This window comes from Lactuca serriola, chromosome 4, assembly GCF_051521515.1.
Source record: "Lactuca serriola cultivar US96UC23 chromosome 4, Lser_US96UC23_V15, whole genome shotgun sequence".
Lineage (NCBI taxonomy): Eukaryota > Viridiplantae > Streptophyta > Magnoliopsida > Asterales > Asteraceae > Lactuca > Lactuca serriola.
The window spans coordinates 264,779,244-264,851,332 of record NC_136411.1 but is presented as its reverse complement, the minus strand read 5'-3'; the positions used below and the strand labels follow the sequence as shown (position 1 = coordinate 264,851,332).

Here is a 72,089-nt window from a genome sequence, read left to right as displayed (position 1 = left end):
GGTTTAATTTGGAATTAAAGTATACATGGGGGGAAACTTTACAAATTCCAAAACTTGAGGGAAAGTTTTGAACAATTCAAAACTTTTGGTTTCCATAACTTATGAGTTTAAAGTAGTTTAATGAAAAACTCTTCAAGTTCCATAACTTGAGGACAAGTTATGGAAGACTTTAAAAACATTTAAAAATGAGACTCTTCATTTTCATAACTTATGGAAATTTTATGAGGTTTAAAATTCATAAATGAGACTTTTCATATAACTTGAGAACAAGTTACAAAAACTCATATTATGAACAACTTTTAGATCAATTTGAATAAAAAAAACAATTATCACGTAATTTTTCTATTAATATAAAGTAACTCACAAGAACAAGATAATTCATATCATCAATCTTCAAGAAATTAACATAAACATATAAACTAGTACAAATCTTGAAATTATGATAATTATCTTTTAATTGGATGAGAATCACCATTACCATAACAACAAAATCAAATTTTATGAACAAAAACATTTTGTGGTAATGATCCTAATCCAAAACAGTCCAAAAAAAACTCGAAAAACTGAATTCTGGACTGCCAACTCGTCGAGCCCATTACTGGACTCGTCGAGTCCAAGACAAAACACATGCAACTCGGCGAGTCTGCGAGTTCACCGGGCAGAAGTTAGATTTTTTGATTTTTTTTTACTTTGAAAACTTATAGAACATCAAGTATAATAGAAAACAACCCATGGCTCTGATACCATTATTGGGTTTTAGAATACTACAACATCCTATGTTGCACATATAACCCTAAAACTAGCATACAAATGATATAAATATTATGAAATACTAGTTAGGATGACATACCTCTTATGTAGCTTGAAACCTTGTTGTATTTGGCCTTTAAAAGCTTAACCCCGATAGTGTGGAAGACTCAAATAGAATCACAACACATCATGGACAAAGGTGGAACTTGAGAGAGAATTCTATGCACCCAAAAACACCCATGAACTCCAAGAACATCCATAAGAGTGTTTTTTAGGTTAAGAACATGTATTTATATGTTGGATTTCAAGGGTCATGGGTATAACCTAAAACCATACCCATGGGTTTATGATCCATGGTTCATGTGGCCAAACTCTTTATGTATCCATACATAAACTTGGTCCAACATGGATCATAAGCCCAACACATATAAATATAACTAATTACCATAATTAGTCCCCATAGATATATTAGTCTCTTTTGATTACTAAATTAATTCCAAATTAATTATTGATCAATACTAATTAAAACATATGATTTCATATTAATATATTATAACTTATGATATATTAATAAATCATATATATATAACCTTCTCTCAAGAATCCATCCTAACAAATTGTCTTGATGATATGCAACCCAAATGGACCATGCTACTCTCGGGTCAAGTACATACCAATAATAGCTATGGGCTTAGACATCTACTCCAACAGAAGTAACTTGTTGAAGAGTCATTGCTTGACTTGGATCTTTTGGATCCAAGCTTTGTTCACATGGACCTAGCTTTTGGAGGTATAAAGTCTCAACCTTGACAAATCTCTATTGTAGATCTAGCTAGATGGCGTTTTGTTATGATTTTTGTCCTTTTATGGTGGTTCTTGTGAGTAGAAGTTACTCCAGAGCCTTTGAGCTTCATATTTGGCCCTTGTTGGGGTTTTGGAGTCATAAAGTTTGGATATTGATGAGTATAAACCTTCCATGCATGATTTGGTAGTCTTTTGGTGAGGCTTAGGAGTTAGGCTTTTGATTTGGGTTCCATTAAGTCATGCTATGTCATAAAGTTAGGAACTTTATGACTTAAGAAGTCCCTTTGAGTCAGATCTAGAAGTTTGTACTAAGGTCTTAAGGTATTAAGAAGTTTTTAAGACATTTTGGATTGATTTTGACCCTTAGGGTTCATCTTTGGTGTTGGTTTTCTTTAAGCCATGCAAAGGTTTGAAACCTTCGACTTTATGGATCAAGTCACTTATATTTAGCTATTCTGAGGTTTTAGACGTCTAGGCTTAAGGGATTAAGACGTTTTCTAAGTTGGTTGTGGGCAGGATCAGTATGTGAGGCGTACCCCCTCGTACGCGGGGCGTACTGGCCTACTGGGTTTCTTGTGCGTACGCTTAGCGTACCCACTGAGTATGCGAGGCGTAATCAGTCAGATGAGATTTTGCATTTTGTGCATTAAGTTTGGGCTTTCTTTTGGGCTTGGGTGTTGGGTTATTAATAGGACATCTAAGTACAAGTGTTTTGGTCTAGGAAGAATGGTTAGGCTTTAGGGTAAAGACCATATAAGGGGTTTGGACCCAATTTGGAAAATTCAGCCATATTTGGGCCTTGTTTGATTAATTGGCCTTTAGGCCTTTCAGATTGTGAGTTTGGGCCTTAATCTTGGACCAAGATAGGTTAGGGGTAAAATGGTCTTTTTACCCCAAGTATGGATTTATTGTTATGGATTCGAACCCAATTGCTAATTGGGTGTTGATTTGACTTAGATAGTTTGGGGATCTGTCAGCCATCAGCCACATATTTTCTGTTTGTTTCGACAGTGCGATGTGAGTCTTCTCACTATATCCATGGGTCGAAGGCACCAATGTCGACCCATTACTTGTTATGTGGAATGCCAGTTATATCTGTGATGCTTGCATGAAAGATCATGGGGGAGCCCATGACATTCTAGGTAAAGACCATGGGGGGAGCCCATGGCACTTGGATATCAGACAATGGGGTAAGCCCATGGCATTCCAGGTAAAGACCATGGGGGGAGCCCCTGGCAATTATATATATGCTGCATGATATTCTGTGGTATTTTGGGGATCTCACTTAGCTTCATGCTTAAGGTTTTTAGTTTATGTTTCAGGTACTTCGGTGTTCAATTGGAAGAGCTCAGGATGACTGCAGAGCACACACCACACGTTTTCGCATTCTGTGAATTACTCTAATTTAACGTTGTTTTGCTAAATCTTGGTTACCTTATTTTTAAGGGAAAGATATGTATTAACGATTTATTAATCTAAAAACAAAAAAAAATCTATTTCATGCTTTTCGGGAAGGTTACAACATGTGCTCACATATTTCATATATGCAAAAACACTCTTTAAAAACATGCTACAAAATGCTATAATTTTATGTTAACAATTGTGGTCCATTCAAGACCTGTTTTGCCCATCCTAAACCCTCTGGTTCGCAATATTGTTTTGTATGCAAGTAGTTCAGATCTATACCTTTTCAGGGACTACTTGTACATGTTCATACGATCTTTATACAATTTATTATGATTTTTACAAAACTACATATCATTACAGCCCTTTTTCGTACCAGTATGTAAAAACGGTCATTTCACCTTAGTTACATTTCATATCAGGTCGGGGGAAAAGTTAAGGACAAAGCAGACTCAATTTTTAAACCTTGAGAATTTACGGATCCTAATTCTGACTCAAGATGATTTTTCTATAATTTTTATAAAACAAGGACAAAATCGACATACTAGATTAATTTTCCTATTTTGTCTTTCAAAGACATATACATATGATATGTGACATTTCCACCTTTCTATTACATCAAAAGTCAAACTATTACCATGCATGTATATATATATATATATGTATATATATATATGTATATATATATGTATATATGTATGTATGTATGTATGTATGTATATGTATATGTATATGTTTCAATACATATTTATACAAGTTATAATTATTATAACTTAGAGTTTATACATGTCCTTATGTTCATTACTTTGGAAAGTACATCTTTATAAAAGCGAGTACATTACACTTTTAAATACATACCAAGCATACTTGACTTTTATAAACTTTATACAATGAAATTCATTATGTCACTCTCACTCACTCTCTCTCTCTCTCTCTCTCTCCCTCTCTATTTCATAATCTATCTTTATCAATAGTAATAAATCTCTATTATGATCTACCTCTCTGTTAAGATTAATCACTCTCTACCAATGTTTATCTTTCTCAATGGGAATTAATCTCTTTATCATAATTTGTTACTCAATCATAACCAACCCATCATTCATGCTCTACTTATTAATTATAATTAATTTATCAATTATATTATATTTCTCAATAATGATCAAATTCATAGTAATGAATAGTTTCTCAATAATAATAAAATATTTCTGAACAATAAGCAATCATTTCGGATCTCGATATAATTTACATATCGCATATCGCCGATATCATAAATATCACATATATCACAATTCAAATATAAGTAATCACTCAGAAATGATCTATATTTTAATGTGATCTATTTCTCAGTTATAATCCATCTCGTCAATAAAAGTCAATCTTTCAATACCAATCAATTTATCGTTTATAATTAATCATATATAAACCATATAATATATATCACGATTAACACATCAATAGATATTAGAGTAGTGTGACTCACCTGGTCAGTCAACAGACAAATTTCAGTTTCAGTTTCCATCCTCCACGGCCTATTAGTTCGTCACATGGTAACATCTAGCCATCACATAACAAGTTCCTTAGAACCCATCTCAACTCACTACTAGGTATACTCTATGACTACTTATCACAACAATAATCAAATCTCTAAATATAATCATAATAGGCTTAACCCGTAAGGTATTAGCTAAATCTCTCAAAATGGGCAACTCTCAAATATTGGCATTTTAAACCCTAATAGTCAAATGTAATCTATATCATAAGATTTACTCACGATCTTACCAACGGGTTTGTAACAGCACCATATCACGAACACACGTAATATACTCGGTTCTATGATTCTATCAAATCTAAATAATACTCACATATCAAAATAAGAATTTAACGAGTAAAAGATACCCCCATATCTCGAAATTCGGCCCTCGTATTACCCATACAACGGTAGAACTCCACCGTAACAATCTGTGACAACCCTATATTTTTCCAAAAGCAATGTAACACTCAAAAATCAAATACAACGAAAACTATTTGGAATCAACGAAATTAACGTCAAAACTAAAATGTTCAAAATATCTAAATTGGGATGCATCAAATGTTAGATATCGTGCCAAGGGTTCCAAAAACATAAAGAACATTCGAAACCGGGTTATATTGAAGAAACTATAACCACTCAAATATTTACGACACACCCGGTAAAACACTATTTAACGTAAAAAGTGAAATTCCAATAAAATGTATTTTAGCCTTAAGTATCTAAACAAAAGTTGTAGAGTTCGTAAAAATGTAAACGTACATAAAAAGATCGCCCAAATTGGACCTCGTATGAAGAAGTTACGAATTTTCTAAGTTTCGTAACAGTAGTAGAGAGCTAAAAACTCGAATTGAAGATCGATCGATATTTAGCTAACGCAACCTAAACGAGAGTAGAAGGTCTCCACAATAGGAGTAGGATGATAAAAAGACAAACAAAAACAGACGTCGGATAAAGAAGTTATGAATTTTTAACGGACTTTAGCAGTCCTGGCCTATTAAAAACATAGCATTAAAAATAAAGTCAAAACTAGCCGACGGAGTCTAAATGAAAGCTGTAGAGCATAATCTCACCTACGCGTGGATATAAGCGAAAAATGGAGCCCGTACGCGAAAGTTACGGAATTTAGAAGACGGAAGCCAGAATTACGCCCAGCGTAATTCAGGAGTACGCCCAACGTACTCAGGTGCAGGGTCGAGTCCCATCGGCTGCAAACTCTATGCCTAGCTAGACCTGAGTCGTAAGCCATGACGCAAAGTTACACCCAGCATACTCGCATTTTCAGCCCTATAAATAGAAGGCATAAGCTCCGGATTTTAGCACACCTCACTCAAAGTTTCACTCACCCTCACACACTCTTACGTACCAGAGACCATCCCGAGAGCCTCGGTTCCACACTCGAGCCCCCGACGAAGGTTCTACGCTACCGAGATCCCCGAGAAGCTCGAAGACGCAGCTTTCCGCAGTTGAAGTTCTGCCCGACTCTAGTCTCGCTCTCTTCAAACCGAACAAGTGAGTTCATACCCCTACTTTTCAAGTCTTTTCATGTTTTAGGAGGGAAATACAAGTATAATACAAGAAAACGTATCGTTTTATATAAATGCAACATTATTATTCGATACCAACATCTTACTTTACGTATAAAGTTTAGTATATCACCAAGTTATTTTCACCAAATGGAACATACTTTCTGAAAAAATATAATGGGTATAGTTTACGAGTTATTTATAAATTCTTACGTATACATCTTGAAAAACGAAATACTTTCTTCTAAAGTGAAATAAATACTTTCTTATCGTAAATCTATTTATACTAAGTGATGTGAGATATTCAAACTTCAACGTATTTTTATGTATGCATTTCAAGTCCTGTATTATAAGCCATAATCTCTTAGAGGGAGAGTGTGATACTTGTGTATAGATCTATACGGGATTGACAATCCCGCACCTAAACTGTTAGCTACAGTTAGACCGGCAGGTCTGGGGTGACAAATGTCAAAACACTACAACACCTGAAGAATGTTGTTACAGGCAATCGGTGTCAATAGTATGGTTATAAGACTCACACGAAAGTATAAAAACAAGCTTGATTTACGATATTCATACATGCATTCAGTATTTACATTATTTTGAGTACAAAACTTATCTTTATCATTTAAATACGAAAGACACTAACGCCCCCCCCCCCCCCCCCAACCTTGGGAACTTTTCAAACTATATGTGGAAAATATTGGATTTTCTGAAAGCCACGTTCATCGATTTTCTTCCAAAAAGACATACTTTTTTTAGTACAAAACATTTATGAACTCACCAACTTTATTGTTGACACTTTTTCGAAACCACTTGTAATCAGTAATACAGGTAACTACCAGCTTTTGAAGAAGGAACACTAAAGGCGTTTATTATCAAACATTTTAAATCATCATATTGTAATATTCTTTTGGAAACATGTATAACGCAACAATGTACGTTTTTATTATATATATGATGGTTGTATTACTTTCTTTACAATATTCAATTGTTATGGTACTACGTGAAGTCATCCACCCCCGAATGTTTCCGCCATTCTGGTTTGGGTGTGTGACACAATCTTCCGCTAATGACTCCCAAGCAGCATCTCCGATCTCGTGTGCTAAACTCTCTCAAATTAGACAAGAGCTCTCGTATTTATTTTCAGATGTTCCTCACGTCTTGACCTCTTATGTGTCATGTCATGATGATCTAACTCACTCTAATCTCTACACGTATTGTACTTGTCTGCGATGTGTCTTGCTGATCTGACCCATCTCACGTCATGAGCATGTATACCTCACATCGTGAGGGTGAATAGAATCTCCTTTTGAAACGTATGAACCTCGAACATTCCGGTGATTCATCGTTTCTCATGTCTTGAGAAGCTTAATGTCACGTTGTGAGAGTCAAAAGTTTGAATGTTGACTTTGACTTCCATTGACTTTCTCAAAATAGCAATGTACTTTCATCTCAACTTCAAACGATCATAACTTTCTCATATGAACTCCATTTTCGACGATCTTTATATCCACAGAATCCTATCAAGTAGCTCTAAAACGTTTCTTAACTATCTTTTTATAAATAGCATTTTTAAATTTAAAGTATTTCCATGCTCTATTTCAAATATTCTTCTCGTAAGATTCATATCTTGTAAATAACACATGTTACTAGACCCATGTGTTACAATATATCTACTTAATCAAACATAAATCAAAAACCTTTGCAAATTTCAAGGAGTTTAAACATGACATCGACAATCAAATGGGCAGGAAGATAAAGATGCTTTGATCTGATAGAGGCAGAGAGTATCTTAGTATCGAGTTCGACGACTATCTCAAGGAATGTAGAATAGTTTCACAATTGACTCCTCATAGGATACCACAACTTAATGGTGTGGTTGAGAGGCGTAATTAGACTTTGTTAGACATGGTTTGTTCCATGATGAATCCAACTTCACTTCCTATTTCTTTTTGGGGGTATGCCTTAGAGACAGCCGCTCATATCCTAAATCTTGTTCCTACTAAGGAGGTTGTCAAAACTCCACACGAGATGCGGACAAGGAAATTTCCCTCGTTGTCACATGTCATGTTCTGGGATTGTGAGGATTTCATGAGACGAGAAACTCATGACAAGTTAGAATCCAAATCCGAGAGGTGTATTTTCATTGGATACCCATAGAAGTATTTTGGATACTTGTTCTACAGACCTATTGAGAAAATGGTCTTTGTAGCTCGAAGATGAGTCTTTCACGAGAGAGAGCTCATATTCAAATAGGACAGCAGGAGTGCTATGGTTTCCATATAACTTTGGATGGTGACGCTTTTATTAGTGATGATACACTGGTAAATTTGGATGAGCCAGCTAACTACAAAGAAGTGATGGCGAGCCCTAAGGCTGCCAAGTGGAAAGAGGCAATAGATAGTGAGATCCATTCTATGTTTGATAACCAAGTTTGGAAATTGGTTGATCATGTACTAGGTCGAAAGATAATTGGGTGCAAACGGATCTTCAAGAAAAAGTCTGACATATATGGAAAGGTACGCACATTCAAGGCATGACTGGTTACGAAGTGCTTTACTCAAACCCAAGGAATTAAATATGGTGAGACTTTCTCACTAGTGGCTAAGATTGAGTCTATTAGGATCATGCTTGCAATAGTTGTGTTTCACAACTACAAAATATGGACTAAATGGGAAGTTGGCTGAGGATGATTTCTGGTAAATCTATCAACTACCAAGATGTTATGTCAGATCTCAAATCTAATATATATGAGGTAGATTCATGAACATGAGATGTAATCCATGTATATTAATCAAGTATGGTCTTGATTAAACTTCCTCTCTATAGCAAGGCTAGAAGGAGTAAGTGATTCTTCTAGAAAGAGTACATTACATGGATAACTATACATATTTAAAGCAAGACTTGTTATAAAAAGATTTTGTCATACTCATGTCATTGACTATGGTTCTTATCATACTCATGACATTGACTATGATCAAACCTTTTTCACAAGTAGCTATGATTAGATCAACAAGGATATTATTTACTATAAACTCATACTCTTAATACGAGATATAGCAAAATAGATCTCAAGAAATACTTCTTTTACTAATAGACATCTACTAGAAGATATCAATATAGATTTACTTAATACATGTTATCCTAGCAAAATGTGTAAAGCTTGAGATCCACTTGTGGATATAAAGCAAACATTTCAATGTTGCAATCATTATTTCAATATGAAACCACAAGGTATGCTTTTATATCAAAATGAATAGAACATGTGTGTACTAAGAACTAGTGGGAGCATAATGACATTCCTAATCTTGTATGGATGAGACATACTTAATCATAAGAAAGTACATTCTGACCATGCCAGACCTTTTCACCTTGACTTGAAATGTGTTTCTAAAATGAAAGGCTTAGCGAGAACAAGATGCACTCTTGGAATGTAAAATCTATAGAGATAAACAAAATGAATGTTGAAAGTCCTATATCCTTATGCATATATTGACAACATATATATCTTGAAAGAGATTAAGATATAAAATTACTTTGGTGGAATGTTGGCATTTTCATAGGGCTCTAACTTGAGCCAGACTCAAAAGGACCAAGCTCATAGGTTTGAACTAGCTGAAATGATTTATATTATATTTTCTTGGCAAATTAATCCACTATTTATGCCATGTTATGCATAAGACCTGGTATATGATCATGCTATGAGCATATCATAATATATCAACCGAATACATGGTTAAGTCACTGGATGACTATAGGAACATTCTAAGAGTACTTTAGAAGAACTAAGAGAATGTATATGAGACAATTCGGTTAGAATAAAATCTTCATGTAAAGAGCTACATAGGATTCTGATTTCTAAGAAAATATAGATAATTATGAATTACATTTAGATTATGACTTCATTGTGGGATGAAGAGTAAGTTTAGTTGGAATGAGGTCCAACCAAAACATAATGACACAATATACTACAAAATAAGAATACACTACTTTAGAAGTTGAAATCTAATATGATTGGATGAATGAGTTCATTGAAGAACTATGTTGATCTCTTCCATTCAAAGATCACATAGAAATCTTTGTTACTTTGAGAGTATACTTAATCGAGCTAAGAGACTCTATGTCACGAAAAAAACACCAATCATATACTCCAACATATTTAACTATACCTAGAGTAAGTCAAATATGGAGATGATAATACTCCCATAATTCACATAAATTATGTTTAGTCGAACCCATTAATAAAGTCCTTTATTTGAGCTAAGTATGAATGGTCACACTTCAACTATAAGACTTTATTATTCTAGAAATGGGATTTTGATTTGGATTTAGTATTTAGATATTAAAACATTGTGACAACAACTATTATATAATGTTTTGATATACTGGGATATGATCATAACATCAATACTTGTGTTCTATATTAACAAGTTTAATCCATGAATAAGTTTATTATTCTATAAGTTCGTAGTCCTTTATAATTATGGGAGCAATTATGAAGTAAGACTAATATGAATTGGATTGGTTGACTTTCACCAAATGAAGGTAGGCAATGGGGCATAACCAAGTTTCATAGGTACTTATTAGAGAAGTAGTACTGAATTAACCCATATCAAGATCATTTCATGGATCACTATCATGAATGATACTTGATCAGAAGGTACTATCGTTGTATCCTTAACACCTAAGATACATAGTGGGACTTAAGTGTAGGGAGTACTGTGCTTAGATATGGTCACACGTTGGTCCTTAACCGGGCAGTTATCAAAGCCATTTTCAGGTATGGTAAAAACTATGCAAGAGGGTTATGTAGTCAAGATGGGACTTGTTCCTCTTATGTGTTGAGAGTTAGATATCTAAGGCGCCTTACCAAAATTTGAATACCTAATGAGATTGATTGTGATTCGTATCTCATGTTCAACATGATGTCTGTGACAAAGGGATAATTGATAAACTTACCTTGTACACCAATTGTAGCTTTGAGCTTTTGGGGAATTGGGTGTTAATAGAATGGTACAAAGTCGTATGTTAATGGGGGCACTGAAATGTTGCAAGACATTCACCACTGTCTATATCAGTTTAATATGAGTCTTGCGCAAGTGGGAGATTGAAAGATAGAGTATGCTCAAGAGTCATATTAAAGTGATATTTCTAATTAACATATGATACTAATGGTTCACACTAACAACAACTTGATATAATTGATTAGTTATTAGAAAATGATTTTAATAAATATTCAATAAACTCTTATAATTAATTGGAAATTATTTATCTCATGGAAATAATAATTTTCATTAGCAAGTAAGTTAATAATATAATATGGTATGATTTATTAAATCATACACAATATTTTGGACTAGATAAATTATTTTGTATTTTACCAAAAAGTTAAGGTTTATAACATATAAAGGAATGGAAGATTTTTTTTTATAAAAACTCTTCCTTTATTTTTCTTAAAACCAAAAATGCATGAAGAGGGACAAGAAAGCTAGGAGACAACATTTTTGTATTATTTTATCAATAAATTCATGTTTTTGCTTTTGTAGACTTTTGTTGCTAGGGACATAGTGTCCTTAAGCACAAGACGCAATGCATAAAGACTTTACTTTAATTGATTAAATGACTAGCACTTGGCTTTGGTTTTTATGTGTGAAAAACTTAGATGAATTTGGTCCCGCCTTTCTTACTTTTTTGTTTTTTTAACACATGAAAGAATACTTGCTTATTATGCTCTCTTGAAGTTCATATTGGTTATGAACTTCAAGATTAAGAGTTATATGAGTTTTACAAGACTAGCATCTTAAACCAAGTTGGTAACTTGTTAATGTCTCAAAAGTTCCTCATTCTCCATCTACATACATGTCTCCCAAGAGGACCCAAAGAACTATAAAGGTTGTTATTTCTTCATCTTTTTCTTTGTTGGGTATTTAAATCTTTCTATAACTTGCAAGATGATCCTTGGTGCATATAAACTTGTTTTATGTTATTCAAAATTCCTAAGTCTTCCGTTGCTAAATCTTATGTTTTTGAAACTAATTTTTTTAATAAAAACCCAACATATATTTTCTATTAAAAGGTTTGTTGTTGTATTGGGTTTTACTCATTTAATGATTACATTAGAATATATATTCTAATATATATTTTGTGATTTAACAGGTGGAGCGAGAAATAAGGTCAAAGAGAAAATTTGAGAAATCAACACTTGAAAAGAAGACTCCTACACTTGTTATTCTTTCAAAATGTTGTTATTATTCAAAAATGTTTTTTTTCGTATCACAATCATACATTATAATTATTTGATATATTATTAGTTCAATAATCGATTTTGTGTATTCTTTCATAATGTGAATATTCATGTTTTTTTCTTATTTATGTTTTCTTAAAAAATGTCATAACCTTTCATTATAACAGAATGTCATTCTGACAGAATAAAATAAATTATAATCGGTTTTGATTAAACATTTAATTAGAATTTAAACAAAATTGTTTTTTTTAAATCAGAAATATCCCTTAAAATCCAAAAATTTCCTTTTTTAAATATAGTTTAATTGACTAGATTACCCTTATAAATAAATTTGAGTGATAATATGGTATCATAGACCCTCAAAATCATAGTCATTCATTGTTTTCATCCATTGGTCCAGAATGGTCCATTCATCCACGCAATAGTTGTATAAAACACATGAACCTAGTTATATATATATATATATATATATATATATATATATATATATATATATATATATATATTACTACGAACAAAAGAAGAAATGTGAAAACTATAGTATCCATAAATAGTAGAATACTACTTTTGAAATAAAGGTACCCAAACATCGAAGTTAAAAATAGTTATATTCAACTAAATATAGTTAGTATAAAAAGGTATTTTTCGAATTATAACAATTCAAACATGTGAGCTCGCCGACATTGTGTTGACGTTTTCAAAACCACATGTATTCTTAGGAAAACAGGAGATGGAAGCTTGCACTCCCTGAAGTCAAGACATGCGTCTCAATGGGAGAAGTATCTATGGCACCACTAGAAGCATTATTGTTATTGTCATTTATTGTTATGCCTAATTGACAAGGCGATATTTGTATTGAAATCCCTACCTCTATAAAACATACTTCAATGTAATATTTAATGAAAGTGATATTTATGTTATACCTTTTTATATTGTTCAATGTATGTTCGATGATTATGATGTCCTATGAACGTCACACAGCCTGGTGCTTCCGTCGTCGACAGGGGGTGTGACAACATAACCTCAAATATAGTGTGTGATGCATATGATCATGTTAATGTGGTAGTATAGGACTTGTCATTTATGTCAATTAACACAAACCTTTGTTGTGACAACCCGAAACTTTGTCCGTTTCTGTCATGCGATTTCCGTTAATAAAGTTCCGAATTCATTAATACTCTCGTCAAAATTTTGGTTCAATAAAATAATCTAGTTATATTTGATTAAACTATTTACGAGTCGGAACCAAAAATCACGCGAAAACCCGAATATCTCGAGAAAACTACATTTTCGGTCTAAAATGGGATTACGACCGTAAACCTGTTTACGGTCAGTGGAAAGTGGACCCCCCACCTCACCCCTATAAATACGATGCCTCCACCTTCATTAGAACATTTCTGGCCAAAAACTCTCTCCCTCTCTCTCTCTAGACCTCGACCGTAAACACTCAAAACGCCTTCAAACTTCGGAGAGCATCGAGAAAACCACGTTTGGAGTCTTTTGGAACGTCCGGAATCACTCAGCTCGTCGAAATCAGCATCCAAACCCCATTTTCCGAGTTTACGGTCCAGCCTTCAAAGACCGTAAACTCAGTTCTTAAGTTTACGGCCGTAAACTCGGCAAACTGCAGAAACCGTAAACTTGTGTTCTAAGGCCGTAAACTCATTCCTTCGATTCAAGCAAGTCTCGGTAACATTCCTCAACCAAATTCAAGTGTTTCCGACACTTTATTTATCGAAATCGCTAATTTAGATACATATACGTAATTATTTGATAATAGGATTTCGTTTAGTGTCACGCGCAACAACTCGGGAATCTTCATTTCAGTCAACAACTCCACGCATCAACTGGAAGTTCATACCCCTACGTTTTTCCGAGTTAATTTTATGTTTTCAGGGGGGGGGGATACAAGCAAAATTACAAAGAAACTTGTACTAAAAATATATTATTTTGTTTAAGATAACCATAGTTCAACATGCTTTTGACACGAAAAACAGTTTTACCAAACGATTAAGAAATCAACTCGTAGAAACAGTTTTTTTCAAAACTAGAACAAGGAATTTGTGAAACATATAGTAAAATGTATTATTTCATAAACAGGATTTTCGGTGTTATTACGTGTAAATTTGTTAGGCTATGTTTGAGACACGTACTTGGTAACACTCACCAAATTAAACAAAGTGGAGGACTAGCCCTCGTGACCAAAATCTCTTGTAGGGAGAGCGTGACTGTTGTGTAAAGATCTATACGGGACTGACAATCTTGCACCTCACTACTAGCTATAGTTGGACCGGCAGGTCTGTGGGTGACAAAGTCATTAAGGATATCGGCCGTTGCGGGCCATGTCCAGTCAGTTATGGTTACGAAAGTCACAACCTAGATAACAGGAATTTACTTTGTAATAATGAATCAAATGAACTAACCTCAAAGTAACAACCGTTAGATTACTGGAGGGTATTAATAATACCTTCAGGACTTAGTTCATCACGTTTTCTTTTATTTAGCTTTTAAGACTAATATATCTCTGGGTGTAACCAGGGTCTTTAAAAGAAAACTGCTTTTATATATATATACACGAGTATGGTAGATACTTGCAAACCTCAGTTTAAAACGGATAATCAACCAACCACCTTTAGGGAAAATATAGGATTTTCCCGGGATAAACCGGCTATTCCAAACGGATCGTTTTTCAACCAACGGATATTCATATTCATTCCATGACACATTGAATTGTACACATTCTGTACGAACCTGGAAGTCATGGAATGAATGGGTTTTCAAACGCGTTTTTCATGAGAAAATATAGGATTTTCTTGAGGAACACTTTTCAAAAAGGATTCAAAGAACACTTTTCCACCAAAACTAAATGCTTATGAACTCACCAGCTTTATGCTGACTTTCAAACTGCTTGTATTCTCAGGAAATTAGTAGTCAGGTACTTCCAGGAGTTCGGAGAAGTCGAAGCGTTAGTGTCGTGAATTTCTATTTTACCTTTGATAAGAACAAAACTATGTATTTAACAATGTAAACCTTTTTCATATATGTCTTCAATGTCTGGTTGTGTTTACTATGCTTCCTGTTATTCATTGGTTGTGATGCTATGCATGACGTCACCTCCGTCCTGGAACGTTTCCGCCATCGGTTTCGGGGTGTGACAGATTGGTATCAGAGCCCTTGTTTATAGCGAACTAAGTATACCGAACCTTACATGGTATACAACTATAAATATTAAGGGGCCTAAGTACTCTAAACTAAAAAGTATACTTTCAAAAATATAAGTATTTTTATAAAAGTATATAATTATACCCGAGTATCAGAATCCGTGCCGTGAGTAGAACAAAACAAAAGTATTTGGATGTTGGACACTACGGTTAAACCTGGGCAGTTATGTAATCATGTCTAGGGTCAATATAGCCTGATCAACTATATTCATTCGAGACATGACCAACATGTGCTTGGGAGTAACTATGCGTTGCAACAAGTCTAAAACTTACCTAGATACCAGAAGAGTTCTAGAACCAAGCATAAGGATTAAAATACTGTAGGAGTATTTTAGGGTGCTATAACGACCGAACCATAGTTTTACCCAGAAGAATCAATCATGTAACTATAATACATTAGGAGTATTATAGATTCGATGCATATTAACTATTCCTTTACCCTCGCCTCGCATAGATAGCATGGCTGGATTCCATCTTCCTGGCGACCCGTACTTTCCTAACCAAGGAGATGATGGATGGATCGAACCATAGCCGGAAGGAAACCATAAAATCCCTTTTGATGATGGCATTGCCGAACCATTTCCTGAAGAGACTGACTCAGAACCAGAAGTCGAGAACTTACCCCCAGTGGCCCCAATACTAAATCCCAACCCTCAGCTTGTACTCGAAGGCCCAACGCCCATGTGGGTCGGAAGCCTGGATAGGTGGAGTCACGAACAAGGCCAACCCTGCCCGTATAATGGGGTTCGCCGCTTCTACAATGTGGACGGAGGTGGCTCCGCAGATAGAGCCCTTCCAATCATAGTCCACCGAGTGGCCCGCAATGTCGAGATGAACGTGGCGGCCATTCAACGAACTATGGAACTCGAGGCAGACTCGGATGCCAACACAAACCGTATTTGCAGTCTCGAGGTTGCTTGTGGGAGGATTTTGAGAGACAACGAAGCCCAGCAGCGAGAACTACCTGCAACTCGAGCTGAAGTCGTGGAGCTCTGAGCACGCCAATCAGTATATGAGAGTTGCCTGCTTGAAATGGAGCACCAGTTGACTAACCTAAGGTTCCGCCCAAGAAGTGCCCGTCGCCAGTAGGAAATATTCTACCTGTCTTTCCTTTTAGTCTAAAGAATAGCTTCCCTATTTATGTTCCAAGTAGCTCCTTTCTCTGTAGACATTCTTGCCTTGCAAGTACCGATTTGCTAGTTCTTTATGTTGTCAAATTGTTCCTCTGTTGGTATGTGGTAGACCTACCCCTAGGTCAAATTTTTCAAACTATGTGTAATCTTGATATCGATAATGGTGGCAAATATCATATTTCAGTTAAAGATTTTCATTGTCAAAAGTGTACCTTAGATTGATAGCATGAAAAGTAAGCAACTTTATCAAGGTCCCATCACTGTTTTATCCTCAAAACGTGAGTCATAAGATGTACTTAGACGATTATTCCTTTCCCTATCAATTTCGTGTCAGCTTTGATATCCTAATTGGCACGAAATGCTTAAACCTCAAATCATGCTGATATCCCTTGCTTTGGGGAAAGCGATTCGTCCCTTCAACGAAGTCCTCACTGGTCTCAGTGATAAGATTTTTCGAACCTTCGTATCATTTCCTGTGTCAAGTCTAGGAGCATCTGCGGAAGGAATGCTATGCATTCCTGGCTCATGTTGACAATGAGACACAAGAAGTTAAAGACCTCGAAAGCATCTTCGAAGTCTGCAACTTTCCCGATGTCTTCCCCACAGACATTCCAGGGATTTATTTTGAGTGCCAAGTTGAATCCCGTATCGACTTGATCCTCGGAACTACCCTTATAACCAAATCTCCATATCGTCAAAAGTCGACAAAAATGTGAGAGTTACTCAGCCAGTCCGATGAGCTGAGCAACCAGGAGTTCGTAAACTTATTATATGTGAACTCTGTGTGTTCAAATCTTTTCTATCATAGCCAAGACCACATCATGGGGATGTGGGTCGAATCACTGAGAGTCCGATAGCTTAACGGGAAATCTCAACGCATAGATAAACATTTAGGATATATCCGGGGGCAACCATTGTTGTTCACAATCTTCTTTCCTTGATATGCAGCAGATCATGCCTCCGAAGAAACGTAACAAACCCACCAATAAGACACCAATCCTCCAGATGGACCCAACTACATTCCAAGCTACCGTCACAGCAGCTGTAGCAGCCTCCCTAGCTGTTCTTAACGCTAACAACACGAATGTGGGTGGAAGTGTGAATGGAAATCCGAATCTTGGTGTTAACCAATCTCAACAACAAGTTCCTAATAGAAAGGACACACCTAATCTCCAACCTAACATCCTAAAACGAAAGTTAAACGGGAGTTGTTCAACCCAAAGATCTACTGAGAGGCAACGAATTGGGACAGTCAGTACCCCAGTCAGCCCTGTTGTTCCCACACCAACCATACCCTACTGTGGAAATCTCCCGCACTGCAACAAATGCAACTACCATCATCATGGGGTCTGTCGAGTGCTACATTGCACCAGATGCAATAGGAAGGGACACACCTCCCGCGGTTGTAGATCCCTAGTCAAGTTCATCACTCCGACTACCAATGTTGGGACAAGTCCAACCTTTACCTCTGTGGAAGTTTAGGACATTTCAAAAGAGACTGCACAACAGACAAGAACAATGGGGAAACAAGAGGAGTCTAACCTCAGAGAATGAGGAAGCATCAAAGAACCCTGCTATGTTTTGGTACGTTTTCGAAAACCCCTATAATTGTTCATGATTGTGATTAATTTCTCGTCCAAATTCAATTGCGACATTCCTATAAGATTTAAAAGCCCTAATGAAAAAATTATGATAACTTAGTGAATACGCTAGGGTCAGTTGTAATTATACAAGGCTTGTGTACACCAAACGATCATAGGGAAATCTAGTAAGAATCATTTCATGAAATTTCATAGATTCAAGACATCAGAATCCTCGTGTTAGTAGTACCTGTTAATTTCGAATCAAACACAACAAACACCAGAGACATGCACCCGGATGCATCAATGTGCTAACGAAACGATCTTTCCGGACGAACTTAGCGCGCGATCCTACGACGTCATCCTGTTTAGTCTGATTGAGTCTATGTCATACTAAACCCTTCTGTCTTAAAATCGTTCGATCGCAAAACTCCCGTCGCTCATAACGGCAAATTAAATGCGAACCTCGAAAATTCATCCCTCTTCGAAGCCCTCTATGGTCGTAAGTACAGATCCCATATGTGTTGGGCTGAGGTATGTAACACGCAACTAGTCAAGAGTCAAGTCCCCGGCATCACTTTCGCAAGTCCTGAAATCATCTGAAAGACGACTGAGAAGATCGTGCAAGAGGGGTTACACTGATGAGAGACAAAAACCATTGGAGTTCCAGATGGGTGGACGCGTCTCTTGCGGGTCTCACCCTGGAAAGGCCTGATACGCTTCGGAAAGCGTGGAAAGCAAAAATCAAGACACGTTGGACCGTCCAAGATCCTTGCTAGGATCGGTCCCATAAGCATACAAACGCTAGTTACCCCCGAGAACTCAGCAAAGTCCATCCCTTCTTCCTCGTGTCGAACCAAAAAGAGTGTCCGTCAGATGAGACACCTGCGAATTCCCCTCGAAAACCACAAGTTAGACGAGAGTCTACACTTTGTGTGAGAATCACCTGAACTCACGGATCAAGAAGTCAAGCAAACGAAATAACGTCGCGTCCCGATAGTGAAGGTCCGCTGGAATGTTAAACAGGAACTTGGATTCACTTGGGAGCAAGAAGATTAGATGAAACAGAAGTATCCGCATATCTTTCCAAATCCATGATTTGTATTTCATGTTCGAATTTCGGGACGAAATTCCCTCTAACGGGGGGATAATGTGACAACCCGCAACTTTGTCCGTTTCTGTCACGCGATTTTCGTTAATAAAGTTTCGAATTCATTAATTTTTCCGTCAAAATTTTAGTTTAATAAAATAGTCTAGTTATATTTAATTAAACTATTAACGAGTCGGAACCAAAAATCGCGCGGAAACCTGAATATCTCGAGAAAACTACATTTTCGGTCTAAAATGGGATTACGACCGTAAACCTGTTTACAGTCAGTGGAAAGTGGACCCCTCACCTCACCCTTATAAATACGATGCCTCCACCTTCATTTGAATATTTCTGGCCAAAAACTCTCTCCCTCTCTCTCTCTAGACCTCGACCGTAAACACTCAAAACGCCTTCAAACTTCGGAGAGCATCGAGAAAACCACGTTTGGAGTCTTTTGGAACGTCTGGAATCACTCAGCTCGTCGAAATCAGCATCCAAACCCGATTTTCCGAGTTTACGGTCCAGCCTTCAAAGACCGTAAACTCAGTTCTTAAGTTTACGGCCGTAAACTCGGCAAACTGCAGAAACCGTAAACTTGTGTTCTAAGGCCGTAAACTCATTCCTTCGATTCAAGCAAGTCTCGGTAATATTCCTCAACCAAATTCAAGTGTTTCCGACACTTTATTTATCGAAATCACTAATTTAGATACATATACGTAATTATTTGATAATAGGATTTCGTTAAGTGTCACGCGCAACAACTCGGGAATCTTCATTTCAGTCAACAACTCCACGCATCAACTGAAAGTTCATACCCCTACGTTTTTCCGAGTTATTTTTATGTTTTCAGGGGGGGGGGGGGGGGGGGAATACAAGCAAAAGTACAAAGAAACTTGTACTCAAAATATATTATTTTGTTTACGATAACCATATTTCAACATGCTTTTGACACGAAAAACAGTTTTACCAAACGATTAAGATATCAACTCGTAGAAACAGTTTTTTTCAAAACTAGAACAAGGAATTTGTGAAACATATAGTAAAATGTATTATTTCATAAACAGGATTTTCGGTGTTATTACGTGTAAATTTGTTAGGCTATGTTTGAGACACGTACTTGGTAACACTCACCACATTAAACAAAGTGGAGGACTAGCCCTCGTGACCAAAATCTCTTGTAGGGAGAGCGTGATTGTTGTGTAAAGATCTATACGGGACTGACAATCTTGCACCTCACTACTAGCTATAGTTGGACCGGCAGGTCTGTGGGTGACAAAGTCATTAAGGATATCGGCCGTTGCGGGCCATGTCCAGTCAGTTATGGTTACGAAAGTCACAACCTAGATAACAGGAATTTACTTTGTAATAATGAATCAAATGAACTAACCTCAAAGTAACAACCGTTAGATTACTGGAGGGTATTAATAATACCTTCAGGACTTAGTTCATCACGTTTTCTTTTATTTAGCTTTTAAGACTAATATATCTCTGGGTGTAACCAGGGTCTTTAAAAGAAAACTGCTTTTATATATATATACACGAGTATGGTAGATACTTGCAAACCTCAGTTTAAAACGGATAATCAACCAACCACCTTTAGGGAAAATATAGGATTTTCCCGGGATAAACCGGCTATTCCAAACGGATCGTTTTTCAACCAACGGATATTCATATTCATTCCATGACACATTGAATTGTACACATTCTGTACGAACCTGGAAGTCATGGAATGAATGGGTTTTCAAACGCGTTTTTCATGAGAAAATATAGGATTTTCTTGAGGAACACTTTTCAAAAAGGATTCAAAGAACACTTTTCCACCAAAACTAAATGCTTATGAACTCACCAGCTTTATGCTGACTTTCAAACTGCTTGTATTCTCAGGAAATTAGTAGTCAGGTACTTCCAGGAGTTCGGAGAAGTTGAAGCGTTAGTGTCGTGAATTTCTATTTTACCTTTGATAAGAACAAAACTATGTATTAAACAATGTAAACCTTTTTCACATATGTATTCAATGTCTGGATGTGTTTACTATGCTTGTTGTTATTCATTGGTTGTGATGCTATGCATGACGTCACCTCCGTCCCGGAACGTTTCCGCCATCGGTTTCGGGGTGTGACATTTGTTTATACTAGTTTTTGTCTTATGAGTGTGACCTCCATTCACCCTTCATTGTTTATTTGTATATGCTAGTATATGCTACATGTGTTGCTGCTAGTGTTTTCCACATGCTTTATTGCTAGTATTTGCGCACTTTATGTAAGATTATGATGGTTTAGACTTATGCATAGAAGACAACCAGATGTGCTTCAACAGATTAAGACTAGTATTATAGATGGTTAGAGGATGAGATGTCGTCCGCAAAGGAAGTTGGTAGATAGTGTGATGTTTGGCTTTTAGACTACTCTCATTGGTGACTAATTGTTTTAGTTGGTTGGGCTAAAATCAAAAGAAAATTAAAAAATGTAAAGGAAAAGCTTAAAACTCAACGTCGGCGTTGGTGCACCAACCATCAGCTGCCATTTTTTTTTCTTTTCTTATTTTTTTATTTGTTTATAATTCTTTTTAATTAAACATTATTTTGTAACTTATTTTGTTTTACTTTTATTAAAAAAATTAACAAAATATACTAAAATACGCAAAATAATTTTATCTACAAATAAAGACCAATATTGATATATTTTAAGAATTTTTTTAATAATTTTTTTATATTGTCTATATAATCTTAAATATAATATCAAAATTAGGTTATAAATTTATTAAAGCATAATATGTAGCTGGTATAATATAATAAAAATAATCATAATTAATATAATAGTTTGGTTTGGGTTCGTTTGCTAATGGGTGTGAAAAATTAGGTTTAGTTGGGTTGTATAGGTGGAAGAGAGAGAAATTAATTTTTTAATAGATAGGTGGGTTGGTTTTGGTTGTGAATGGGATTAGTCTTAGGAGTTAGGTTTTTTTTGAGGATATGACCTCATATATGAGGGTGTAGATGCATATAATCATGTTAATGTATAGTATAGGAGTTGTCATTTATGTCCTTTAACACAGACCGTTGTTTACACTAGTTGTTGTCTTATGAGTGTCTGCTCACCCTTCATTGTCTATTTGTATATGCTAGTATATGTTACAAGTGTTGCTGCTAGTGTTTGCCCCATGCTTTATTGCTAGTATTTACGCACTTTATTTGTACTTGTAGTCCTTTCAGACTAACGTTTATTTGTACATGTAATCCCTATGAGTCCACATTTCTTTCCCTTTTATTATTGGTTGTATTTGCTATTATTAGTTCTATGTGTTACCGTCATTCCTTATTTATACTATTTACTTATATTATTGTGTATATGATCCATCTAGCACTATGTATGCCAGATTGTACAGTTATTTGTCTGTCAGGTTGTCCTTAACCATTGCCTAATGACTATTTACATATATTCGTATGGCAGGCTCACATTTGACATGGAGGAGATGAATTCAACAAGCATACATTATCTTTTCCACTTTTCTTTTAGTTATTATTATTATTATTATTATTATTATTATTTATTTTGTCTGGTCTTATAGAGGTCTTACCTCGAAACACTTCCTACATCTTACCTCACTTAACCCATACTTATAGGACTTGGTTTTTGTTATTATTGTATATAACTAGGGTGTTCGTTTGGATTGATTGGATTGATCCGATCCAATCAAGTAAATCCAAATATATTTCAGTTTTCAAAACATGGATCCAAATAATTCAAACTAAATTCAAATCTGATTTAATCCAATCAAATTGCAATTTGGTTGGATCGATTTTTACAATTCGGTTTTTTAAAGGCGGGACATTTTAAACGTTATATAACTTAAATTTTTGTCAACTCTATAAAAGTAACTAAAAAATATTTTTAGTTGTGAATTATAATTTGTAAACAACTATTAAGAAAAAATAAGTATAGTTTAATATTTAATTGACAAAAAAAAAAAAATAGTTGTGAATTATAATTTATAAACAACTATTAAGAAAAAATAAATTTAGTTTAATATTTCATTGACAAAAAACTATTGAAAACAAGTACATAGAATGTATTATATTAAAAAATAAATAGTTTAATAAATAAGTTAGTAAACTTATAAATGATCAAAAATATATATTTAAAATTTACCGTGTCAACTCAACTTGAAATGTATTTACCCTCGTTTAAAAAAATACAAAGTTTGACATGCTAGTGGGTTTATACATGTCTTTTAAATTTAACTAACCTGGATAATAAAAAATAACAATTTCATTTTTTATCAATTCAATTAAGACAAGGCCTCCACTTTCTTTGCCTAAAAAATACTAGAAACAAATACGCGATCAAGATATCCTGATTAACAACTAAGTGGCAATATCTAACTATCTAGTTTAATACTCACGATCCCAAAGAATAACCATCAATAAGGCATTTTTTTCTTACATCGCGCATGGAAGTTTGAAGCAAAGTTGGATGACTCGTGATTATGGCATCCACATTTTCATTTAACATTTTATGCATTGCTGCTTCATCATCAACAGTCCATGCATAAACTTTCTTATTCCTCCTGTCAAATTGTATCATTAAACAGAGGTTATAAAATGCAAAAAAAAAAAAAAAAAAAAAAAAAAAAGGCTATTCCTATGAAAGCTGTACTAGAAAAAATAGCCTATACAAAGCAACTTTCACAACAATTGAGTTGTAGATTTTTAAAGTAGAATGTCTTAATAGGAAAAATAAAAAATGAAAGTAGAGTGCTATAATTGGGTAGATTTTTCAAAATACAATGCTTTAATGAGGAAAAAAAATGGAGCTACCATGTTGTAGTAAGAAGTATACTTGCTCTAACAACAACTTGGTTGCATAAACAAGAACAAAATTGAAGCATAACATAAAATGTAAGAAAATATATATATATATATATATATATATATATATATATATATATATATATATATATATATATATATATATATATATATATATATATATATATATATATACCTATGCAGGATTTTAACAACTGCCTCATCAACTAGACCATGGAAAATCCCCACAACTTGAGCATCTCTCATCCTCAATAAGTTTGTTCTTGTTCCCGAAGAAAAGTTCATCATAACAATGTACCCCACCTATAAGGGACCCATTTCTTATCATCTTATGCAAAAGGCAATAATATATATATATATATATATATATATATATATATATATATATATATATATATATATAGGGAAAGGTTATATGGAAAATAAAGAATTAGGGCAACACATGTTGGAACCAATAAAAGCATGACAACACATCACTTTGGAATAACTACATAAATAACTTCCATAGTACATTGCTTATGAATAAAGAAATGGACACGTGTCACTTGATCATTGGTTCCAGCATATGTTGCCCTAATTAATCATTTTCCATTGAACCTAAACATATATATATATATATATATATATATATATATATATATATATATATATATATATATATATATATATATATATATAGGATCTTACCGGCACATCCTGTGACTGTTTATTTACATCTCTCACTAAATTGTCACTTTTTGCCCATACAACGCAGTTCTTACATTGTGTCCTCTTCACCTGCAATTATAAAATGTCTGACTTACTTACCACATATACTTTTATAAGAAATATTGCAATTAAATATATTATATAAATATAGGCTTACAACAGAAAGTATATCGCTTGCAAGCCCCTTCTCATATGATGGAGGCCCAACTTTGGCATCAACAACCACCTTCTCAACGGAACTTGATATAAACTGAAACAAAACACCACATGCTAAAATTATGCATATACTTTCAAATTTTAAAACACCAACTTACTTTCATTTAAGCAATAGTGTCTTCTGTTCTGTAATTGGAGGGAATTATATTTTAACTATAATATAGTGAGGGTATTTTGGTCTTTTAATAAAAAAAGGAAGGGAAGAATTCCTTATGAATGTACCTTTAGTGCATCTTCCATTGTAGGGATGGTTGTGTCATGAGAAGCCACATGAGTGGCACCCAACTCTTTTATCTGCAGTAACAAACTAAAATATACTCTCATTCAACGCAAAACTTCCAGTAATTATTACACTTGAAAAAATAAATACTTATATTTCATTTATGGGACATTTTCATCAAATTGTAACCAAATTCCACACTTGTTCCACCTAATAAGAACCTCAAACTTTTTATCAACACCCAGCTTTCATTTTCTTTCCATGATCCGAAAATTTGTATTTTTTGTTTTAAAAATTTTGCAAGAAACCTCACCTCCTTTGCACTCAAGTGTCCAACCATGGATGAAGTGTTCCCAGAAATTCGCTGCAAATCCCTGCCTGTTTCATATTAGACTCAACTCTACTAATAATTAACAAAACAAACCAATTATTTAAAAATATAATCATTTTCCATCTTGTAAGCAATGCAACATAAACATTTACCTATCATGAAGAGCAAATAAAACCCCATCAGCAGAACGAGAAACATCAATCTCAATGCAGTCTACTTGAGAACGAATAGCAATACGATAAGCATCCATCTGTTAAATAAATAAATAAATAAAAAACATACATCAGTAACACAGATTTACCATAATTTAATTATTGCTCTGTCTTGCCTATCAAATCAAATTAAGTATTTGTAACCAACAAGATCAGATATATTACATATATGCATGTTTACAAGTAGTGAAAAGAAAAGGAAATCATGAAATATTTGGTAGTTTACAAAGATTAGATATATACTGTATTAGGAAAGGCCTTTGAGGAATCACCACCATGAGCACACACAAGGGGAGGCTTATTTAACCAACTGCACTTTTTTAACTGTGTCTGCAAATACATGGACAAACAATCATCCAATGAGCACATTTTTTTGTTAAATTTGATCATCATTCTTGAAAGTTATCAACTCTTTAAAAAAGTTTAAAAGCTGCTAAAACAGAATTGCAAGTGTGAAATATGTATACAAACATGCACATCAGGTTTGGCATTTCAGAAGCTTAATGTCTGTAGCAGAAAATATACTCACTCCATCACTGGGAAAGAGGTATTTTAGTACTTTTACAATTTAAAATTGTTAATAGAATTTTCAGGCTTAACACAACTAGTCTTGCATAAAATGTTCATCTTGTTATTTGGTGTTTCTCACAAATTTAAACATAGGATAATGTTTCTGAAGCTAGAATTAGCAGGTCGATCTTAAAAGGTCAAAGTACCTGTTGAATTGAAACAAAAGGGGCATCGTTTACCATAACATTAGGAGAATTAACATATCAGTCCTTCCATTCCAAAACGAACTTCAAGCTTTTTACTTTTCATTTTAAATTAGGACTGGCCAAAGACAAACTTGTAATTGAGGTTGCTGCAAATATGTTAACTCAAAATAATAACATGTTTAGAGCAAATTAGAGTCGAAAATTACACTTTTCACATGCAATAAGAAGAGAATAAGATCATGAAAGCATTTGGGAAATAGAATGTTATTGGTATCAAGAGGGCTCCGTAAAATGCAAGAAAAAACTCAAAACCTGATGGATACGTCGAAGTTTGAAGTGGAAATAAACAGGGGGGAGGATGGCGATGACTGCGAGAATTACGAGAACGGATCTGAAGATAAACCTTCTGGACAGGATTCCTCTGATTCTCCGACTCAGATTTCGATCGAGCGACTGTGCGCCACCGCCACGTCGTCTTCTCCATTTAGATGTTGTTGCCATCTACTCGACTCCTGTCAATCAATGCTCACTGCTGTGATAGTGTGTTAACGATCGGTAAATAATTGGATTTGATCGTTGGTTGAACGGAAATGGGAATGGGAACGGAAACGTCGACGGGAAGGAGTATTTGCTTTGCGTTTGGCGATCCTTTGGAATCATAAACACTATTTTGGAACCAATAAAATAAATTATTGATTTTATATTGTCAAATATTGATTTTATTTTGTTCTGTATCATAAATGATGTAATTTGTTGTGATACGGGTGAGCAAAATTCATACCTTAAGTAAAATTAATTAACCGTAAAAATTGTATAGATCGTAGTCGATAAATTATAACCGCAATAAAAATTGATTGTGAGGTTTTCTGTTTTACAAAAACCGTAAATTTGAGGTGCGGTGTGGTTATTAATTTTTAAAACTGCAAAAAAAAACCGCATCGCACCGCATATATTATATACAATTTTTATTATTTATTATTAATATATTAAATATTAAAAATAAGAAAAATTTCATAGATGAAAGAACAATAAAATTCTAGAAAATAAAAGTATTAATCTTTTGTTATGTTTAACTTTGAAAAATTGTGAAATTTGACAATTTTAAGATGTTTATTGTTAATTACTAGAGATTTGATTTGACAATTTTAACTTAATTGTCTTATACCTTATTGTTTTTTATTATTATAAGTAATATGTTTGAACTATTAAAATCGTTTGAATTCTAAACTGCTGTTAAAAACCACACAAAATAATCGCACCAAATCCATACGGTTAATAAGCGAAGCACAAAAACAAAACAAAACTGCACCGCAAAAATAATTGTATCAAACGGTTTTGAAAATGGATTAACCGCATTAGTGGTTAGTGATGAGGTTTTGGCCAATAACAGCATCGAACCGCACCGCGCTCACCCCTATGAGACCATGTATTATATGAGTTTATTTATATATAAAAAATATAAATAAAAAAAAATTAAAAAAAAAAACTAAATATAAAATTTTAAACATTTGAGAACTTTAAATTTATAAGAAAAATAAGAAAGATATTGAATTATAAAACTTAAAATGTTTTTTATTTAAATTTAAACATATAATTTAGATAAATAAATAAAGGAAATTAATGAAGCTTTAATTTAGTAATTTTGAAATTAAAATGAAAATTCATTAAGGAAATTAATATGTATTTATTTATGCATTTAAATACTATGTGGAATTAATAAATATAAAAACACATGTGGAATAAAAATTAATTCAAAATGACATTTGGCAAATTGAATGAGAGTATGACAAGTGACAAAAAAAAACATTCATTTATTAGAATATATATTATATAATGACAAATCTATCAAAATAAACAACAAATGAATGAAAAGAATATTAAATGACAATAAAATAAAATAAACATAGCAATTGATTAACATACAATTAAATGAAATTAAGTTAAAAACAAAAAAAGTGATATCTATTATCTAATTACTTTAAAGTCAGTTACGGATATTATTATATGTAGACTTCTCACACAATCATTAAACCGACGCTTCTTTGGTGTTCTTAAGGATCTGATCGATACACGATTTTTCAGAAGAATCAATTTCAATATCAGCAAAAGCCACCTAATTATAAAAATATAAACACGACATAAAAATCATGAAAAACAAACATAATGTAACAGGATAGTTGACAATAACAGTTGAAGTAAAAATATTTTCATATAGTTAGAAAGATAGAAAATTTAAACAATATGTTGTAACTTATTTGAAGGTTGATATGTGCATAATTAGTTAATTATTTAACATATATTCTTAGTTATTTTTGATTAATTATGAGAATAATGTGGACAAAAGGTACTTAAAATGTTGTGAATTGTGTTTTCAGTCCAAAAGATATGTTTGGAGGCAAAAAGGAGAAAAGGAAAAGCAAGTGAAGATAAAAGAGTGAAAGAAGGAGTTCTACTCGGCGAGTAGATCGACCCTACTCGGCGAGTGCATGACGATATGCCAGAAGATAAATACGACTGCTAATTCAAGACGGATAAGTATGGACCTACTCGGCGAGTTGATTCTGCTACTCGCCGAGTACCCTCTGTTTGGGGATATCTATAAAAGACAAATCCTTATCCCATGAGAAGGCATTCCTGGCGATTTTTGAAGGATCAGCTGCGACTAAAAGGTTCAGAAGGCGCTAAGGAACCCTAAGCTTCAAGAGTTGGAAGAATTCAAGCAATTAGGTTAATTCTACCACTTAGACTTAGGAATTAAACATGTTTGCATTAATAAACTTTGTTTTTGTGTTTGTTTCTACTGCAACTATGAGCTAAATTCGTTTTTGTTTCTGTTTGGGGAATACCAAAGAACTCTTATGGTTTAATTATTGACTTTTGCTTAATTGTCTATTGGTGATTTATTAAATTAAGTTTGTTAAAGAACCTTATGTATTAATCACTACTATTTTCTGTTAATTGGAAGGCAATTAGGTTGCATGAACATCACTTAATTGTTAACCTCATATGTCTATGTGAATGCTAAAACATATGCTTAGAAGTAATGATTATGAAACTAAGATTAATAAGAAAATAGGAAGATTAACGTGTGAGCTTGTTTGAGAAACCATCAACAAGGGGTTAATTGAATTAATAACTTAATTAACCATTACAAATCTTATTTAATCCAAATAATTAATCTAGGGAATTAATTAGTTTAAACACTTGATCAACGCTTAAATTAGTTAATTGTCTAAGGGTTAGGAGTAATGAATATGAACCTAACTATTATAATTGGTAACCAATAGCAATAAATCCATCTTAACTTAAATAACCGTAGGAGTGAATTGGTTGAACCTAAATAGAAACATCTTTATTAAAATTTGGTGAATAGTTGTTGCTTTAGTTAATTAGTTAATTTAGTTTGTCTAAGTTTCTAGTCTTGCAAAACTAGAGAAAAACCCTTTACTTTTATTATTTGTTTTAGTTAAGATTAGCTATTAGTTTAATTGCCCGTTCCCTGAGTTCGATACCTCACTTATCAATCTATACCACTTAAAGACAGGTTCACTGCCTTTGTGTGCTCAAATTATTAATAAAAAGTAGGGATAAAACTAGTTGAATTTACACACATCAAGTTTTTGGCGCCGTTGTCGGGGAACGGTTCTAAATAATTAAGCTAATTCCTAATTTTTTCGATCCTTTGTGTGAGTTTACTTGCATAAAGTTCATTTATTGCAATTTAGTAACTAGTAATTAGGTTTTAGTATCTGTTTTCGTTAGATTAAAACTTAAATTTTTTTTTGAAATATCACTGATACTCGCCGAGTGCACTCGCACCTACTCGGCGAGTAGCAGTTTAATCAGCAATTTTTTACAATCTTTTTGTTCTTTTTACGTTTTTTTTATTTGATTAATTTCAGGACTCTCATGACCAGAGGAGCAAACACACCACTGGTACCCCCGTTTGAAGATCCCGAATCCGAATTGAAAAGAAACAAGGGGAAGGACGTGGAGAGTTCAAGCACACCAAAGAAATCACCATTGTCCAACTTGAAGACTGTTTTTGGGAAAAAGAAGAGCAGTAAATCAGGAGCTTCTAGCGCCTCCTTGACAATTGAGGAGCCAATTCAAGAAGATATTGGATACGAGACCGAGGAAGAAGAGGAGGCAATGTACGAACAAGAAACCGAATCGGAGGAAGAGTTAGCATTCACTATGGCTAACATTGATGAAATTCCCATGGGGGAATGGAAGAAGAGGGTGCGCGACGACCATGGCCCGGGACTTGTGCAACCCGTAATTCCCGCAACTGCTACCTTCGAGCTAAAAGGTCATATCCTAGCTGCGCTCAAGGAAATACCTTTCTATGGGAAAGATCATGAAGATGCCTACAAACATTTGGATGAAGTAAATGATGTTGCTGATTATTTCAACATTCCAAATGTAACCCGCGAAACTCAACTACTTCGGATGCTTCCGGTAACCTTCAAGGGTGCTGCTAAAGACTGGCTCAAATCACTTCCCCCCGGGTCAGTCACTACTTGGGCCAAAATGAAGGAAGAATTTATAGATCACTTTTGCCCACCATCCAAAATAGCCAAACTCAAGAAGGCCATTGCAAACTTTGAACAGCAAGCTGGAGAATCTTTATATGAAGCATGGGAGAGGTATCAAAGTCTGCTACGAAATTGCCCACACCATGATCTAAACAACCAGCAAGAAGTTTCCATCTTTTATGATGGAGTCAATGTCACAACCCGACAATTGCTAGACTCACAAGGCCCACTTACAAAGAAGCCACCCCCGATGATTAAAGAATTGATTGAAGAATTCTCTAAACACTCTAGAGAATACCACAACCCTAGGAATGATGTCACGAGGGGAGCCGCATACGCTGCTACTGAAGATTTATCCGCGGTCATGGCCATGTTAAAAACCATGGATAAGAGAATGGACAAAATGGATCAAACTATCCATGCCATACGGGTGGGCTGTGAAAACTGCAATGGACCTCACCTCACTAGAGATTGCGATTTGGATGAGAACGACAACAAAAAGGCACAAGTATGTTATTTGACTGGTGACCGGTATGATGAAGACTGGCGCAAACAAAAGAAGGAGTGGCTTCCTTACGAAGAGTATAAGAAGGCCAAGGAGGAGAAGTACAGACAAAAAGGAAGAGGCTTTTACCAAAAGGAGGAGCCGGTGCAAGAGAGGAAGCCAAGCTTGGAAGATATGCTAACTAAATTTGTGGCCGCTTCCGAGAAAAGACATAGTGACCATGATGCTGCTATCCAAGAAACAAGAACAATGCTCAGGAACCAGCAAGCATCCATCCACAACATAGAAACGCAGCTTGGGCAACTTGCTCAACAACTAAACCAAAGGTCACCGGGGGAGCTTCCTAGCAAAACCGAGAACAACCCACGAGGCGTACAAGTAAATATTGTTACCACAAGAAGTGGGAAGATCATTACTCCCCTGGGCCCCCATTCGAACTGAAGCAACCAAGGACTCACAGAAGGAAGGAACGGAAAAACAAGTCGAAAACCAACACTCACAATCTGAGAGTCCTACTCGCCGAGTAGGACCGATGGACTCGGCGAGTACCCCTGCTAAAACAAATGAACAGCCGCCCTTGAAACCATACCAGCCTCCAATGCCATACCCAGCCCGAGCCAAGAAAGAGAAGCAGGAAGAGGAATATCAGAAGTTTCTAGATCATATTAAAACTCTTCAAATCAACATTCCTTTCATTGAAGCCGTCATGCAAATGCCCAAGTATGCAAAGTTCCTTAAGGAACTCCTCACTAACAGAAGAAAGATGGAGGAAGTGCAGAAGGTAGTGCTGAATGAGAATTGCTCCGCCGCAATGCTAAACAAATTACCAAAGAAAAAGGGTGATCCGGGGAGCTTAACTTTGCCTTGCCAATTTGGCAACTTGGCTACAATTCATGCCTTAGCTGATTCTGGAGCAAGTGTGAACCTTATGCCATACTCGTTCTTTAAGAAGCTGGACCTCCTGGAGCCAAGGCCAATTCGAATGGTAATTCATTTGGCAAACAAGACGGTTACTTTTCCAAGAGGCATTTGTGAAGATTTGCTAGTGAAAGTAGACAAATTTGTCTTCCCGACTGATTTCATCATTCTCGACATGGAGGCGGATCCGCAAGTGCCGATCATCCTTGGAAGGCCCTTCCTCAACACCGCTAGCGCTATCGTAGACATGAGAGATTCTAAGCTCACATTGCGAGTTGGGGACGATTCAGTGACATTCGGGGTAGACCAAGCCATGAAGTACTCAAGGAGTAGTGACGACACGGCTTTCTCAATCGACATGCTTGACGAAATATTGGAAGAAGACATACCTAAAAATTCCGGCAAATTTGCAGCTTTGGATGAAGAATTTGATCCAGAAAAGGACTTACTAGAGATTGAAAGACTGTTGGAAGAAGCGGAGTATGAAGAAATAAAGAAGCAAGCTGAAAGAACTACTCGCCGAGTAGACCCGATCTACTTGCCGAGTACATCTGAAGAAAAGCCAGAAGTCGTGAATGCAGCCACCAACTCGCCGAGTACCAAACCTGCACTCGGCGAGTCCGTCATTATGCAAAATAAATTGGAGCTCAAAACACTACCTGATCATCTGGAGTATGCATTTCTGGAAGAAGGAAATCAGAAACCTGTGATCATAGCCTCGGACCTATCCAAGACGGAAAAAGAGGAGCTTGTACGCGTGTTGAAGAAAAGGAAAAGAGCCATCGCATGGAGCATCTCCGACATCAAAGGAATAAGTCCATCCTAATGCTCTCACAAAATCAATTTAGAAGAAGGAGCAAGGCCGGTGGTGCAACATCAAAGACGATTAAACCCGAACATGCAAGAAGTCGTCAAGAAGGAGGTGGTCAAGCTTTTGGATGTAGGAATCATCTACTCCATCTCCGATAGTCCATGGGTGAGTCCGGTCCAAGTGGTGCCCAAGAAAGGAGGAATGACGGTCATTACCAACGAAAAGAACGAGCTAATTCCAACGCGAACGGTAACCAGTTGGCGAGTGTGCATCGATTATCGAAAGCTAAACGATGCCACTCGCAAAGACCATTTCCCCCTTCCTTTCATAGATCAAATGTTAGAGAGACTATCGGGCCATAGCTACTATTGCTTTTTAGATGGGTTTTCAGGGTATTTTCAAATACCCATAGAACCAATGGACCAAGAAAAGACCACCTTTACATGCCCCAGTGGGACTTTCACCTATAGACGCATGCCATTTGGACTATGCAATGCACCTGCGACATTTCAAAGGTGCATGACCGCCATATTCCATGATATGGTGGAAAAATTCATGGAGGTCTTTATGGATGACTTTTCTGTATTCGGATCTTCTTTCAATAATTGCCTAACAAATCTTGACTCAATGCTTGCTAGATGTGAGAAAACTGACTTGGTCCTAAATTGGGAAAAGTGTCACTTCATGGTCAAGGAGGGTATAGTTTTGGGACATAAAGTCTCTAAAAAGGGAATTGAGGTGGATCGGGCAAAGATAGACACCATTGCCAAATTACCCCCACCAACTAATGTGAAGGGCATTAGAAGTTTTTTGGGACACGCAGGTTTTTACCGGCGTTTTATAAAAGATTTTTCCAAAATCACGAAACCTCTAACACAATTATTACTAAAAGATGCACCCTTTAATTTTACTAAAGAGTGTTTAGAGGCATTTGACTTTCTAAAGGAAAAATTAACTAATGCCCTGATCATTATAGCACCAAATTGGAACTTACCCTTCAAGATCATGTGTGATGCTAGTGACTATGCACTAGGAGCGGTCCTTGGACAAAGGGTTGATAAGCACTTTCAACCCATCTATTATGCAAGCAAGACCTTAAATCCTGCCCAAGAGAATTATACTACTACTGAAAAAGAACTGTTAGCCGTGGTTTACGCTTTTGACAAGTTTCGCCCTTACTTAGTTTTATCTAAAACCACTGTTTTTACTGACCACTCGGCTATCAAGTATTTGTTTTCCAAACAGGATGCCAAGCCAAGACTAATACGATGGGTGCTGATTCTTCAAGAATTCGATATAGAGATACGAGACAAGAAAGGAATGGAGAACGTAGCGGCCGATCATTTATCTAGGCTCGAGAACCCGACAATGCAAGAAGATAAGGATGGAGATGACTTTCCGGATGAATACATTATGGTGTCCGTGGGAGAGGAGCCATGGTTCGCAGACATAGCTAACTATTTAGCTACAAATTACATTCCGAAGGATTATAGTAGTCAGCAAAAGAAGAAATTCTTTGCGGAGATCAAATATTACTTATGGGACGATCCATACCTCCTTCGAAGCTGCGCGGATGGAATTATAAGAAGATGTGTGTTCGGAAAGGAAAGTCGAAGAATACTTGAACACTGCCATAGCGGGCTCACGGGAGGCCATCATGGAGCACACTATACCGCAAGGAAGATCTTTGACATTGGGTTCTGTTGGCCTACAATCTTCAAAGATTCAGCCCAATATGCAAAGAATGTGATGCTTGTCAAAGGGTAGGAAACATTTCATCTCGAAATGAGATGCCACAACATAGCATTCAAGTATGTGAGGTGTTCGACGTGTGGGGCATTGATTTCATGGGACCTTTTCCCACCTCCAAAGGAAACAAGTACATCCTAGTGGCGGTAGATTATGTTTCGAAATGGGCGGAGGCGCAGGCTTTACCTACAAATGACGGACGGGTAGTGGTACGATTTTAAAAAAAACTATTCTCCCGGTTTGGTGTTCCGAAGGCCCTAATTAGTGACCGTGGCACACACTTTGCCAATGATCAATTGGAAAAGGTGCTCAAGAAATATGGGGTGACCCATAAGTTCTCCACGTCATACCATCCACAAACGAGTGGACAAACTGAAGTGACCAATCGAGCTTTGAAGCGTATTTTAGAGAAGTCGGTGGGAAGCAACCGCAAGGAATGGTCGGATAAATTGGATGACGCGCTATGGGCATTTCGTACCGCTTTCAAAACACCTATTGGTACTACACCATATAGGTTAGTTTATGGAAAGCAATGTCATTTACCGGTTGAAATCGAGCATAAGGCATATTGGGCGTTAAAGAGGTGCAACTTTGACATGGAAGAATTGAAGACCAACCGCCTAATGCAAATGAATGCCCTTGAAGAACTCCGAAATGAGGCTTATTCTAGTTCATGGCTGTATAAAGAAAAGACAAAGAGGTGGCACGACAAAAGAATCAAAAGCAAAGACATCCATGAAGGCCAAAAAGTACTACTTTTTAATTCCCGATTAAAACTTTTCTCGGGCAAACTCAAATCAAGGTGGGATGGTCCCTTTTTGGTCAAGACGGTGTTTCCTCACGGGGCTATAGAATTGATCTCAAGAGACGGCACACCATTTAAAGTCAATGGTCATAGAGTGAAGAAATATGAAGAAGGAGTTCCCCGAAATGAAGGATTGGAGGAGCTGCTACTGTGCGGAATCGCAAACACGTAGACGGGGCGGAGTCCAGCTAATGACTCCATCAAAAGAAGTGCTTCTCGGGAGGCAACCCGAGTTTCACGTTTGCATTTTCTTTCCTTTTCTTTATTTTTTTTATATATTGTTTTCATTCTTCTTCATTTATTGTATTTCTCTAAGTGCTTGAGGACAAGCTATACTGTGAGTGTAGGGTGGAAGGGCTAAACAAAGGAATTAATACAGTAAAATTGGCAAATTTAAAAAAAAAATTCAACCTGAGACATCTACTCGGCGAGTATATCGACTATACTCGGCGAGTAAATGTTCACTTACAGCCAAAAGTCGATAACACGCGTATCTACTCGGCGAGTAGATCCATTCTGCTTGGCGAGCAGCCGGTTAAAACCCAGTAAATTAAAACCTGTAAAAATTATTATTACTCACCAATTCATCCCCACACTCGCCGAGCATATCCTCTCAGCCGCATCTCTAAGTATTCTTCAAGATCTCTCCAATTTTCTTCTTCTTTCTCTTCATTCAAGTAACAAGGTAACATCTTTACCCTTTAATTTTATGAAAGGTCCGATCTTTATCACATATCTTCCCATATTTGTTATGATTTCGGATTTGGGGACTTTTTCCCAATTTTTAGGGCTTTGATTTACTCATGAATTAGAGGTTGTTTGGAGTAATTTCGTCAAGAACTATGGTTAGATAAGTAATTACAACAAAACCCTATGAACAAATTGGACTATTACACAGATTATACAGATCCGATCTCGATCTATTAAAAAAGTTCGTACTACTCGGCGAGTATGTTCGTGTACTCGGCGAGTAGGTCCCAATCAGATCAAAATTTTTTTTTCCTGTTTTAACTATGGGGTGTTGTTTGTTGCTGTGTTCTTGGTATATTTATGCAGATAGCATGGCAAGGAGAGGACAGTCATCACGTGGAGGAGGCCATGGTGATATGCCATGGTTAGCCTTTCAACAAATCACCTCCAAATCCTCCAAAACTCGAGCCCTAAACAAATTGGAGGCACTGCGACAGAAAGAAATCCACTTGCCCAATGCAGTGGATTGGGGATGGATGGGCAATGTCGGCTTGGAAGAGGAACTTACTCCATATTTGGTGAAAGATTGTAACTTGGGTTATGCCAACATCACTTGTGATGGTTGGTTGCAATTGTTTAAAATACAAGAGCCAGTATACGCGGAGTTGTGCTGGGAATTCTTCGCTACCATTTCATTCCGAGGTGGTAGTGAGTATTACAATCCAAACACGATCTCGTTTTCTTTGGGAGGAGAGCTGCGACAATGCAGCATGGTTGAGCTCTCTTGGCGGTTGGGCATCTACGATCAAGATATGTCGATGACGGACTACTTTGAAGCCTTCTTGGAAAATACCTACAAAGAACTTCTCGAGGGGGTGGTGGCGTCGACATGGTGGAGTACAATTGCTAACCGGGTCTACATACCTTCCACTGCTCAAGAAGGTCATATCCGTTCTCCAACCCATCGACTCATTCACCGGTTCGTTGCAAGCACGATCAACATGCGAAAGGATTGGGACAAAGTTCCCACCCTTGATATATTTTACTTGTGGAGTATCATTACTCCCGATGTCTTCTGCAACCTCCCATACTGCGTTGCTAAATTTCTTGCGGAGGGGGCAGTTAAGGAGAAGATAAACTCGAAGATCAATGGGGGCATGTTCATTACTCGGCTTGCGAGATCATTTGGGATCTTGGAATTGCCGCAAGCTCAAACGCTAACGATTATTCACCCTCCTCCGTTCAACACTGCACTTTATAGGAGGGCTCGGATAGTTGAAAATTTTGGTGATTCTTTTATTATTCCGAATGAGGATGAGCCAGCGGTCCCCGAGGAGCCGGGAAGGCGGGTTAGGCCAAGGAACGAGCGGGTACGAGAAGATCCACCGGTTATTCCGGTGGAGGATAACGAGGGATGGAACCAAGTGGAGTATCAACAATACTTGGATGATATAGGGCGAGGGGTTAATTACACCAATCAATCCTTCGAATATCTTTTTCAACAAATGCATATTGACCCGCGACCGGGACCCGGTTACCCTTACATTATGGATTGGGACGAAAGGATGCGAAGAAGGGGTGGAGAAGGAGGTAGTGGAGCTGGAGGAGCCGGGATGGAAGAGGAAGAATGAAGATTTTATTTTATTTTGTTTGGTTATGATGTTTGTTTTAAGACAATTATGGACATGTTACATTTGGCTATGTGGTTGGAATATTAGTGTTACTTTTAGTTTTCTTTTCAGGTAATGAAGCTAGGAAGCATGCTATTTAGGAAGGGTCAAGAGAGGAATGAAAGTCTTTATGAGTGATTATGGAGTCTTGTCCCTAGGATTGAGTCCGTACGAACCGAGAGTTTATTGAAGTGTTGCTGCTTAGGAAGTTCACGGGAGAGTACATTTATGTTTCCATGTCAACACTAGCGTAAAGAGAGACAGCGGTTCATAAAACTCTGAAATATATGCTCAACTCGCCGAGTGCACTAACACTACTCGGCGAGTACATCTGCTTGTGCACGATCACTTTGCCAATCGAGGCTACTCGTCGAGTTTGACCGCTTACTCGCCGAGTAGCCTGCTGCAAGAGGAGTTTCTGATTTGTTCTGGCTAGTTTTTCTGCGCCATTCATACACTCTTTATGAATTACTACTGAGGATTGTGCAACAACCCTTTTTCCTTGGAGTTTTCGAGCTATCAACCACACGAGACGTATGACGCCCGTGCCATGGATGAGCTGTTCCCATGGTTAAAAGTACTAGAAGAAGGAGTTGAAGAAGGGAGTGGCAACCTAGCGACTGCTACCCCAGGGGAGTTTGTTCCAACTTTCTCTCTATTTGCATTTTTAGTTGTTATAATATGCAATGAGGGCATTGCATAAAATAAGTGTGGGGTAGGGGGTTAGTCACATCTTAGAACACTTAGAATCTTAATTTAGGCTATTTTTTAAAAAAAAAAAACAAAATCAAAAATGCTTAGGGCTTAAATTAGAAAATTTTGGTAAAAATTAGGATTCCATATTAGAATTGTGTTAATAATTGCATGAGAACCCAAATGTTTAGTTGAGCCTATACATGTTCTAGTGCATTTGTGGCTTCCTTATTTCAGTGAAATCATGAGACAAAAACACGACCTTGCTCAGCCTGAGGGATGCAATATGTTTAGTAGCCTAAACCTGAAATGTATCCAGGAAAGTTTTTATCATTAGCCAATAAAGGTTGAGATTGAGCGCCCCTGCTTAAGCATGTAGGGATTTTAGTGAAAAAAAAGAAAAAAATATATTGAGAAATACATGAAAAAAAAAGAAAAGAAAAAAAAAGAATTACAAGAAAAGTTGTAAGAATTTTGGAGCAAATAAAGTGAAGATCAAAAGATCAAAATTCCAAGAAATCCAAAAAAGTTGAAGATACCGAAAGTCAATACAAGTTGGTGAATTCAAAGATATCAAAGATGAAATGTTCAAAGAAGTGAAGAATTCAAAAAATTCCATAGTGGTATCGAAAAGTTGTAATTCTAGAATATGTATGCTTGGGTGGCTCAATTAAAAATACCTTGAGGGTAAAGAGATTTTCTGAGGATGGATTCGGAGGGTTGCATAAAATGAGCATAGTTCGGGGTGAGTGGGCGAATGTTTATGAGGATTGTGAGTATTTGAAGTATGGGGGGTTTTTTAGGAATTTTAGACACAAATGCATGCGTTGCGGTCTTGGCATAATGGCTGGGTTGGATTGGAGTTATTAATGTGATTTTAATGTGTTTAAAATTTAGTTTTGCTTGGGGGCAAGCAAAAGTCAAGTGTGGGGTATTTTGATATGTGCATAATTAGTTAATTATTTAACATATATTCTTAGTTATTTTTGATTAATTATGAGAATAATGTGGACAAAAGGTACTTAAAATGTTGTGAATTGTGTTTTCAGTCCAAAAGATATGTTTGGAGGCAAAAAGGAGAAAAGGAAAAGCAAGTGAAGATAAAAGAGTGAAAGAAGGAGTTCTACTCGGCGAGTAGATCGACCCTACTTGGCGAGTGCATGACGATATGCCAAAAGATAAATACGACTGCTAATTCAAGACGGATAAGTATGGACCTACTCGGCGAGTTGATTCTGCTACTCGCCGAGTACCCTCTGTTTGGGGATATCTATAAAAGACAAATCCTTATCCCATGAGAAGGCATTCCTGGCGATTTTTGAAGGATTAGCTGCGACTAAAAGGTTCAGAAGGCGCTAAGGAACCCTAAGCTTCAAGAGTTGGAAGAATTCAAGCAATTAGGTTAATTCTACCACTTAGACTTAGGAATTAAACATGTTTGCATTAATAAACTTTGTTTTTGTGTTTGTTTCTACTGCAACTATGAGCTAAATTCGTTTTTGTTTCTGTTTGGGGAATACCAAAGAACTCCTATGGTTTAATTATTGACTTTTGCTTAATTGTCTGTTGGTGATTTATTAAATTAAGTTTGTTAAAGAACCTTATGTATTAATCACTACTATTTTCTGTTAATTGGAAGGCAATTAGGTTGCATGAACATCACTTAATTGTTAACCTCATATGTCTATGTGAATGCTAAAACATATGCTTAGAAGTAATGATTATGAAACTAAGATTAATAAGAAAATAGGAAGATTAATGTGTGAGCTTGTTTGAGAAACCATCAACAAGGGGTTAATTGAATTAATAACTTAATTAACCATTACAAATCTTATTTAATCCAAATAATTAATCTAGGGAATTAATTAGTTTAAACACTTGATCAACGCTTAAATTAGTTAATTGTCTAAGGGTTAGGAGTAATGAATATGAACCTAACTATTATAATTGGTAACCAATAGCAATTAATCCATCTTAACTTAAATAACCATAGGAGTGAATTGGTTGAACCTAAATAGAAACATCTTTATTAAAATTTGGTGAATAGTTGTTGCTTTAGTTAATTAGTTAATTTAGTTTGTCTAAGTTTCTAGTCTTGCAAAACTAGAGAAAAACCCTTTACTTTTATTATTTGTTTTAGTTAAGATTAGCTATTAGTTTAATTGCCCGTTCCCTGAGTTCGATACCTCACTTATCAATCTATACCACTTAAAGACAGGTTCACTGCCTTTGTGTGCTCAAATTATTAATAAAAAGTAGGGATAAAACTAGTTGAATTTACACACATCAAAGGTCTAGACCGTCTTCTAGAATAAAGATTACAAATATAATCTTCAATATTATCATAACCAACCTAATTGTAAATATCGACCACAATAATAAGAAACATACCAAAAAAAATATAATTTAACTTTACAGAAATAATATAAATTAACCCATACATTCTCATTTCCTTCTTCGTCTTCCGCATCATTGACATAAGATATACATTTTTGAAGACCGTCATTTTCTTTATTATTAGAAGCATCTTATGTATATTAAGACAAACCAAGTTAAATACACATAAAGTATAGTTTTTACATAACTTTACCACAATATGAAATTATATTTACCATTGTTGCGATTGTTGATGGTATCAAATCAATATATGGTCCCCATAACGTTTGGTCTGACAACTCTCATTCATACTAAGGGATTTTAGACAAACATTCATATTCATCTTTGACTATATAATGATCTTTATCATTTGTTAGAACCATCTTATTGTTCTCAATCGTAGGAGCAATCTTATATCCGTTATTAATATGTTTTTTTGTCATTGTAGTATTTAGTTACAGTAAAACGACGCGTATAAAATTTCGAGAAGAAAATCTCTACCCATTTAGGATCACCGACAACCTAAGAAAACATGAGAAAAATATTAATATTCATACAAACCACCCATCAACCCCCCCCCCCATACACACACGTACACATATACACACACAACATATATATATATATATATATATATATATATATATATATATTATACTTATGTATATAAAAGATAGAATTGTATATAGAATCAAACCTCTAATAAATTCTTATTAACTAATTCATCAACAGTAAAACCAATAAGAGGAATAGCAATTTCGTTGAAAAGAACACATGTGATCTCTTTTCCTCGATTTGTTAATCATATAATATTTACCATTGTTGCGATTGTTGATGGTATCAAATCAATACATGGTCCCCATAACGTTTGGTCTGACAACTCTCATTCATACTAAGGGATTTTAGACAAACATCCATATTCATCTTCAACTATATAATGATCTTTATCATTTGTTAGAACCACCGTATTGTTCTCAATCGTAGGAGCAAGCTTACATCCGTTATTGTAACATCCCAAAATTCAAGACCAAAAATTTTGTTTTTTTTAACATCCATAAAATTCATACCAAATTTAAACTTTTTCAATTATAATTAAAAGCCACATAGCATTGTTTACAAAATGTTTTCAAATCATTTTCCATCAGAGTGTCCCAAAAATCATAACATAAGGATGAGGAGCGATACGGTCACGCCTTCGCCTTTCCACAGTCTCCTGAAGTACCTGAAACAATACACTGAAACTGTAAGCCCGAAAGCTTAGTGAGTTACCCCCAAAATACCAACCACAATACCATACACATATCATATCATAACACAAACAGAACAGCCATGCATATCAAGTCTACAGTGTGACCGGTCCGCCCGCACCGGGCCTTCAGTCTGTCTGGTCCACTATCCGAGCCTCGACACGTCTGGTCCGCCCTCTTGGGGCCTTCAGCCTATCCGGACCGCTCGCCGGGCCTTCGGTCTAACCGGTCCGCCCTGGGTATGTTGGCCTACAGCACGAAGCAGGACCCGCCTCAACCCAACCCCAGTCCAACAACCATGTGCACATAAACATATAATCATATAGCAATTCACAACTAATCAACCGATCTAGCAAATCACATAACATAGCAACATCCTAACCAGGATACCGACCTAACCGTTCACTAGCATAGCATCATCCTATATACCAGGATACCGACCTTAACCAGCTCTCTAATATATACCATCCTAACTACCCGGATGCATACATAGCCAAGCAATAACATAACAAACAACTACCCGGATTCCCATCCGATAAAGGGCCGGCCTTGGTGCCTTAGACCCTATCGATATAATGAGGATAACTCATCTGCAACTGCCGACTTGAAGAAATAAGGCCACGCTGCTCCGACCACCAGCACAAACTCCACCACTGATCATTACCAAATAACCAAAACCAATTAACACCAATAATTACCAAAATACCCTTGGAAGTCAACTAGTAGTTGTGATGTCTTGGATAAGACAAAGATCAACTGAGACCAATTATATAAAGTGCCATTCTTGATAAGAATCCGAACTAACTCTTGAATATTTGTTTGTCAAGAAATGTTTCTTGAGAAGAGAATCTTATATGTCAAGAGGTCAGTGGGAGTCTTAAAGATCTTGAAAAGTTTCAAGAACTAATCAAGAGTAAACCTATTGTTAATCACTAGCGCACGACTTGAAGTTCGTAAACTATCGTGTTGACATATTCTTGTTTCTGTGCTCATTCCAGTTAAAGTTAACTATGCATGTGAGTTCTCAATTGTTTGCAACAGGCAAAGCACCTTGATCAATGAAATTTCATTGGAAGACATGGTAGGCTCGTGTGCTGCCAAGTGGCAGGGAATGAAGGTTGAATAATTCATTCCATATGAGTTTGAATAAGAACACATACACCATAAAATCTAAGTGACATAAGGTCTCTCTCCACTTCATGAAAATGATTGTGAGGAAACACTTTCACTAAGAAGATTTTGAGGAGAAAACAGGTGTGTTAATTGCGTTCTCAAATTGAATTATGATTACGGCATCCCTCTTCATAGTTCGAATTGTTAGAAATGGCAAATAGTCTGAACATTCGGGACTTACTGTTGTAAGGTTCTGAAATAGTTTAGACACACATATGAGCTATCTAAGGAAAGGTGTATGATTTTGAGAAGCCTAGATAAAGTCTTATCGAAGCATCTTGTATCAGAAATCTGAACTTTAATTTCTAAAAGTCCAGCTGATTTTTGGGTACATGTCAAAGTTAGTGGGAGCATAAGTGTTATGCTTGTAAGTATGTAATTATTATGATAGTGGGAGTGCAATTATTACGTTAAGTGTTGCGAGTTAGCAACACTCTATATAGGAAACAAAGTTTTAATTTGCAAATTTACGGAGATAGAAAATTTGTTTCGGTATAGTAGGGAGAGGAAGTAATACTTCATTTCGAATCTAATAGCTTAGAATGAGATTTTAATAGAATCTAGTCATGTACATACATGAATGTTATGTTGAAATGATTTAACATAAGGAATTTTTGTATGTGGAAATATTATAACAAAGGACTGGTCAAGTATCATGTCTTTATGTAAGACATTATGAATCTTATCCCATGTGCTTCGGGTATAGGATCGATTGCATATGCTATAATATTCACCTGTGCTAATTTTCCAAATGCCCAGGGCATTGAGAGGGAAAAAGGACCAGAACTTTATATGAGTTGTTGTTTACAAGTCGGTTGCACATTGATAATACGTAAACGCATCAGTAACTTGTTACAAAACGTATTGTTGTGTGTGATTTGATGAGTAAATAGTACAAGCATATGAGCCGAAGTTTATCCGTTCCTTTTACCCTAAGAGGGATAAAAGGGATATCAGTGGGCCCCTTGATGATTTATTGATGACACCCTAAGCGCTTGGCCAAGCCTGGACTAAGTTGATGTGTTCAATGTAGTAAGTTGCCAGTCGTCATAAATCGTAAATTGGCAACCAACACATGGACAGAGAGAATGATTATAATCCATTTCATATTATTTAATTAGTATTGATCAAGAATTAATTTGGAATTAATTTAGTGATCAAAAGAGACTGATTAAATTAACGGGGACTGATTATGTAAATCAGTGATACATATGGTTTGGGCTAATGATCCATGATTGATTTGTGATGGACTAAGCTAATGAGATAGTCCATGAAGTGTTAGTCCAAATCAATTATTGGATCATAAGCCTAAGTGTAAGAATTAGGGTTTGCTAGTGACTCTTGGAATTCTACACTATATATGTAACCTCTAAGCCCCTAAAATCAACACTAAGAGTATTCTAAGAGGATATAGCCGATTTTTGGAGCTCCAACCTCTCTCTCATTGTCATCCAATTGTTGTTGTTGTTTTATGAAACATTTGAGGCATCACACTTGAGGTGCTAAGCTCTTGAAAGGCAAACTTCTACAAGCTACAACGAGAGGTAATCATGTAACTTGTTTTTATGATTCAAATATCAAATTTGTATGCTAGTTAGGCTTCATGCTTTGGAAAAAGAATATTGCATGTATAACTAGAGAAAACTTAGATCCAAAGCATAAGGGTTGTATGTGCACCATAGGGATGTTATAGTGCTCAAAACCCATCAGTATGTTCTACATACATAGGAAACAATTATATGCACCTTCCACCTATTTGTTCTATTAGGACGTAAATCGCTCAGCAAAAGATAACCAAATTTCATCTTTGCCAATCGTTTCCTACATTTGTAATAACCAAATACATAAGAATAAAAGAATAAAACCATGCTTGTATATCCATACATTTAGTATGTTAACCTATCACTCTAGGATTAGGTTAAAGATAATAGAGCTGTTATTTGTAGGATGACATAACTAAAGGTCACTAACCAGCCTAGTGCCACCCCAGGCCCTCGCCCTTACAGTCTCACACTCGGATTCTAGAACTTAGCGCTCTCGCGCCTAGGTCCAACCTCAGACGACAATCTTCGGTCAATAATATGCCAAAACATAATTGACCACTCCATAGAGCAACAAGTGTACTGCTCAGAGCATTATCCTTTATTCCCTCTACACCAGTAGCAGTGAGGATTACTAGTGGTGAAGAATCCGCAAATGGGGCTTCTCATGTCTTTTCGGCCCCTACAAGACAAAGGAAACCGTTGGGATCATGCTCAAATGAGGATAGGTATAAAAGGAATCATTCTCCTTCAGAGGAGAGGATCGCTTCCTTACAACTAAAACCTTAACCTCTACACTCTCAGATATAAACTCAGACTAGCTAGACCGTCGGAGCTTCATCCCGAGACCACCTCCCAAGCGTCGACTGACATCTCTTCTTCATTTATATGATTAGAGGGCTTAATTTTGTCACACCCCCAAACCGAAAAGGCGGAAACGTTCGGGGGTGGAGGATGTCATGTACAGTATCATAACAATTGCATCATAGTAATCAAAGTAAACACAACCATTATATTGAATAAGTAAAATATTTACATATGTTGATACATAGTTTGTATACACCAAAAGTATAAAAAAATATAAAAGGCGTGACTCTATACGCTCCGTCTTCTCAAAAGCTGTGGGAGTACCTGTCTACTGATTTCCTGAGAATACAAGCAGTTTTGAAAAGAGTATTAACATTCAAGCTGGTGAGTTCATAAGAATGTTTTTGAAATATAAACCTGTCATTGAATCTGTAAAAGAATGTTTGTATGCTTCCCAAGAAAATCCAATATTTTCTAACATATGTGTTTGTTACTATGTTCCATAAAGTATTAGTTCAAATGCCTGGTTACCACCAGCTGTATTTTATAATGTTGTTTTGAATGAAATCCTTTGTATGAAAACCCTGGCTACCACTAGTAATGTATAGAATGTTCTGTTTGAAAACCCTGGTTACCACCTGTAATGTGTAGTAGTTATATTTCTTAAAATAAAGCCATGTATTGTGTCCCTGAAATCCTCCAGTTGTAGTATGTAGTAGTTCTATTAATGAAAATAAAACTAATGAAGAATGAAATCCCATAAACAAAAGGTTAGTTTATACTATTGTGAGTCGTATAACCATGCTTGATATGACTGATGACCACTACGATGTTCTTCAGGCATCGGACGATATGATATTTGTCACCCCAGGTATGCCTGCCTAACTGTAGCTAGCAGTTTAGGTGTAGGATTGTCAGTCCCGAATATATCTATTCACAAATCTCACGCTCTCCTTCCACGAGACTCTAGTTACACTAACGATAGGATTTAGCCTGCACCCCAAAGGGTACAATTGAAGTGATGTCTCACAACCTTGTATTAACTAGTTTATGTGTAGTTTTGTATCGTTCTTTTGTACTTGAATTCTTATGTAAACTTTATAGAGTAATAATAATTATACTTAAATAATTATTTAGTATGGTACTCTTGTATTCAGAAAGTAATAATGTATACCATAAACTATATATGTCATAGTTTATATGATTGTTAATGTAAAATCCTGAGATGGTAAAACTGTGTAATGAAATACCAAACTATACCTATTATAGTTTGCATGTGTGTTAAGTGCTCGGTTTGTGTATTGTTCTGAAAACTATGCAATTATAGTTGTCAATTGTGCTCAGCATGTTAAAAAAAGGATAAGATATTTAAACATTTCATAAAATGTGGTGATCTTTTGGTTGTGTTAATTGCATAAGTTTTAATCCTGTTTAAAATTCTATGTATAAAGTTCACAAAAACTATTTGTGATTGGCTTGTATTCCCCCTGAAAACGTTAAATAAAATAAGTGTAGGGGTATGAACTCACTGTTGATTGTGTGAATGTCGGACAACGAGACTGAAATGAGGACCCTCGGGTTGTTGTATGCGAAGTTAACAAAAATCCTAATAATAATTAAACACATATTTGTATTTAAATTAGCGAATCCATTAGATAAAGTGTTAGAAAAACACTTGCTTTTAGTTAAGGAATGTTACCGAGACCCGATCGAAGTGGAAAAGTGGGTTTGCAGCCAGGATTCACGATGCAAGGTAGTTTGCAGTCGTGAAGGGTTTCCAGCTGTGAACTGTTCTCGGCCGTGAACAGTTTACTGCCTTTGAAGGGTTTATGGTCTTTGAAGGTTTGAAGGGTTCACAACCTGTTCTTGGTATTCTTGGTGAAATATGAAGATTTGAAGGGTTTACGGCCGTGAACTCAAGAACAACAACACTTGATTTGATGAAAAGACTGGTGTTTGATGCTCCAAATTCCAAAACGGGTTCTAAGGTTGATAGAGTGATAGATAAAGAGAAAACTTGAGTTTTTCAGGTGATGATTTTAGAGAGAGAAAGTGTGTTTGCGGTCAGAAAAATATAAATGAGGGTAGCGCACACATATATAGGGAAGTTCATGGTCGGTGGTGGGTCCACCAGCCGTGAACGGTTTACGGCTGTGATCGGGTTCACGACCGTGATCACGACTCAGGCCGGAATCTGCTGATTTTCGATGAAAACTCGGGTTTTCACACGATTTTGGTTCCGACTCTTATAAAAAATTTAATTATATAAATTAATGATTTTCCAAGTTATAAGAATTTGACGGAACAAAATAAAATTCAAAATTTATTTGACGGAATCGGGCTAACCTTAACGGAAAAAGTTACACGTTGTCACAAATTTAGACGGAATCACCATGAGACAACGTTAAGATCAAAGAACCTATCACAACATTTTGCAATATTATACATGTAAGCATCAATATGGTTTTTGTGAGACAATGTTCAGTCGCTTATTCATTTAGGCAATATTGTTAAAGACCTGATGATTATAACCAAAATCTCCTATCAGAGAGAAAGACAAACGTGTATAGATCTATGCGAGATTAACAATCCCGCACCCAAACTGTTAGCTACAGTTAGGTTGGTATGCTTGGGGTGACAAATGTCGTTATAGTTCTGACGTCTATAAAGCATCGTATTAGGCCTTCTCAACCATAGTATGGTTATAATAACTCACAAAAAGATATTAACAATATGATTAGTGTATGAATAATTAAACAAATGAGTACAAATACAACGTACTGGTTTTGCAATAATACGAATTACAATATTACATTAAAACTTACAATTACAGCTAGTGGAGCCAGGCACACTCACGATTATAGGGTTTTCAAAGAGTACAAATACAACATACTAGTTTACAACAAAGAAAAACATAACAATACAGAAAACATTCTTTTTTTAGTTTTATTGTGAACTAAAACTATGTTGCGCTATTTCATAGTACAACAACACTTACATAGAACGGTTTTATGGTATTAAAACTACTTTCAGTTATTTTAGAAAATATTAGATTTTCTGGAACAGTAAACATACTCACTATTTCAAGGAACAGATAACAAACTTCTAAACATAAATACTTATGAACTCGCCAACTTAAATGTTGATACTCTCTTTTTCAAAATACTTGTATTCTCAGGGAACCAGTAGACAGGTACATTCCCAGGATTTTAAGAAGACGGAGCAGTATAAAGTTGTGTCTTTTTTTTTTTTTTTGCTATATCTACTTTTGATGTCATATTCAATGACTTGAACACTATGTAAAACTTATACATTATTAATGCAATGGTTGTTGTACTTTAATTACTATGATGCATGTGTTGTGATACTTAACATGAAGTCATCCACCCCCAGACATTTCCGCCGTTCAAGTTTGGGGGTGTGACAAATTGGTATCAAAGCATTGTTTATAGTGAACTAAGTAGATCAATTCATAAAAGATATATAACTATACATACAGTGGGGCTTGAGAGCTCTGACTACAAGTATACTTTTAAATTATAAGTATTTTATAAGAAGTATACTAACACTCATACATACAAGAACAACATCACAATCAAAACTACATAAAAGTATTTGGATGTTGGACACTACAGTTAAACTTGGACAGTTATGTAATCATATATGGGATAAACATAGCTTGATCAACTATATTTATTTGAGATACGGCCAACATGTGTTTGGGAGTGATGGTAGTGTTTTGACAAGTCTAAAACTTACTAAACATACATACCAGAAGAACTCTAGAACATAACATAAATTTTAAAATACTATAAGAGTATTTTAGGCACTATAATATTAAGAACCAACTATGTGAAAACAAAGGACCCTTGCTGGTAGATCTATAAGTACTAAGTGTATATACTACGGTTATATATAAGTAAGGTTTTATAGACTTAGAATTTGTGGTTTAGCTTTACTTCCTTTTCCTTGTTTGGATGTGGATATAGAGTAGGATCATTTATTTGAAGGTCTATTCGACCTGAGTTATATATAATTAGTATACACTATGTAGTTATAGGGGACCCAGTATGGGTCATACCATACATAATACATTAACTATTAACTGGAAGTTTCTTATATGGAACTTGAAATTGTTTACTTGTCTTTACTAAATCTATTAGATGTCTCTTATACCCCTATTCTCGCATAGATAACATGGTTGGATTTCATCTACCGGGAGACCCGTACTTTCCCAATCAAGAAAATGGAGGTTGGATCGAAGAGGAACCAGAGGATGACCCTGAAGCTCCAATAGAAGAAGAAGAATTCAAAGAAGAGGATGAGGAGGATGTTCAGGAAGACCCTGACTCAGAGCCAGAAGTCTATGATCCATCTCAAGTTGCCCAAAATCCCAATACTTGACATAATTTACATGGGCCGACACCTCAGTGGGCATTGAACTTAGATAAGTGGAGTCATGAGTAGGGCCACGAACGTCCTTACAATGGAGACCGAAGCTTCTACAACCTTCATGAGGGAGGCTCAGCAGACAGAGACCTCCCTGTGATAGTATGTCGAGTTGCTCGTAACGATGAAGCAAGGGCAGCCATCCACAGAGTTGTAGAGGTTGGTGCAACCACAGTAGTCAACATAGTTCGCCTCCGCCACTTGAGCGAAGACCAAGAGTTAACCAGAAATCACATTGAGGCCCGACAAAGGGAATTGGCTGCAACTCGAGCTAAATTCAGAGAACTTCACGAACGCCAAGTATTATTGGAAAGGCGCATGTTTGAAACAGAACGCCAGTAGGCTAAATCCATGGCTAAAACTAGTAGGAAACCAAACAACACTCCTCGCGAGTAGAGCATACTCTACTTACTCTTTTAGATATAGATTAAGTCTACGTATATACACTAGTGATGTTTTCATGTTTATAGTACGACCTCGAAATTTCATTTCTCGATAGGTCAATATGTTGTCAAGTTTTCCGTTAAGTTAGTATATTGTAGACCTACTACAAGGTCAAATTTTTCCGAACACTATACATCTAATATACCAATGAAATTGACAGGCATCTCATTCCTTTGGAAAATCACTATTCTATTTCATATGATCTTTTTACAAGTTATTTCTAGTGGTAGACTTCTATTATAACTTCCTACCGTATACATGTTGAACTAGTGTATTTAATTCAAAGACACCTGATTTATAATCACTATGGATGTCTTACTACATTTTCATATTTTAAATCTTAAAGAAAAAAGATGTCTCCAAGAAGAAACCCAAGGCGTATCAATTTCAATGCAGCACCGACACCATCTCCACCTCCGCCGCCACCTCCATAGTTTGACGCTGCTATGTTTCAGGCAGCGGTCATTGCAGTTGTGGCAACCGCCATGTCACACATAAATACAACCGGTGCCAGTGGATCTGGGAGTGGTGCTCATCCCTCCAATCATGGTGAAATTCATGGACACCCACGGGAGTGTTCTTATAAGGACTTCACAAATGGCAAACCTAGAACCTTTAATGGGACCGGGGGAGTCATGACTCTAACTCAATGGATAGAGAAAAGCTTCGTGAGCCATGAATTCGAACATCTGCTTAAACAAAATTCCCAACCACTAAAAGATAGCTTCACTGTAGAAATGACCAACGGGAAAAACCGAGAGCACTAACAATATATACATAGGATGTACCCTTACTCTAAATAACTTTTCCTTCCCAATCGACCTTATGTCGGTCTCCATAAAAAGGTTTGGCGTCATTATTGGGATGGATTGGTTAAGTCTTAATCATGCCGACATCCTATGTTACGAGAAACCCATTCGCCTTAACCTACCAAGTAACGAAACCCTTATCATTTACGGCGACAAATTTTGCGCAAACCTACAAATCATTTCCTGTATCAAGGCACAAAAGTATCTTCTCAAGGAGTTACTATGCTTTTCTAGCTCACGTGGTAGACAAGAAACAAGAAGTGAAGGACTTCGAGAGCATTCCCGAAGTCTGTAATTTCCCCGACATTTTCCCCGGTGATCTTCCAAGAGTCCCACCAGAAAAACAAGTCGAATTCAGAATCAACTTAATCCCTGGAGCTACCCCCGTAGCCAAATGACCTTATCATCTTGCACCGGCAGAATTGCAGGAACTATCCAGCCAGCTGAACGAACTTCTTAGCAAAGGTCTCATTAGAGCAAGCTTCTCGCCCTGGGGAGCACCGATCTTGTTTGTGAAGAAGAAGGATAGATCATTCCGTATGTCCAATGACTATCGCGAGCTAAACAAACTAACCATTAAGAACCGATACCCTCTACCGCGGATAGACGACTTGTTTGACCAACTTTAAGGAGCAAGATACTTTTCAAAGATTGACTTAAGATCCGGGTATCACCAGTTACAAGTTTTAGTGGAAGATGTTTCTAAAACAGCCTTTTGAACTCGTTATGGTCACTACGAGTTCGTATTGATACCTTTCGGATTAACCAATGCGTCTGCAATGTTCATGGACTTTATGAACAAGGTGTGTCGTCCATACTTGGACAAGTTTGTAATAGTCTTCCTAGATGATATCCTTATCTACTCACGAAGTAAGGAGGAGCATAGCCAACATCTCTGACAAGTCTTGCAAACATTGAGAGTAGAGAAGCTATATGCGAAGTTCTCAAAGTGCAAATTTTGGATTAGGAAAGTAGATTTCCTAGATCACGTGGTCAGTAAAGAGGGAATACACGTGGACCCTTCCAAAATTAAGGCAATCGAGAACTGGTCAGCACCCAAAACGCCTATAGAAAATCGCCAATTCTTAGGCCTTGCTGGCTACTATCACAGATTCATTCAGAATTTCCCCCGAGTTGCTAAAACACTTACCACTCTGACACAAAAGTGTGTAACTTTTAGCTGGGGAGAGAAACAAGAAACAATGTTCCAAACGCTAAAGCGAGCCCTGTACGGCGCACCTATTTTGTCTCTACCAGAAGGGACAGAAGACTTTGTATTATACTGCAATACGTCTAACCAAGGGCTAGGCTGTGTTCCTATACAGCAAGGAAAGGTCATATCCTATGCCTTGAGACAGCTTAAGAAACATGAGGTCAACTATACAACTCACGACCTTGAACTGGGAGCAGTGATATTTTCTCTGAAGATCTGGAGACACTACTTGTAAGGCACGAAATGCACAATATTCACGGACCATAAAAGTATTCAGCTTATCTTCGACCAGAAAGAATTGAACATGAGACAACGACGTTGGGTGGAGCTACTAAACGATTACGAATGCGAAATCTGTTATCATCTCGGTAAAGTAAATGTAGTATTTGATGCCTTTAGCAGAAAAGAATACTCCGGACGTCGAGTAAAGTCTTTGACCATGACTATCCATTCACACCTGTACACATAGATCAAAGAGGATCAACTTGAGGCCTTGAAACCCGAGAATGTGGCAGGTGAGACTTTGAGAGGAATGGACAAGAACTTACAAATCAAAGGTGATGAAGCCTGATATCTCATGAACCGGATCTAGACACCAAAGTTCGGTGGTTACAGAGAGGTTGTCATGAATGAAGCACACAATACACGATACTCCATTCACCCGGGTTCAGAAAAGATGTATCTGGACCTTAAGAAACTTTATTGGTGGCCTAACATGAAAGCTGAGATTGCTACCTTTGTGGGAAAGTGTCTTACTTATGCCAAAGTCGAGGTAGAATACCAAAAGCCTTTGGTTCTACTACAACAACCAGAAATCCCCGAATGGAAGTGGGAACGGACTTCAATGGATTTCATAACTAAGTTACCCAAAGACAATAAGTGGTCATGATACCATTTGGGTAATCGTCGACAAATTAACCAAATCTGTGCACTTCCTACCAATAAAGGAAACAGACAAGATGGAGAAGTTAACTAGAACATACATCAGAGAGATAGTTAGACTACACGGTGTACTAATGTCTATTATCTCTGATCGAGATAGTAGATTCACCTCACGATTCTAGCAGTCACTGCAGAAATCTCTGGGAACTAGGTTGGACATAAGTATAGCCTACTAACCTCAAACCGACGGGCAGAGTGAGAGAACGATTCAAATGTTAGAATACATGCTGAGAGCATGTGTGATCAAATTTGGTAAACCATGGGATACCCATTTACCACTAGTTGAGTTATCGTACAACAACAATTACCATACTAGAATTAAGGTTGCTCCATTCGAAGCCCTCTATGGTCAAAAGTGCAGATCACCTCTGTGTTGGGCTGAAGTGGGTCACACGCAACTGGCTAGAGGTCAAATTTCTGACAGCACTCTCACTGGTCCGGAGATCATTCGAGAAACTACTGAGAAGATAGTACAAATTCGATAACGACTTAAAGCTTCTAGAGACAGACAGAAAAGCTCCGCAGACAAGATAAGAAAACCCTTGGAATTCCAGGTTGGTGACCGCGTCAAGTTGAAGGTCTCACCTTGGAAGGGCATGATACGCTTCGAAAAGCATGGAAAACTAAACCCACGGTACATCGGACCGTTTGAAATTCTTGCTAGAATTGGTCCAGTAGCTTACAAACTCAAACTACCTCAAGAACTTAGTAACATACATCCTACCTTTCATGTGTCTAACTTAAAGAAGTGCTTATCCGATAAGACTCTCGTTATCCTAATCGATGAAATCGAGATAAATGAGAGCCTCAACTTCGTGGAAGAACCAGTAGAAATCCTAGATAGGGAAGTTAAAAGAACTAAGCAGAGTCGTATCCCAATAGTGAAGGTTCGCTGGAATGCAAAGCGAGGACCTGAATTCACTTTGGAGCGGGAGAATCAAATGAAACAAAAGCATCCACATCTTTTTCCCTAGTCCTAAGGTATCTCTATAGTCTTAATTTCGGGACAAAATTCCCTTTAAAGGGGGGATAATGTGACAACCCGTTATTTTTCAATCTTGTAAAAGTCAAACAAAGTCAACCAAAGTCAAACATATCAAATTAATGTCAACTTTGTGTTTTGATTAATTTAATAAAGTTAAATTAATGATTTTGGTTAGGATAAATCTTGTATTAAAGTGTGTAAAGTTAAGAAGGAAAACCACCCAAGAAACCGAGGATTCTCGCCTAGACCGAAAACCCTCGGACTACCTTGTCTCCTCGGAATGAAAACTCGCTTCGGACCGCAAACCCGGATGGACCAAACCGTTTACCCTCGCAAACCTTATCCTCTTCTGACCGTAAACAAAACTTCTCAGGTAGAGTTCCTGACCGAGAACCCCTTCCTCGGTTTGTGTTCCTGGCTGAAAACACATAATATCTAGATATTTATGATGCAACCGCCACATATTACCCTATATATACGCATGAACCGAAAACCTTCCTTATTCTTACAAGATTCAGCCAAAAACTTCATCTTTTCTCTCAAGAACATCAACCGAAATCTCCTATCTCCTCTCAAGAACATGCGAAACCTCTTAATCTTCTTGATCATCATGTGAAAATCCCTTGATTCTTCTTAGAATCTTGCAAGTATCCACTATTGTGCTTGATATCACCCAGAAACACCTTCCAATATTCTTATATTGGGCCAAAAACACCAAATTACACTAGTTTTCACGAAGAACGCCAAGAACACCCGCACACTATTCTAAGAGTTATTGTAAGTCTTCTTACAATAATTAAGTGTTGTTTAACACTTTAAACATTTCTAGATTATCTAATTGATACTTAATTTGATGTTAATATAAATTAGGATTCGGTTTTTGTCACAAGTTCTAACTTGTGGATTTAGCTCTTCTACACCGTATCTTCAATCGAAAACTCACAAAAGGTGAGTTCATACCCCTAAGTTTTTACTATTTTTCATTGTTTTAGGGGGGGGATACAAGTCTAACACAAGAATATTGTGTTTACAAATAAATGATTTCTAAATATTTCTAAAATGACTTTAAATTACTGAAACCTTTTTAAATATCATTAAACTCCTTTAAATGTTTTATAAACTCTTTTTAATTTATATTTTGCCAAAATCATATATATATATATATATATATATATATATATATATATATATATATATATATATATATATATATATATAAGATTTAAAGGGCTTATGACTAATAATTCGTTTTATTTCCTTTTTCTTGTTTGGATGTGGGCTTAGGGTAGAGTTACTTGTCCAAATGTCGTTTCAATTTTAATTTTATATATATATATATATATATATATATATATATATATATATATATGAATATAAAAGTTATTTCAATCAGATTCATTACCCTTTGTAACATGCCGAGCAAAGGGGTACATTCATGAAAAATTCATATCAAACAGAACATATATATAAATTATAATAGGTATAATTTATGATACATTCACACTATTTTACTATTCAAGTATACAAGGTTACACTATTTCGCTAAGACATAAATACAATAAAAAACTAAGCACACAAGTACAATTCACTTTACATTTAAAAAGGAAAGTACTACCAGTTCATTTATTTCAGAATGATTGTTCATCATTATTATACATGTAAGCATCAATATGGTTTTTGTGAGACAATGTTCAGTCGCTTATTCATTTAGGCAATATTGTTAAAGACCTGATGATTATAACCAGAATCTCCCATCAGAGAGCGAGAGAAAAATGTGTATAGATCTATACGGGATTGACAATCCTGCACCCAAACTATTAGCTACAGTTAGGCTAGTATGCCTGGGAGTGACAAATGTCGTTACAGTTCTGACGTCTACAAAGCGTCATATCAGGCCTTCTCGGTCATAGTATGGTTATAATAACTCATAAAAAGATATTAACAATATGATTAGTGTATGAATAATTAAACAAATGAGTACAAATACAACGTACTGGTTTTACAATAATACGAATTAAAATATTACATTAAAACTTACAATTACAGCTGGTGGAGCTAGGCACACTCACTATTACAAGGTTTTCAAAGAGTACAAGTACAACATACTAGTTTACAACAAAGAAAAACATAACAATACAGAAGACATTCTTTTTATAGTTTTATTGTAAACTAAAACTACGTTGCACTATTTCATAGTATAACAACAATTACACAGAACGGTTTTATGATATTAAAACTACTTTCAGTTATTTTAGAAAATATTGGATTTTCTGGAACAGTAAACATACTCACTATTTCAAGGAACAGATAACAAACTTCTAAACAGGGAATCGGTAGACAGGTACATTCCCATGATTTTGAGAAGACGGAGCAGTATAAAGTTGTGTATTTTGTCTTTTGCTATATCAACTTTTGATGTCATATTCAATGACTTGAACACTATGTAAAACTTATACATTATTAATGCAATGGTTGTTGTACTTTGATTACTATGATGCATATGTTGTGATACTTAACATGAAGTCATCCACCCCCGGACGTTTCCGTCGTTCAGGTGTGGGGGTGTGACAGAATATGAGAGGTAGTTGAATGAATCATCGAATGGAAGTTCTTCCTCACAAGAGTCAAATATTTATGTCAGATAATGGAAAGTTGTTCCAAAGGCAACGGTTCGTGTGAAACAAACTGACAAGGAAAAGGAAAAAGTCATTGAAGATTTTAAACCTACGAATAGTTACTTTTCTGTACCTTTAACTAACGAAGTAGACTTAGTGGATAGTCTCAAGTCTAAAGTTCGTAAATGGATCACAGGTTCTTCGTTTCACAGTATCTTTCAAACTAATCACCAACGACCCAAACAACCTTGGGGACCTAAATTCTTTCATTAATTGCAGGTCATGAGTGACGAGCAATATGATGATAATTGGTATATTGATAGTGGTTGCTCACGTCACATGATTGGACGAAAGGAGAATCTTCGTGATTATAGGACTTTGGAGAATGCTGGAGTTGTAAAGTTTGGCAACAACAACAAATGCCATGTCCAAGGATACGAAAAAGTCACAAATGGGAATTTCACAGTCAACAGAGTTGCGTATGTTGAAGGTCTTCAACATAACTTGATAAGTGTTTCACAACTTGTTGTGGGCATTTGCAATCAATTGGTGTTTAACGAAGAAGGCAGTTTGATTTCGAACGTTGAAACAAAGGAAATTCTACTCAAATCCAAACGAAAAGGAGACATGTTTACTCTCGACATCAATCCAATTGTTAGAATTCCCTCAATTTGCTTACTTTCAAAAGCTTCATCTGACATCAGTTGGCTATGGCATAGACAATTATCACACTTTAATTTTTGAAATTTAAATAAATTGGTGGTACAAGATCTGGTAAGAGGTTTACCTGTGTTAAAATTTGATAATGATACTTTGTGTGTAGCTTGTGAACAAGGAAAGCAGCACAGACAATGTCATCCTATTGTGATTGATTCGAAGATTTTTGAGCCTCTTGAATTACTTCGTATTGATTTATATGGACTCTCAAATGTTGAGACTCTCAACAAAAAGAGATACATATTAGTCATTGTCGATGATTGTTCAAGATTCACATGGGTATATTTTCTATGACTCAAGTCTGAAACAGCTCAAACATTGATCGACTTCATCAAACACATTGAATTAAGTTTGAAGAAAAAGGTTCGAAAGATGAAGAGTGACAATGGTTCTGAATTCAAGAATAATGTTCTTGATTCATTTTTAACAGACAAAGGAATTTCGCAGAACTTCTCTTCACCTTACACTCCTTAACAAAATGGTGTTGTAGAAAGACGAAATCATTCACTTTGTGAATCTGCACGAACAATGCTCACATATGCGAATCTTCCTCAATACTTCTGGGCTGAAGCAATCTCACCTACATGTTTTACTCAAAATCGATCATTTATACATCGTCGTTTTAACATCACTCCTTATGAGATTATCAACAATCGTCAACCAAATGTTAATTTTTTTTTCATGTTTTTGGTTGCAGGCGCTTTATCATGAATCTCAAGGATCCTCTTTCGAAGTTTCAACCAAAAGCTGATGAAGGGATATTTTTGGGATATTCTCACAATTCGGTTGCTTACAGAGTGTTAAACAAATGAACCAGAAAAATCGAAGAAACATTTAATCTCACTTTGGATGATTATTATTTTAAACAAGTTGATAAAATATTTGAAAAACAACAAATTCTGAATTAATCAAATAATGAATCTCAATCTTTGAATTCGTTAGATTTTGATTATGATTTAATTTTTGGTGTTCCAGATCGTGCCATTGATGCTGAAGTTAATGTAGATGATAATCAAGTGTCAAAAGCATCAAAATATTCAGATGATTCCACTCTTACACAAGATACCAATGATGTGTTGTCATTAACAATTCTTTCACAAATAACGAAAGTCTGCCAGATAAGCCGAATGATCAAGTTGAGGGGGGGCATATTTTCGAGGGGGGGGGGGGGAGAGAAAGAATGGATGTTAATGTTGAGGGGGAGCATCAAAATATTAATCCAATTGTTGAGGGGGAGCAAGATGGAAATAATACAATTGTTTCGAATGATCAAACTGATGTTTTTCATGAAATTAATGATAATTTTTCGAATGCAGGTGAAGGATCTGAAACTAAAGAAATGTTCGAAGATGCACCATTGGATTTTGATCCTTCATATCCTCCAATGGATAAATGGATTAAAAGTCATCCGAAAGAACAAGTTTTAGGAGATCCACATGAAGGAGTGCTAACAAGAGCTTAATTACGTGCAAACAATGAGGTACTTAATGTAAATCAAGAATTTTGCATGTTCAATGTTTTTATTTCGAAAATTGAACCAAAAACACTCAAGATTACTATGGAAGATCCTAATTGGATTGTTTCTATGCAATCTGAATTGGCTGAATTTGAATGAAATAAAGTTTGGCGTCTAGTTCTTAAACCAAAAGATGTATCAGTTATAGGATTAAAATGGATCTTAAAAAATAAAACTGATAAAGAAGGCAATGTTGTACGAAATAAAGCTAAGCTTGTATTAAAGGTTACTCACAACAAGAAGGTATAAACTATGAGGAAACCTTCACCCCTGTCGCAAGACTCGAGGCAGTTCGAATATTTTGGCCTATGCGGCACACAAAGATTTTGATGTTTATCAGATGGATGTCAAATGTGCTTTTCTCAATGGAGAATTTGAAGAAACATTATATGTTGAACAACCTCCAAGTTTTATTAATGAAAAATTTCCTAATCATTGTTATATTGTAGACAAAGCTGTTTATGGGTTAAAACAAGCACCAAGAGCCTGGGATGCAACTCTTACCAATTTCTTAAAGTAATCAAAATTTAAACAAGGATCAGTTTATCCCACTCTCTTTTGAAAGAAAGTTGGTGATCATCTCATGTTTGTTCAAATCTATGTCGATGATATTATTTTTGGCTCTGCTGACCCTGTTTTGTCAAGAGAATTCGAAAATTTGATGAAAAGCCAGTTTGAGATGATCATGATGGGAAAAATCAACAACTTTCTTGGGTTAAATATCCGTCAAATCAAAGAGGGAATATTCATTGATCAAGAAAAGTATACAAGAAATCTGCTTGAAAAGTCCAACATGACGAATAACTCAAAGCTCAGAGTACCAATGGCAGTTGGAACAAAACTGACTCCTTCATTAGATAAACCAACTATTGATCTTATGTTGTACAAAAGCATGATAGGTTCGTTACTTTATCTCACAGCAAGTCGACCTGATATCATGTTTTATGTGTGCAATTGTGCTAGGTACCAATCAAATCCCAGGGAATCACATCTCACTGCAGTCAAAAATATTTTAGTTATCTCAAAGGAACAACTTCATTAGGATTGTGGTATTCTTCAAAAATAGGCTTCTTCATATAAACATTTTCAGATGCAGACTTCGGAGGTTGCAATCTTGATCGAAAGAGCACAAGTGGTGGATGTCAACTATTGGATGGGAAGTCAGTAAGCTAGAAATCAAAAAAGAAAAACATGTGTTTCGATTTCCACAGCAGAAGCATAATATGTTGTTGCTGCAGCTTGTACTTCACAAATCATTTGGATACAAAGTCAACTGCATGATTATGCAATCAACATGAAGAAAATTTCGTTGTATTGTGACTCACAAAGTGCTATTCGTATCTGCCATAAAAATGTGCAACATTCGAAAAATAAACACATTGCTCTTTGTTATCATTTTATAAAGGATCATGTTGAAGATGGAAACATAGAAGTACATTTTGTAAAGACAACTGATTAGCTTGCTGATATCTTTACAATGATATCTTTACAAAACCTTTAGATGAGAAATCTTTCGTAAGAATCATGCATGGCTTAGGAATGTTGGATGCAAATTCAGTTCCTGGATTACTTTCGTTAGAATGACAAGTTAAAAGTTTCGAAAAGATCTCGATTCAGCGGTTACTGTTCATGATTCAACGGTTACTATTCATAGTCAATGCTTCGACATGCTTCATTTTCATAAATTGGGCACATTGGCTTGACAAAAATTTTTGTTAGTTTTGTCATTTAAAAAATTTTCGTTAGTTTTTGTCATTTCAAAAATTTTCGTTGCTTTTATCATTACCTAAATTTTCGTTAGTTTTGTTTTCTAATTTCAGATTCAAAAATACCAAAAAGATTTTTCGTTACTTTTACATTTTCTTATCAAATCAAAAACACCAAAAATATTTTCGTTTTTTGTCTTTTGTTATTAAAAATTCAAAAATATCAAAAAGATTTTTCGTTATTTTTGTTATTTTCATTCAAAAACTCAAAAATCCAAAAATATTTTCTTGTTTATGTTTTCATGTGTAGGAATTCACAAAGATTTTTGGTAGTTCATGCTTGCCACTTTAGGGAAAGGTAAAACTTTCGAAACTATGTCCTAGTTAGGATGGCCCTAGAAGCATGCTGCAGCTTGTTGACCCAAGCCTTCACGACTCAATGGGTTACAAAGCCTTAATGAATTTCTCATTCTGAAGATTCTTCCTAATCAAGTTATATTCCTATTAGTCACTGAGCTACCTTACTCTTCTCATATGAGTTAAGAGTTTACTGCTTGGTCCAAACATAACAGATGTACTTTCGTTTCTTGGAACCAATTCTTTTTCATCCTAACATTCTTACACATTCACACACAATGACATATGTCTAAGAGATTTCTGATAACAACCAATCAGGATCTAGACATATCAAAAATCTATGTTTATGATCTAACATCATGAGACCATGATGAAAGTGAAACCCAAACTTACAAAACATAAGGAATTGACGGGGAACCTAGTTCCAGATTTTAACGAAATTTTTGTTTTAGTACCTATTATTGATATTCAAAAACTTATTCTTTCTTTTGTTTTAATCATGATCAAATGTTCGAAACCCACGACATTTATTACCAAACAAGATTCTGGAATATTTTTGTTTAAAGAATATGTTTTCCGATTGAGTATCATCATTCACCTTCGTTACTTACAAAATTTGTTCAACGCTTACTTGTCCCTGACTACACTGGTCAAACATGTAATTTCGTTTACAACTTGTCACTCTTATGTTTAGATGTGCCTTGTAACGAAATTTTAAGCTACCCTTGAAAACCTGATAAAAGAAGCCCTTCGATACTTCTCAACATGTATTCGATTGTAATTCATAGGAAACCACACAAGCTGTTAGTCATCTCTCTTGATGAATAACGAAGTGATCTTTGCCTAGGATCTAACTACATTCGTGTCACATATGTTTAACATCACAGATCCGATTTTTTTTTACTTTTGCTTCTTATCTTATTCTTTGGCACACATCGCACTCACGAAATCCTTGAGGTTCTGAGTAAAACCAACTCAGGTTGATGATTTCGCAAGTCTGGCATATGACTTTGCTTTATGTAACGCTCGTGTTTCTAGGCTAGGCATTAATATTGACATAATGGTCTAGGTTAACCTTTGTAGCTCATTTAGAAGAAATGAAAAGGAATTATGTGAATTTTATGTGAATTATGTGTTTTATGCTTAATTATTAGGATTTAATTAATTAAGAATAAAAATAAGCGTCAAAATTAAAGTGTGAGATAAGCCCGATATCTTTACATAAAGTTGTAGTGGTCGAAACTGATGGGTTTTAGCCATAAGAACATCGTATGTGCTCATACAAACCCTAATGCTTGGATCTAGGTTTCTCTATTGTACATGCAAGTTATCCAAGACTATAAACCCTAGATCTAGTATATAATAATCAATATAACATATAAATAAGGGTTTAGATCATACCTTGATTGTTATGTAGCAATAACAATCTCAAATCCTTCTTGTATTGACTTTAGAAAGCTTAGAGTCACAAATGTCACTCCGCTAATGGTTCACAAACACCAAGAGCAACAGGATGAAGAGGAGAAGAGAAGGAGGCTGCCCAAAACGTGTGGAAACCCTAGAGAACCAGTTCACCACGTTTTTGGGGCTGAAGGGTTCTTTAAATAGTGAGGCTATTAGGGTTATCTAACAAGGAAACCTTAATTTGGATGCTTAAGCTCTAAGAAACCCATGGTCTCCTTCCTTAAAGGCCTTGGACAATTTCTAATGGGTTTCCCCATAGAATTCGTCCACTCCTTTAATATGGAGTCCATTAGCTCAATATTCAACTATCATAGAATTGACAATTCTAGTCCCTTAGTTTAATTAATGTCTTTTAGTCACAAACTTAATTCTTATTAATTCTTGACTAATATTAATTAAACAATATGATTTCTCCTTTAATATATTATTCTCATAATATATTAATAAATCATATTTAATCCTTTCTCTCCATTATTCATCCTATCAAGTTGCTTTGGTGAAGGCAACCCAAAAGGACCATGCACCATCAGGTCAAGTACATACCAAAATAGTTATGGACTTAGACACTAATCCAACAGTCTCCCACTTGGATAAGTCTAATAACTATTCTGCGTATGACTTCAAATCCTAATCTGCAATCGTAGCTTTCCAAAGCCGCTGTCAACTCTGATCTTATCAGATACGCGTGTCCTTAAGATAAGGGATCATATATTCCTCCATTCTAGATATCGTATAGACTGGGACATGGATCTAAATCATTCTCTCTCTCTATGTGCTGTTTCCCGAATTCAAATTTATGACGACTGACAACAGACTACAATTTGAACACATCAAATTAGTTCGGGCTTGGCCAAGCACTTAGGTGCCATCACTAAATCATCGAGGGGCCCACAAATATCGCTTTTATCCTACTTTGGATAAAAGGAACGGATAAACTTTGACTCAATGCTCGCTTGCACTCACTTACCGAATCACACACAACAATATGTTTTATAACACCAAGTTACTGGTGCGTTTACATATTATCAATGTGCAACCGACTCGCAAGATACAACTCACACATCTCGGTTTCAAGAATATAAGATGTTATCGTCTCACTAATCACTCATGATAACAATCCATGAAGTGATCCAAGTGAGCGTGGGTTTAATCCAATGCTCAAATCATATTCATAAGCACTCATGAACGTTGCAGCAAACATTTGCTTATGTCGAATACACTTAAGACAATCCACACACCAATTCACGATAGTCTTCATTCATATCAACTTCCAACATATGAACGACTGTGGCCCGTTTGAATAATTTGACTGTTCTCAACCAATTAAATTATTCAGGAAGTCAAAACATGCAAAGTGAAACACAAGAATAATACTAATCCCATATGGCCTCAAACATTTGAGTATAAATAAAACACCTTTTATTTATCACCATATCGATTACTCATTATTTGTTGTTTCGGGTAATCAACTTCTTACTTGAATTATTACAACACTTATCCCATGCTCTTAGTATGCACACAATGTTTACCTACGGATCTTACTTTGTGAAATACATCAAATAAACATATTTCCAATCATACTCATTTCACAACTCCTAATCCTTTCCACAAGTGAAAGAATATCAAATTCTTGCCACTTATAGAATGTGTCAGATTCTAACATTTTATGCAATGATCCTTTCGTAATGTCATAGCACAAAAGTCACAATGACTATTGCCAATGAAATTACAAAGTCCTCCATTGGAGATTGTTATAAGACAATTCCATAGATGTGATGTCTCTCACTCAAAGTACATTCCTTTTAACATCCTTTTGCATAAAAGTCTCTAATCTAGACATTGATTTTCAATATCTAACTCCCAATATGGAAACGTTCCCATATTTTCCATATGAAAACTCATTCTTAATAGAATCTTATCTATTCATAATAATGTCAATATGGTTCATCCAATACTATACTTCCAATTACTCTCAAGCGACCAATCCTCGGCGAACTTTGGATTGTCCTTTGATAGTTGTTTAATTATCTTAGTCAAAACCGATTCTTGTCCTTTTTCCCTCTAAATGCGCTAGACATTTGGAAAATTTTTGAATGGTCAAATATTATAGCATTTGCAATCGATCCTATACTCGAAGCATATGGTACACGATGCATAATGTCTTACATAAAGATTTGATGCTTTATCAATCTTCTGCCATAATATTTTACGTGCTACGTTCTTATAATTCGAATTATGAAGAGGAATGCCATAATCATAATCGAAATTTAAGAACACACTATGTATCCTTGACTAAATTTATTAACATTCCACAGCCTAAGCCTTTAGATTTAAAATGAAGCATAATATTCTCTCCCTTAATTATAGCAAAACAACTATTCAACCCTTACAACTTTGCAAAGTATGACTCTTGTTTTCTATCATTAATATTTCTAACTTGCAATAATTGCCTTAATAATCATACAATCATAACATTTATGCTCCCACTATCACGATGATTATTATAAACATAACATTTATGCTCTCACTAGCTTTGACATGTATTCAGAAACAGCTTAACTTTCAGAAAAACAATGCATATTGAATTTCTTTAAGTTCATATTTCTAATACCCAATGCTTTGATAATCTTTTCTCAAGGCTTCTTAAACTTATACACCTTTGCCTTAGATAGTTTATATGTGTGTCTTAAACAATTTAGACCAATTGCCAAATCTCATAATTCGAATCATGGAAAGGGATAACGTAACAATAATCGAATTCGAAAATACAATTTTCACAATCACTATCTTCTTAAAATCTTCCTTAGTGAACGCATTTCCTCACAGTCATTTTCACGAAGGAGGGAATCTTATGACACTTAGATTTTAATGGTGTATGTGTTCCTATCCACGTGAATTTGTCAAAACCAAAGTTTGCGACAAATCCAAACTCATATGGACCGAACTTTCTTAATCTTGATTTCTTGCCTTATGGTAACACATCTGCCCACCATGTCTTCCAAGTAGTTAAGCAGCTCACCCTTTCCTATCAATGTACTTTCATTGATTAAGGTCCTTGCCTTTTATGCGTTCAAATGAGAACTCATAGAACTCATATGCATAATTAACTCGACTGGAACGGCACAGAAACAAGGTAATGTCAACACGATAGGTTGTAAACTGTGACATCCCCAAAATCTCGGCCAGAAAAGACCGATTTCATTTATGCTTTTTAAACATTTTCAGAGTAAATCCTTTTAATTTTAAAAGAGATGCGAAATTTGTTCCCAAAAACAAAACATGATAAAATAGATATTTATCAAAACATTTCATATAGAAATATGATTTCGTTTCATAATCAAAAGTCGGGATGTCATGTTCCGATACAGATCATAAAGCATAAACGATAACATTACAAGTCATTCAACAAATATATACATATACAGACTTGTAAACAAAACAACTTGATGATTCGCCCATCTTAAGCTCTTGCGCCACTTCCTGTAATACAAATAAACTGAGTGGGTCAGGCTTGGGAGCCTGGTGAGCATATAGGGTTTTCAACCCACAATAATTATATTTAATTTCAACAATCCACAATAAACCCGATTACCCATTCCCGTTATCCTCACTTTACGTCCCTAAAATAACATCTATTATAAGGAACCTAATTCAGGATTTTCATCGGGACGGACATTACTGTAGAGGGGCTTCCTCAACAATAAGTGCCCTAAAGGCAACCATGTGGGGGATAGAGTACACCGGTGAACACGTCGTTCACAACACCTACAGGTAATGAACCTGCTAGTGTTCCACAGGACAGTCTAGAATAGTCTGTGGTCGTCATCCATACTCTGCTGAATGACTAGAATAACACCAATAACACCGAAGCCTCTCATCTGTTTATTTCACACCAATTATCTACCCATGTTCTACCCAACATATTAGTAGATAAAAATATACATTTTTATACATTGTTTAAAAAACCTGTATCGCATGCTTTAATCAATACATATTCCACACAACAGATGAGGCATACACACATAACACGTATTTCATAGAGAATATATCAGATCTATGAGATAGAAGATAGTGAATATACATTCACACATATAACAACAAAATATATACACTTTCCCCTTTTACCAAATCTTATAAGTCCCTTCCACGACGATACTTTAAGCAAAACCGAATCTCCAACTTCAAAAGTCATCGGCCTTCGCTTTTTGTCAGCATAGCTCTTTTGACGGTCCTGAGCTGCTAACATTCTTTCCCTAATTATTTTCAACTTTTCAGCAGTTTGATGGACTATCTCCGATCCCATAAACTGCTTTTCTCCAGCCTCAAGCAAACAAGACGGCGTACGACACTTCTGCCCGTACAAAGCTTGATAAGGTGTCATCTTTATGCTCGAGTGAAAACTATTATTGTAGGAAAATTCTACCAATGGTAAATGTTCACCCCAATTACGTAGGAATTCCAGGGTACATGCTCTCAACATATCTTCAAGTGTTTGTATCGTTCTTTCGCTCTGACCATCAGTCTGCGGATGGTAAACTGTACTTAAACACAACTTGGTACCCAATTCCTCTTGTAGACTTTTCCAAAATCGTGAGGTGAAACGGCTATCACGATCCGACACAATCGTTAACGGAACACCGTGAAGCCTCACAATTTCCTTCACGTAAGAATTCGCAAGCTTTTCCATAGACCATTTCTCATTGGCTGCTATGAAATGCGCACTCTTAGTGAATCGATCAACGACCACCCAAATCATGTCGTGACCACTCTTTGTTCTGGGCAGTTTAGTGACAAAATCCATAGCAATGTCTTCCCACTTACCCATAGGCACAGGTAAAGGTTCTAAACTCCCGTATGGTTTCTGATGTTGTGCCTTGACTCTTGCACAAGTCGCACACTCGGCCACATACTTCGCAATGTCGAGCTTCATTGTCGGCCACACTACTAGAACTTCGGAACTTGCTTCGGGGCTCGGGAATAATACCGGGGTTTCGGGATATGATTGGCACGCAAATCGAGGCAAAAACTAGAGAGAAAGTAAGAAAAATCGCAAGGAAAATGGCTGATCTCGAGTTCTATTTATAGGCTGTTGGGTCTGGGATTACGCTGGGCGTAATTTCAAATTACGTTGGGCATACTCGGGTTACGCTGGGCGTACTTTGACGTCACTGCGTGCGTCGACTGGTGGCACTCGAGTATTGGTCAGACAAGTTGCATCCGACTGAGTACGCTGGACGTACTCAAATTACGCTCGGCGTAATTTGACTCGTCAACTTCTAAATTGCATAACTTTCGCATACGAGCTCCGTTTTCGACGTTCTTTATATCCACGCGTAGGTGAGACTATGCTCTACAACTTTCGTTTAGACTCTGTCGGCTAATTTTGACTTTATTTTTATTAATTATTTTTAGGAGGCCGGGACAGAAAAACTTCGTTATAAATTCATAACTTCTTCGTCCGAAGTCCGTTCTCGCCTATCTTTTCATCGTTTCACTACTAACAACGAGATCTTCGATTCTCGTTTAGATTGTTTCGGCTAAAAACCGCTCGATCTCAAATCGAGTATTCGGGCTGAATACCGCTAAGTCGAAACTTCAGAAAATCATAACTTCCTCATACGACGTCAGATTTGGGCGTTCTATATATATATTCGGAAACCTCGTTTCAACTGCTACAAAGGTTAACCTAAACTATTACATTGCTAAAAATGGCAAGCCGAGAAACACGGGTGTTACATAAACCTTTACTCGTGTGCTAGTGATGATCGATAAGGTTTATTCTTGATTTGTTCTTGAAACCTTTCAAGACCATTAAGACTCCCACTGACTCCTTGACATATAAGATTCTTTTGTCAATAAACATTTCTTGACAAACAAATATTCAAGAGTTAGTGTAGCCTTTATCAAGACAAAACATTTCATAAAATTGGTCCTAGTTGGTCTTTGTCTTATCCAAGACATCACAACTTTCCAATTTCAAATGTGTGAGGATAGGAAAGCCTTTTTCCAAATTCTACATTTGATGAATGTTATAAACCTTCTTAAGACTTGTCACTCAATATTACAATCTTAACTCTAAGACTTGTTTTGGAATGAAGTATGATTGACTTCTTGATTTAACCATTTCTTCAATTCTTGATTCCTCTTCTTATACATACAATTGTACTAGCTTTCTTAGAGGATCAATTCAAATATGGTTCTTAATCATTAAGACATATCATAAAGTATAAAAGGTACTCTCCCTTCTTCTTAGAATAGAGAAATTTTATCTTTCTGCCTAGTTGATTCTTTTATTCGTTCTGCTACTGATTTAAACCTTTTTTCAGTCAATTCAGAATTACACTTAATCTTATAAGCATAATCATAGTTACTAATCCTTTAGTAAATCCTGACGAATACCTTTGTTATCCTTGTGGTGTACTTGATCAACACACAACTTTGTGTACTCGATCTCCTAGTCCTTCACTTGACACTTTGTCAACGAATTAGTCTAATTTCCAAATATGAAATTTCTTATTCATCGTGCAACCAAGTTGCATGATTCCAAGTTTCTGTCCAATTGAAACTTGGGTGATGAGAAACTCTCCATATTTGGTAAATTCTTGGCATTTCCACTATTAACATAATTAAGAATCTTATCCATTCGTTGTAGAAATATACGAACATCAATTTTTCATAACGATTTCATTGCAAGGAAATAAATAAATAAGTCAAATCAAAAAATTTATTTTATTCATAAAAGCAATGGAAAACATTTGTCCTTACAACGCAAAATCAACTGAAAAACTATGTAGTTAAATATTCCTAACAATTCTATCATAACTTTCTAAGCTCAAAATCTAATCTTCAAGTCCATGCGATCGAGATCCATTTCGTTGTGATTAGACTCATCTTGCTTTTCCATCAAGCTTCTTCTCTTTTCACTGATCCTGCAAAACATTCAAATGTAATCTCATCACATTATGTATTAAGAATCAACGAATAAGAACTTAATGGCGTTAGATAGTGGATTTTACCTGAAGCATAGCCATACTCTTTGACTCTCCCATCTTCTGGACTCTTCAGGATCTTACGGCAGACTTGTATCCAACGCCCTTTCACTTGGCAGCAAACGCAGGTTGGTTCTCCTAGAACGTCCTCGGAAGCATGGTTGGTTGACTTTCCCAACAAATACGCTCCATTGCTTTGCCAAATCATTTCTGATTCAGCAGCAATGAGCATGTAAGTTAGGTCAATGAGGTTTCGTCATGATCCATCATATAATACTTTCTTTTGAACTCATTATATGATTCAGGAAGTGAGTGCAGAACCCATTTCACAGCCAACTTACCAGGGAATGACACACCCAACATTATTAACCTATCGATGTGTGCTTTCATTCCTAGAATGTGGGCACACACGGGTTTACCATCTTCATGTTTCATTTCCAATAGGGCCTTAGTGACATTGAACCTTTCAATTCTTCGATCTTGTGGGTTAGGGAGAATAATTGGAGGAGGTGGAGGAAATGAAGCATGATTTCTTGTTCCTCGATCGAATCGTGGAATATCATCTTCATGTGGAATGCTTGTTCCACGGGATTTGGGAAGACCATGGTTGTCGAACTTTGACATCTACAAAACGGGAGAAAACGAATTCAAGTTAGTTGATTGATTGAGTCCTTAATAAATCACCCAAATGAGATATTAAGGCTAGGACCCAACACAATATGCTACAACTTAGAAAAGGGATGTCGTAATCTAGTTGCAGAATATTTGAAGGTAAGTGAATGACGATTCACTAATTTCCACCATGAAAAACGAACAAGAAATTTAAGTTTTAAATCTATGAAAACTCCTAGATCCTATGAGATTCATTGAACATTTCAATGGCATGTTTAAATCTCGATATGCCCCTCTAGTTTGTGACTGGGATGCCGAGGATCACAAAGCGGGTGTGAATAACCATGCAAACTTACATGGTGCCCTCACATGTTACAATCACCTATTCGATGTGCCGGTAAACCACACACGCTCCACCGAACTATGACAAACATTGAGTCACCCTTTGCTACCTTTGCTTAGAACCATTTAGTGTGCCGGTAAACCACACACGCTCCACTAACTTCTTCGCAAGGGCACAAAGTGTAATTTCATGGAATTGCATCAATTCACTTATGCCTAAGTAACTAAGAATGAGAATTTGTAAAACATTTAGTTACTTTTGTACTTCATTATACTTATAATGGAAGGTTCTGTACTATCCTACCCGTTCGGCTAACGACCCTCCACTAGTCAAGAGTGCGGTGGGTAAGAGTGGATACCCATTCAATCGTCATTTTATAGGCAATTTCCTTAAACACCCCTTATAGACTAGCTTCGTGAATGAGGCCTACTAACGGTAAGACTGACTTTTACTCATACATATATATAATGTTAGACTTTTAATGTTATATATATAGTATAGGGTGTATTTTACACTTTTAAAATATTATGTGGTCAAATTTAACAATTATACTTTTAATTTAATTAAATTGTAAACCAAAACTTTATGGATTTATTAAACCTCTTTTAATTATACACCTTAATTTAATTAAAATATTAGGGTGTGATATGAACTTTTCAAAACATCACTAGGGTTTTAGAATTTAAAATTCCTAAATTAAACTTTTAATCAACTTTTAAATTCCAAAACTTGAGGGCAAGTTTTGAAACATTTCAAAACATTAGGGTTTAGAATTTAAATATACATCAAAATTAAACTTTTAATAAAAATTTAAATTCCAAAACTTGAGGGCAAGTTTTGAAACCTTTTCAAAACATTAGGGTTTCAACTATTTAAATTTCAAAACAAAAC

At 35.9% G+C, this 72,089-nt stretch overlaps 2 protein-coding genes and 1 non-coding gene across 7 annotated transcripts; 1 reads left to right on the top strand and 2 right to left on the bottom strand.

The window, feature by feature from the left end:
* Positions 1–23,426: 23,426 nt before the first annotated feature.
* GDPD4 (PLC-like phosphodiesterases superfamily protein) lies at positions 23,427–27,181 on the bottom strand. 5 transcript variants are annotated; one of them, XM_079034426.1, is made up of 10 exons: positions 26,827–26,966; positions 26,515–26,660; positions 26,042–26,128; positions 25,739–25,836; positions 25,569–25,629; positions 25,258–25,329; positions 24,977–25,069; positions 24,799–24,888; positions 24,287–24,414; positions 23,427–23,849 (listed from the first exon to the last, which is right to left on the bottom strand). In XM_079034426.1, exons 2-10 carry the CDS (start codon positions 26,548–26,550, stop codon positions 23,681–23,683), a joined length of 834 nt encoding a protein of 277 aa, XP_078890552.1. In that variant the 5' UTR covers positions 26,551–26,660; positions 26,827–26,966; the 3' UTR covers positions 23,427–23,680. The 5 variants fall into 5 exon arrangements, with proteins under 5 accessions (XP_078890552.1, XP_078890554.1, XP_078890549.1 ...); XM_079034428.1 differs by having other exon boundaries at positions 26,548–26,660; XM_079034423.1 differs by lacking the exon at positions 26,515–26,660 and having other exon boundaries at positions 26,827–27,181.
* Positions 27,182–31,095: 3,914 nt separating this feature from the next.
* LOC145103434 (small nucleolar RNA R71) lies at positions 31,096–31,202 on the bottom strand. The gene has a single exon (XR_013706527.1). It is a non-coding gene; the product is annotated as a small nucleolar RNA R71 (small nucleolar RNA).
* Positions 31,203–32,320: 1,118 nt separating this feature from the next.
* On the top strand, positions 32,321–33,301 carry LOC145099328 (uncharacterized). Its single transcript, XM_079036912.1, has one exon. It carries the CDS (start codon positions 32,321–32,323, stop codon positions 33,299–33,301), a length of 981 nt encoding a protein of 326 aa, XP_078893038.1.
* The last annotated feature ends 38,788 nt before the right edge of the window (positions 33,302–72,089 follow it).

Coding starts and splice junctions, on each gene's coding strand:
- GDPD4 (XM_079034423.1), bottom strand. CDS start 27,015: ATGGCAACAACATCTAAATGGAGAAGACGACGTGGCGGTGGCGCACAG. Junction 26,129..26,826: donor AACTTCGACGTATCCATCAG/GTTTTGAGTTTT, acceptor ATGTATTTGCAG/ACACAGTTAAAAAAGTGCAG. Junction 24,889..24,976: donor CAAGCGATATACTTTCTGTT/GTAAGCCTATAT, acceptor TTATAATTGCAG/GTGAAGAGGACACAATGTAA.
- LOC145099328 (XM_079036912.1), top strand. CDS start 32,321: ATGGAGGAAGTGCAGAAGGTAGTGCTGAATGAGAATTGCTCCGCCGCA.